At 40.9% G+C, this 72,089-nt stretch overlaps 1 protein-coding gene across 1 annotated transcript; it reads right to left on the bottom strand.

Moving 5' to 3' along the window:
* Nucleotides 1-44,073: 44,073 nt before the first annotated feature.
* LOC142435828 (stathmin-like) lies at nt 44,074-52,363 on the bottom strand. Its single transcript, XM_075539926.1, has 2 exons — nt 52,347-52,363; nt 44,074-44,515 (listed from the first exon to the last, which is right to left on the bottom strand). Exons 1-2 carry the CDS (start codon nt 52,361-52,363, stop codon nt 44,074-44,076), a joined length of 459 nt encoding a protein of 152 aa, XP_075396041.1.
* Between the last annotated feature and the right edge of the window lie 19,726 nt (nt 52,364-72,089).

Genomic DNA, 72,089 nt, shown 5'->3' with positions numbered 1-72,089 from the left:
CCATATTGCGGTTTCTCAATTCCTGCTGCAATGATTGAGGTAAAAACATACTGCAAAAAATCCCTACTATATTTTCTTAATGTTCTTTTCTACATGATCCATTGTCATGTAATGGTTTGCTAGCGAAAATAATATATAACAATAGTTTTAATAATACAAAAGATGATAGATGGCATAGTTCAGTCAATACAGTTCATTAAAGTTTCCTATGATTACGATTCTGTGTTGTTTTCTTTACACACCTGTTACCATCACAAGGGGGCAGTATTCACATCAACCACAGCTGAATATAAAAAGACCGATCAGCATCTAGATTAAGTTCCCATGGTACATATGTGTATATATTTGTAGTTGTTGGTGATTTTACATTTACCCAGTAATTATAATTCATGAAATGTTGTTTTACCTTCCATACTGCTGCTTTCAACACAGGCGATGCTTTTAACAGAGTAGCTGCTTTAAACACAGCAGCTGCTTTCTACAGAGTAACTGCTCTCTGCACAGTAGCTGCTCTCTATACATGTATGACTGATCCATATAAGTACATTATGGTGCCAAAACTGTCATATACACCTGTATTTGTACATGATGTATGTAATAGGGTTGGCATGATGATGTAATCACGCCGGGTACTGGTATGTGGGTGTATCTGCATGTGGGCAGTCCTGCCTGGAGACAGAGGAGCTGTCTCTTGGTTCCTAAGAACATTGGAAATATGTGTTTTCCAATGGTCTTAGACCACAACTGTGAAAGTGTCGTTTGATCCCCAAATAGGTCGTGTCCCACAGGTTGAGAACCACAGCTCTAGCATTATATAGGCTTCCTATTATTTATCACAGATGTAGACCAGAAATACATTCATGAATGTGAATTATATCTACAACCAAGTGCCCTATGGAGTTGAAAGCTGAAGCCATCTCCCCTGAGGAAGCATTAAGCAAGGACATTACCATCTAGGTTGCTCCTAAACCACTGATAACAGAGTGCACTCATGAAGGAGTAACTGTGGGGTTTCATTTTCCTATTGACAGTCACCTTAGGTAAGATAACATATGGGGATGGAGAGACTACTGTGGCAGCTCCAGAGCCCTCACCTTCTGGTTTACTTCCTCACAGGTGTGCATGTGCCTTCTGGTTTACTTCGTCACTGGTGTGCATGCCCAGATGCAGTTAGTGCAGTCTGGGCATAGGGGGGAAGTTTGGAGATTGGCAAAGTTATCCTGTAAGACTTCTGGAAACACCTTCGCCAGCTACAGTATGAATAGAATTTGACAAGCTCCCATAAAAGAACGCCTTCCGTGGAAGGGCTGGATCAACACCTACACTGGGGAGTCAAAATATGTCCAGGGCTTTACACAGGGCTATGTCTTCTCCTTGAATGCCTCCATCAGCACAGCTCATCTACAGATTATCAGCCTGAAGCGTAAGGACACTGCCACCTATTCCTGTGTGAGACACACACTGTGAAACCCACATCCTGAGAGCGTCAGGAAACCTGGGGATATGGCAGCTGTGCTCACTGAGGCAGTGACTTAGAATATTTCGCTGAATCCTTTATTTACCAGTAATGCACTTAGAAATGACAGACAATGAAAATTACTTCCTGAGATTGACCTTACTTTCCTGTGACATTAAATCACCCCTCAAGAGAGGAGTATAAAAGTACCTTGGTATGTAGCCTTTGTTCATATCCCTGTGTAAACACTGCCTTGCAGCACTAAGAACAATGCAGACTCTGTGAAGGGCTGATTCAACATCCCCAGAGACAATGACAAGAACACAGTTCATCTGCAAATGGAAGGTTAGAAAATAGAAGACAAGACCCTCTGTTACTCTGTGAGAACTTGAGAGGAAGTCAGTATGATCCCAGACACAAACTCCCTGCTGGGAGAGAGCTGGGCAGCAGGGGGCGCTCAGGACCCACAGATCACAGGACACACTCAGGGGCAGGTGCAGAGGGACTGTTTCAGGGCTGGTTTTCTGTTGTGGTCTGGGGATGCTTCTCCATCTCGCTGTTTCCCCCAAGGGATTTCGCTATTTTTATGACATAGGAATACAATATAAGAAATATGTAAAATCAAACCTATTGCATGTGGGATGTATAATAATGGAATTGAGATCTCAACAGCAGAAAGTGCGGAGGGAGGAGCAAATTAAAATATTTTTTATTCGTATTATACATTACTTATTGATATGCTAAATTTGGCGGCAATTGCATTGTTCAAGTAATGTTTGATAATAGTTGTATTGATTGGATTTCCTTGAAGGCAGATATAATCCTTTCAAAAATTGTAATGTGTTTCGTGATGGGTTTAGTAAGATGCTTTCTGACAATGAATGCCATGCCATTCTCTTGACTGTGCTGTTCCCGGCATAGTAAATCCTATGATTTTATGATTCACATTGGCCAATACCAGTCATTCCATTTATGCTCACTAATGCCTAGGATACCAATCAATATCATGCATCTCATTTATTTTTGACCACTTCCAAATTCCCTAAATTTGTAGTATGCAAATTCCAAGTTCTGGTCCTTAGAAGACTTTCTCAGTTGTTTCTCTCTACCTCGAGTCATGCTCCATCAGTAAATGAAGATGCTGAGGGCTCCACTCGCAGAGGATTTACCCAAATCATGTCCTCATGGCCATCTCCACTCCAAGAAATCAGCCTCTCTTTGGTCACATTTTAGGGCCCTCGAACTTGAGTAGTTTAAAAAATTTCCTACTTTCTTTGCTTAGGCTGTCAGTATTCAACAATGCTTCAAAGGTTTGCATAAGATTTTAGCAGCTTCTTCCTCTGAAGAGGGGAGAGGGGTCCTGTATTGTCTGTTCTTAGTCTGGAAGCTTTGTTGAAATCTGCTCCTTTTGGATGACCCTGCTGGCATTACATATAACACTGACGTATATTCCAGCATGCCAGCAAAGCACAGGCCACCACATTATGATGAGCTACCAGACAGGTGGAGAGAATATAACATTATTTCTTCAGAATATATAAAATAAGTTCTAGCTAATATTTTAAATACAATAAATAAGTAACAGCATAATGCAACCAAATAGTGGAGTATTTCAATTCACCATTTTCAATTATGGACTTAACACTGAAATAGACAGCCATAGTCTCAGGACTTCCACAAGTCTACCCAACCAGGAAGCCTAGTCTTTTTATTTTTCTTTTCTTTGTGTGTGTGTGTGTCCACTTTTTTATCCCACTCTACCCCAAGACCTTCTAATGCTGTCTTTTCCAAACAAGTGAGTACTAATAGCAAGGAATCATCTATTTCTTCTGGTCTTAGAATTCAGGAGACTCATATCCATGATTCATTACAGCATTGGATGAATGGTTTCCATGTGTCTTCAATGATCATCACTCTGGAAAGGGAGAGACAATTAGCTGCACCTCATGTGGTTTAAAGTCCCCAGTGACTACTCTCAAAATCCAGATGTAGGACATTGTCTTCGTGGGCTGTTATGGCAGCGGTTCTTTGTGTTTCCTGAACCTCAAAGCCTCCTCAGGGAGAGAAAAGTTGACACACTGATGGTTTTATTTAGTTTAGATCAGAGCATTTCAGAGAAACATTTAGGGACTAATTATGAAACTGCTGAAGGTGAAATATTCTCTTTATTAGATTTTTAACTTTTTTTCTGAACGGAGCTACAATGTCAGTGAGGCGGTAACAAGGGCCACGTTGACCATGAGTATTCAGAGTGATACACTCATCTTTGGCTTTAATCTGCACAGATTTGTCTGACACTCTGAGTAAAGCTGACATTCCCTGAGATTTTCCGCTCCTCAGGCAGCAGGAAGCGCAGGGCAGACCTGGGCGCTAGGACACACCTGAGAGTCTGTCAAAAGGTGACATTTGGGAGATCACATTCTTCAAAGTCTTCACTAAGGAGACAGAGGTAATTTCTATCCTGGACATAATTCCCACAGACAATAAGGAGGGACTGTCTGTGAGGGCCCCAAGCTACTTGAGCTGCAGATTCACAATGGGTTTGAAACCATTACTCCCCGGGTGTGGATTGTCAGTGGAGAGCCACCGTTCAAAACTCTCCGTGGGTGGCTGCCAGTGTGTGTGTTGTGTTGTGTTGTGTGTGTGTTGTGTGATGTTAGTAGGATCAGGTTCTGTCCTTCCTAGCAGTGCCAAGACCCGCACCTCCCCTGCCTTGGGTTTCCAGGGTTATAAGGTTGGAGGAGTCTGACATGGAGGGCAAGGCAGAAATATGCAAAGTGGAAGACATCCATTTTAGACCCACAGGCCACCTCCACAGGGGAAGCCCCCTCATCACCCAGCTGGGGGCCACAGTGTGATTGCTTTCCATTTTCCTTGCAAGATGGGGACTTTCCCCCTAGATCACCTCACTGCTCTTCTCCCAAATCAGGATTGCCACAGGGTTTGAATGCAGGGGTGGTAGGTGGTGGTGGCGGTGGCGGTGGTGTGTGTGTGTGTGTGTGTGTGTGTGTGTGTGTGTAATCTCTGATCTCTGAATCCTATCTCCAGAGGTGTCTGTGCTCAGGTGCAGCTGGTGCAGTCTGGGGCAGAGGTGAAGAGACCTGGGGAGTCTTTGAGAATCTCCTGTAAGTTATATGAGTACAGCTTTACTGGAAGTTGGATCCACTGGATTAGGCAGCCACCTGGAAAGGGCTTGGAATGGATAGGAATGATTTATCCTAATAACGCTGACACCAAGTACAACCCATCTTTCCAAGGAAAAGTCACCATCTCCACAGACAACTCCATCAGCACCATGTCCCTGCAGTGGGGCAGCCTGAAGGACTCAGACACAGCCATGTATTACTGTGCAAGCCCACTCTGACTTCTGAATAACACTCTGGAGCAGCCCACTCTGACTTTTGAATAACAGCAGGGCTATAGAGCAGATTAGGTTAGCTTTCTTCATGAAATTCTGTGTTCAGCCCTTGCTGCCCTTGAAGAATGAGCGGGTGCGTTGTCGTAATAGGAAGATCCTCAGGTCAAATTTCCTGGCCTTTTTCTTACGAAAGACATTCCCAATATTGCTAGAAAATTTCCCCAATAAGTAGCCATGATATCCGTGTATATTCATTTGCTTCCTTTCTTACTTAACTCACCTGCCTGCATTCAACTTGATTTGGGAAACAGCTTTGTAGAAATCTCCAGGTGGAACCCTGGTGCTTTGACATGAGCAAAGTGCTCATGGGTCCCAACCTTTGACTGGTCAGTTACACTCATGAAAATGCTTGGTATAGTTTCCTGGGTAAAAGTGGCCTTACCAGGAGGAGACTCTGGAGCCTGCTGAGCTAGGGCGACTCAGTTCAGAAATGTCTATCTCCTTCCTTCCCATCTTTCTCCTGAAGGTGCTTGTTGTACCATGTGGTCAGTGTCAGAGAGAGGATAATTGGAATCGGATCAGGCAGCACCCAAGGAGAGGCCATGGTGTATGGAGATCTCCTACTATTGGTTAATGAGGTAGTGACCTTGACTCTTCCAAAAAGCAGTTCTCCCTACCTCTGACCTCTGAGGGCACTGAGGACACATTCGTGTGTTACAGTGCAGGTGGACACAGACAGGGAAGTCAGGGTGGCCCTCACATACACTATCCTGCAGGACAGCCTGGGTGCTGGGACCAGCAGGGGGCGCTCAGCACTAACAGCACAGGCCCAGGAGCAGGAGCAGGTGCAAGGCTGTGCTCAGATGCAGCTTTCTGCTTTGACTTCAGTTGCTTTTGTTCCCAACGCTCTCAAAGGTTCTGAGGGATCGCTATTTACAACCGCAGGAAGTGTACTAGTGTCTCCTAAATTGTAACAAGAAACTCTCACCGCCATCCAGTTGATTGTGACCCAAAGTGATCTTCTCAGACAGGCTTGAACTACTCCTGTAAAAGGGTATTTGCATGGAAGTGGTCGTTCTTATGAAATTCTGTCTTGTGATCTTCAGGGTTTTTTCTTAGTTTCAACTTAATTTCTTGAAAATATAGAAAATGTGATGTTCACCATATGAATAAACTGGCAGTTGGATTCCCTGTCCCTTTGTGACACTGCAGTTTTCTGAAATGAGGGAGCCATTCTCAGGCCAGACAGACTATTGATAGATTTTCATGAAGATAATGTGGCCTTATTTTTTGTCTTAGCATGCACATAGATTGTTAGGATATATTTCTTCTATTGGTTATATTGATGGGCATTTCTCACCTAGAGAGATTCACAAGTGTGATAACTTTTATATTTATCGTGAATTTTGCATGAATGTTGTTTTTTTTACTCCGAAGATACCATAAGTATTTTTATTTCTTTATTTATTTTGCAATCTTCAATCTAGGATGGACAATTCTGTGTTTTCCACAGAAAGTGAGCACACTTTCTCTTAACAAACACCTTCATAATTACTTGTGTGATAGTCACACCATTCCTTATCTGTTGAAATATATTACACCATTCCTTTTGTTTAAGAATAAATATAAATGTAATACAAGTGTATAGTGCACAAAAAAGCTGAAAATAATGAAGTAATTTTTAGGAAAGTCACAGAAAGCGTGCTCATCCTTTATTACTGATTGTAGCTCAGACATGAGTTTAAAACTTCTCAGCCCCGGTTAGGAGGGTGATGGGGTTGAGAAGGGAAAACAGTTGCTTACAGTCCATCAAAAAATACTTACATGTTAATAAAATATTTTTTTAATTTTGGTTTTTCCCTATATTTGCAGGTTATAAAATAGCAATCCCTGTGACTCAAATTTTAAGATCATGGATGGTATTTGAAAGGTGAGCCATTACCACCACCACCTGGTCCCTGTGCACACAAAAACTGACAAGCTGTGTCCACACAGATTACAGTCTAGAGAACCATCTGCGTCCAGTTCTAGTCAGTAGTAAATAGTGACCTTGAGTCAAAATGATCTCCACATACACAAAAACAATGTGTCACCATGTATATTAAGGTTAATGTTTCCTCCAATTTTTGAAGTAAAGTTAACTATGACAATGGCAACTACCTAATAAGAAGTGTTCTGAATTAATATTGGCGGTGACTTCATTCACACTTTACACAGAATGGACTATATGCCAAACAAGTAATTCACAAAGTAGGTCTAGAGAGACTGACCTAGGTGTGCCTGGAGGTGTTGGGTCCAAGAGCAAGGAACTTCCCAGTCATTCTCAAGTAGGATGCAGTCTGGATTCTCCCTAAATAATATTACTCTCATGCCTCTTTTCAGGTGCTCAGGATTCTGAATTCTAGTCTTAGTCAAATGTTTTGGATCATGACACATTTGCTCTTTATGATACTGCTTATGTATCATAAGTAATCTTCATTTTGCCTTTAAAACTTGACAGATTGTGCTCAGGCATATTCCTTCAGCTATTACTTTCATTGTATTTTGAAATAAACGAATTGTTCTTTATGTTTGCTTTATTCACTCCTCCACTGACTTGCTTTCTATTAGAATGCGAGCATCTCTTTAGTCTTCTCATTCTTTGTTTGCAGATCTATAGCAATGTGTTAAAAAAAGTTGATTGTGTGACTGACTCAAAAAATATTCAGTTCAGTTTTCAATATAAAATGAAACATGAAAACCTTCAAAAAGTTAAATTAAATTTGAGATGTCACAATGCTACACAGACTAAAAACTAACTGCTCAGAAAGGACATGATCATATGGGATTGATGTATTCAGATAAATGAGAATTTCATCTTATTTACTCTTTCTGTGAGGTAGAAACATTTATTACCCTTGGTCTCAGAGCTAAGTCTTATGAGGATTTATGCTATCCTGGCAAGAGTTACACCATATTAATGTTTGCTATTTTTTTTCCTCCTCAGAGGGGAAGATTCTTCCCTTTCTAAATCATAATCCACATTTGTTATGCTGGGAATTTGCATGGTGTTGAAGTGAGAAAACAGGGAGTTTTCTGTGTGATCTTCTGATTGAGTCTGAACATCTTATAGGACCTGGGAAGTGGGGCTCTGACCTTCATGCCTGTGCTATAGTTGATATATTCCCTGGTCCATGTTCCTTTCCTTATCAGCAGTATCCACATTCTTTAACTTTGAACTGTTTATCCCTGTTGACTATGCCTCTCACTCTCCTCCCCTACTTAAGTGTCATGGGTAAGATGTGAGATATGGATGTGTGTTTGATAGGGGAAATATTTCACCTCCAGTTATGAAAAGTTAATAAAAACGACCTTCCTGTGGTGAGAAATCTTTCAGCTTGAGAATGGTCTTCCTCTCCAGGGCCAGAAACAAGAGAACTTGTTTTGAATGTTCACTCAAAAATCTGGAGGGGTTTTACAGTTAATGTCCATAGAACATGGGGCTCCACTAATGGCCGGCCCCAATGGTTTCTCAGTCACAGTAATCAATACTCAGCCTCTAGAAATTGATCACATTTTAATTTACATATATATTTTTCAAATAAATGGTTTCAGTGGTTTCTGATCCAGGTAAGCAGATTTCTGCTGTGCCTCTCTGAATGTCCCTCTCTCTAGATTTTGGGTGGCATTTTGATATGTCCGTCCATGTCAGTTCTCTGATGCGTGCATGCAGGGACTCCCAGCACCAGTGCATCCAGGTCTCACATTGCAGAATAAGGAACTCATGCCTGACTCAGAGGAGGATGAGACAGGCCAAGACAGAGAGCGCAGGGATCCACAGTGGAAATGGAGTTGCAAGGGCTCACAGAGGACACAAAATGGGTACATAGGCACAGAGTTGTGGTAATCTTCATGTAAATAGATGTTATAGGGGGATGTGTGTAAAGGATGCCTCATGGCCCAACATCAAGAAAACTGATCTATATTTTATCACCCCTTCTGCTCTGTAACCAGATTCTTCTTGCTGAAACCGGAAAAACCAATGTCCTGGCCTTTTAAATGAAGAACATTCAAAGGTTAGTGTGTTCTCATGAGCCCTAAGCTCTTGGATAGTTATAGGACCATTCACAAACAGAAGTATTTTTATGAACATGTGTGCTCTACTCTTGATATTTTCCCAAATTTGCAGTGATATATCCTGATCTTATGGTTTCTCTCTCTCTCTCTCTCTCTCTCTCTCTCTCTCTCTCTCCTTCCCTCCCTCCCTCCCTCTCTCTCTCTCCCTCTCTCTTTTACAGCACTGATATTATTTTTAATTTAAGTCTACATCTTTGGTTAATCCTGTTAATGTCACTTTAATATATATTGTAAACTAATTGAATTTATGTATGGAATACTATTAGACTTATGGTGATAAAGATAATATTTTCTTATATTTTAAATATTGTATTCCTTTGATTTGGATGTTTTTTAAGCGTTTACAGACTTTTATATTATAAAATTGGTTGCTTTTTCAATTTTTTCCATTGTGCTTTGTGGACTGGTTTTTATGTGAGTAGTAGAAATTAGCAAATTTTATGCCTTTAAAGTGATGTTTTTGTTTCAATTCTTTTAAACGAGTAAGAGAATATGCCTTGGAAGTTATAGGTGGCTATTTATGAAAACACACTCATTAGTGTAAGAGGGAGAATGATACAGTAACATGAGTAAGACAACCCCCCACCCCTCAGTAAATCACTAAACCTCATCACAACCAAGAGGAATGGTCCTGGTGCAGTTACATAATTTCATGTTAACTTGATAAATAAACATAGGGGTGGAGTCTAGCCTGTCAGCCAGGTCATGGTCTGAAGATGCTTGCTTATGGTTGTGACCTTCTCATGAGGCTTCAGGAATTTCCTCTCTTTCTCCTGGGTGGCAGGCCACACACTCTCTCTGCTTCACCTTCCTGTTGAGGAGACACACTTAGAGAGCTGGCAGAACCACAGGGAGACTTGCACCAGGCCTGAGATACTTCAGTACTACTGGATCCACAAGACTTTTCACCAACATGCCTGTGAGCATCCTACATTTGGCATCTTTGCTGCGTAAGTCTGAAAAGAAATTTATGGACTAGGATCAAACCTATGGGCTAATATGGATTTGATCTGGACTGCACTGGGATGTTTTCTCAAAATATAATTGCTCTTTGATATGAAGCTCTTTCTTACACACATATGAGTGTCAGGATTTGTTTCTCCCAGACGAACACAGCCCCCTTGAATGGTCAAAATTACTTCTTGAAAAGTTTATTTTGTCACACCGCACCTATGAAGTCAGTGAAATTATAAGAGTTATGTGTAAGTGGGTAAATCTGTACCAGCCATGACTAGCTGTCAGCTCACTTGGTGAGATGCGCCTACCATTAGGCATCAGGAGTCCAGGATACACTTGAGATCTGCAGCTGCACTATTCTCCGTGTGATTAGAGCATGCTTCTCCACCTTTCATTCCGTTCCTCATGTCGTGGTGACCCCCCACCCAACCATAAAATGATTTTCGTTGCTACTGCATAGCTGTAATTTTGCTAGTTATGAATCAGGTGACCCCTGTGAAAGGGTCGTTTGGCCCCCAAAGGGGGCGCAACCCACAGATTGAGAACCCCTGCTCTAGAGTTATCTAGGCTTCCTATTATTTATTCCTAATGTAGAGCAGAACTACGTTCATGAATGTGATACTCATGCACACATAAATGTCTTAGAGAGTTGAAAGCTGAAGCCATCACCCCTCATTCAGCAATAAGCAAGGACATTGCCATATAGGTTGCACCTGACCCACTGACAACAAAGTGCACTCATCAAGGGGTGACTATGCGGCTTCATTTTCCTATTGGCAGCCGCCCTGGGTAAGATCAGACATGGGGCTGGAGAGAAGACTGTGGCAGCTCCAGAGCCCTCACCTTCTGGTTTACTTCCTCACAGGTGTGCATGCCCAGATGCAGTTAGTGCAGTCTGAGGCCAAGGTGCAGAAGCCAGGAGAGTAGGTGAAGGTGTCCTGCAGGACTTCCGGATACACCTTCTCCAGCTATGGTACTCATCAGGTGTGACAAGCACCAGGATAAAGCCTTTAGTGGATGGGCTGGATCAACACCCACGCTGGGAAGTCAACATATGTCCAGGGCTTCACACAGGGCTATGTCTTCTTGGATGGCTCAGTCAGCACAGCTTAGCTACAGATTGGCAGCCTGAAGTCCGAGGACACCGCATTGATTCCTGTGTGCGACACACGCTGTGAAAACTCACATCCTGATACTGTCAGAAAACCTGGGGGGTGGGTGAAAGCTGTGCTCAGAATATTGACCTGAATCCTTATTTACCGGTTTTGCACTTAGTGATGAGAAACCAAGACAATAACTTCCTGTGAAATGAATAAAACTTTCCTGTGAAATAAAATCATCCCCTCAAGAGGGGAGGTTAAATTACCTTGGTATGTAGTCTTTGTGTGTAAGTACTTCCATCATCATCTGCAGAGACAGTGACAAGAACACAGTTATCCGCAAACGGACAGTTACAAAACAGAATACATGGCTGTCTATTACTCTGTGAGAAAGAGAGTGAGAGGAAGTCAATGTGATCCCCAACACAAAACTCCCTGCTGGGAAAGAGTTAAGCTGCAGGGGCGCTCAGGTTCCACAGATCACAGGATACGCCCTGAAGCAGGTGCAGATGGACAGTTTCAGGACTGGTTCCGGTTGGGGTCTGGGGACACTTCTCCATGTCACTGTTTTCCCCAAGGAATTTCTCTAATTGTATGACTCCTGGTCTACCATTGATATCTATGAAGCAAAAAGTTGTAACAGGAGAAACTATTGCCCCATGCAAAGAACCAGTGTTTGATGAACCTTAGGAAATCAGGGATACATTTCCAAACTCATCGAGGGCACCTGGAGGCACTTGATGGTGAAAACAGTGAAGCACTGGAATACTAGTTGAAAGCTAGAAAACTGTTCTGTTGACCTGCTTCGGAAATAGCAGACTCGCTGTAGAGATCTCATTGTTTTACTCCAACTAGCACACTCTTGGAGTTACTGGCGGGAGTCAATAATGTCTAGTTAAGGGTCTGTAAGAGGTCAGAAAAGACTGACATTCACATCTGACCCTCTTCCCTTGAACACAGATGGGTCGTTGCTGGAGTCAACTATGACCTGGCATCCCTTTTTATCCTAGTCGGTTTTCTTTCTAGTTCAGCTGTGTTATCTCGTTTACGTTTGTTACACACTTTATGGTTCATGCTCTCAATGTAGACACATTCAAATTATCAAGACATCTGTACACACACACACACACACACAAATACTGTATGCTACTCTGAGTTGTTCCAGTTCAAACAGCACGGTATATTGTTTGTTTCAGTTTGTACTATTGTTGTTAGATGCCATGAAGTGGCGTCTGTGCATCAGAACAATGTACTGCCTGGACCTGGGCCATCTTCACCATCTGTGTTTGAGTCTGTTGTGGCAGCTACTGTGTCAATCCATCCCACTGGGGGCCTTATATTTCTTCACCACCGTATAGTTCACCAGTCATATGACATTCTCCAGGGACTGTTCGCTCTTGATCACATGTCCAAAGTACCGTATATACTTGAGTACCAGCCAAGCTTTACAGCACATTTTCAATGCAGTTTTTGTGGTAAAATTAGGTGCATCCATGAATATTCGGGTCGGATTATACTCGAGTATATACATGGTACATTGGATGATGTCCTGCCATGCTCACCTCTACAGAGAATTCTGGCTGCACTAGTTCCAACACCAGTATGATTGTTTTTTCTTGGAATCTACTAGGTATTAAGTATTAATCACCATAATCATAATTCAAAGGTATCAAATATTTTAAGTTTTAATAATTTAAGGACAAGCAAAGACTTTTGCAGGTGTATATCATTTAAAATACTATGGCTGTGTCAGGTGCACCTTATTCCTAAAGGTGACATCTTTATAATTTACACTGTAAAGATATCTTTTACAGTAGATTTACCAAATGCAATGTGCTTTCTAATTAAATTCCTTGTGGGCCACAGTAAAATCAAATATTGAAGGACTTCATGGTTTGCTTTCTAGTGGCTGCATGAGTACACATATAAGTCACTGGAAATTCTAGTGTGGGAGGTGTTCTTTACCTCATTTGTTTTATTCATTCAATCATTTACTTATATGAAAGGCCTCGGAAATACTGATTTTTACACTTCACATTATAAATCAAAACTATGTTGTGTTTTGTTATTCGTTAAAGTTGTCCAACATTTTGTTGTATTGAGAACATTTGATTCCATTTCTCATTGGGCGTTTTCATTTATATAATTTTCAATTATATTGTACATGTGCAATGATTTCATATTTTGAGCCTTATAGCCATAGAAAAGGAATTTGTAAGGCAGAGAGCATGGTGCTGTGTGCACTTATGTTGCCTTTAGGTTTACAGTCTTTGGTCACCTTAGAGTTATGTATGTTAGCATGGTGTCCTTGCCAACTTCAGAGAGTTGTCTCATACATTTTTAATAATATCATTTTTAATTTGATTTCTATTGTAAGATCCCTAAGCTTTTATTTTTATATTTCCAAAGCTAAGGCTGACTCATTATGTTGTGAAATTTTCAGTGCTTTTATGAATCAAAATGTCATATTTATGCTATGGTGGTAACAAGTAGAAAGATTTTGGTACTGCAAAAAAGTGCCTATGCCTCCCCGATTGAACACCATATTTCCTAATTACTGACAGTCACTGATCGGTTTGTCATACCTGTATAGGATTCTCTTTTTAACAATTTTATTTCAAAGCCATATGATAAATTCTGTTTTTTAAGGTCTACTTCAAGTTAAGATTTATCTAAACATTTCCATGGGTTGAAAGCTCTTTAAAATAACATTATTTGTATTTATTGTACCACAGACTGTTTATTTATTTATATGCTGAAGGCCACGCTGGTCATTTCAAGCTGGGTTCACTGTGTATAGAGCTGCTATAATTCACTAGTGCACGGTTTCAGGGGGACATGTATTTTCAACTCATCGAGGCAACCACCTGGGAGCATGTTTCAGGATAAAATGGTAAAGCAATGAGAGGCTTTGTAAGAAACTGTCTGATTGTCTCTCAAAGTAGCTGAACCACTTTACATTCCAGCAATTGAGTCACGAGTATCCCTTGTCCTGTGCTCACTTGCGAGAAAATGACTTTGTAAGGTTTGGAGATGGAAAATATTTTATTTATTAGGTCAGTAAAATCATCTTCTTGTTTCATTTTGAATTTTCCAAAATGAAATTATTTGAATTTGAGTAATATGCCCATGTATTTCTTTTTAGTTAAATTCTTCTTGGTTTGCATATTTGATTAGATAGTCTGGATATTTTTATTTTTAAAACGTATTTACATAAAAATAATTTGCCATATTAAATTAAAGTTAATTGACATAGATTCTGCAAACCTTTACCAAGTATGTTGCATGCTTTTCATTCTCTTTTAAGGGACTTTTTTCGCCACAGTTAGAATTTTTTAAATTTTGATCTACCCTCGTGATCAATCTTTTATTATGTGTCCATGTTCTCATTGTGATGTATCTAAAAAAACCCTCTCATTACCAAGTGTAAACTCATTCATATTTTCTAATTTTATAGTCTTATTTACATTTTGGTCAGTAGTCCATATTATTTTATTAGTATTATTGCTATTGTTATTATAGATGCTGTGAGGTATGTGCAGGACCTCATATTGTTGTTGGACTGGAAAGGGTGTGGGGCAGGCTGTCATAAGCAGAGACCAGGTTGATTTGAGACATTCTAGGTTTATTCCTGCTAGGGCTTACAGAAGGAAACGCCCAGTGGACTGCTTCACAAATCCAGTGAGAATCAAACAAGTTATAGACCCCAAACTTCCTTTCAGGTTGGAGTGGGGGTTGGTTTACAAGTTTACAGTCATCAGAGGATAAAACGGAGCAAAGTTCACAGAAAGAATTTACATTTCCCCAAGGGATTACGACAGCATCAATTTCTGTCTTCATTACTCCAGGGACTGTCACACCATTACCCTCTAAGGTTTCAGTCTCCTTGCTCCTCTAAATGGTCATGCTTCCCCTTCCTGAATTAGGAGTATCTGGAATAATGAACAGGCTTTTAACTAAGTTTAAAAGGAATTTAATGGAGGGGAAGGAGCTGTTATGTTCTTGATCCCTTTTAACAAACTAAATCTCAACCAATTATGATACATTTTCACTGTTGACTAACAACATGCTACCACTTCCCCTTTCCTATATCAAGAGGGATTTAATTGCTCCAACTGTTCCATTCAGGAGAAGATGTGGAAGAGTGCGTATGCGCATTGTGCCTCATTTTGTACCCAAACCATTATACCACAATTGCATTGAGTTCAGTGTGTATTTAGTGATAATAATGTCAACCCAGGTATTCTGTCATGACCTTACTAAGAAATTAATCCTGCTTTTAAAACACAGAACCTGTAATTCATTTTCTGATAAAGCGATATTATGCCTTTTATTATTCACCTCTATGTCATTTTAATGCTCTCCCTGGTAATTAACATATCTAAAGTGCACAAGTGAATTTGTATAGCTCAATGCATTTTAGCTCTGTATACACATAAGCTTTCTACTCCTATGAAGTGTTACAGTCTTAGAAACTCACAGGGGCAGTTCCACCTTGTCCCATTGGGTCACTATGAGACAAAATTGACTCGATGACAGAGAGTTATTTTTTTGTAAGCATGTATACAGTTCAGCACACACGGTCCCCATGCGTGTTTGACCACTCTCCACAACCTTACCCCATCCTGATTATCTTCATCTGATAATGATATTAACGAAGCTCAGGGTGGAGTTACCTCACCTTACCACCTGTGGCAATGACCAGGTCACAACCCATGGGTGGATGATCTACATGAGCACCCCTAGCTGGCCACACCGGGGGATCCCTCTTCTTACTTGTGAACTTTTGAGCAGTAGGAAGAACATTAACAAGGGTAGAAAATCGAATTAACCCAGAATTCTATTGAAGTTGAAGATGTTTGCTAATTTTCAAACACAACCTGTGAGTGGAACTCAGAGTGAGCCCAACACAAAGTTCCCATGCAGACAGGGCAAGTCTGGAGGGTGTTTAGGATGCTTGAAGTATAGGAACCCACCTAACCGAGGGTGCAGATGCAAGATCACTATTATTGTTCATTGAAACAGGGTTATTCTCACATAGCGGGGATTAACATAGAGCAGTGATTCCATTCCTATTTATTCCTTGAGTTTTCATAGCTTGTAATCAATGATATTGCATTCCATTTTATTAATTAAGATACCGTGCTTTCTCAAGCAAAACAATATTCTGGTTGTTAGTTTTCATTAAATCGGTTGTGAATAATAGTCTCTCTGTACAATACACTGAAACAGCGGTTTGTCCAGCACCATCCTCATAGTCTTTCCCATGTGTGAGAGCATTGTTGTAATCACAGTCAATCCATCTTGATGGCCCTGTCCTTTCCCAATATTAGTGCCTCCTGATAATATATCCAAAGTTTGTGTGACAAACTTGTCATCTTAACTTCCAATGAGAATTCCGATGTGCTGCTTCTGAGACAGGCTTTTTTTAAATGATAGAAAATGAACTCTGATCATATGAGAAGGCTGCTTTGTAAAAAGAGGGACACACCTTGCTCCCTCCCCTGCTCCATTCAGAAATATACTATTTAACATGCTCATTGTTGTATGAATCTTACCATACAGATTGGCGACACTTTTGAAGACATTGGAGTCTATGGTATTCTGTTTAGCATGCTAATCCAGAGACCAGAAATATGGGTTTATTTACAAGTTCAGCCCCTTTGCATGCCTGGGAATACTTAACAGTCTGACTTTAGGCGAACACAAGGGGGTGATGATTCTGCTAGCATATACATATAACTTATATTAGGTTCGTTTAAATAATAAAATTAAAAACCATGAAAGGAAGGTCATCAGATGCCCCAATACTCTCAATATATCTTCAATTCTTTTTTTTCATTCATCTACATTCCTTGTATGAATATACGGTATTATACTGTGCCAGAATTTTGTATGGATTTTTGTAAGTATAAGTTTTCCAAGATGTTGTCTCCTGGGTATTATGTGTGTTGTAATTGTTGTTTTATTGTTAGGTGCTGTTCATTCAGGTCCAACTCATAACAATCATAGACACAAAAGAACAAAACACTGCCCAATTATGTGTCATCCTCAATATAATTCTTAAGTTTGACCCCATTATTACAGCCACTATGTCAGGCCATCTCAACGAGGGCCTTACTTTTTATCACTGTCCTCTACTTTGCCAAGTATGATATGTTATCTCACTCCCTTTTCCAAGGACTGGGTTCTCTTGATATCATGTGCAAAGGGAGTGAGGTAACATATCGCCATCCTTGTTTCTAAGGAGCATTCTTGATTCATTCTTCCAAGAAAGATTTATTGGTTTCTTTGGCCAAATCAAAAGCAAACTCACTGCCATCATGTTAATGCTGACTCATAGCAAGTCCCTGTGGGTCCCTGTGGATATCCAAGACTGTAACTCTTTATAGGAGTAGAAAGTCCAGTCTTTCTCTTAAGGAGCCATTGCTGGTGGTACAGGCGCACTGGTTAAGCATTAGGCTAAGATCACATGGTCGGTTCCTTTGACAGACCATGGTAATGCCAATATTCCTTGACAGCACCACAATTCAAATGCAATGTTTATAAATCCTATTTAGTCAACGTTCAATTTTCATATGCATATGAAGCAATTGAAAATACCAAATACCATCATCTGAGTTATTCTTGGTATGATGATACCTAGCAGTAAATTTGTTTTTGGCAAAGACATGTTTACCAAATATAGTAATATTTTTGGTCATTTGGAGGTTGTGTGACAACAATGGTATATTCACATGTGTAAATATAGACTAATGTAGGTGTCATGAATCAGAAGAGTTATGGCCTGGTTTGTAGTGAATATTTTAATTTATTATCTATTTATATATCTATTTATCCTCCTGTGGGTCCTACATGGTTTGTCTATCTCTCCCTCTCTTTGGATATCTCTATCTATCTATCACTGGAAATAAGAGTCCTTGATCTGTGGCTGCATAACGCTCCCTGAACAGAATGTATCCGGGTGAAACAAAGAGCTCAGGGAGAGGAAGTTATCATAAGGGCACTGCCAGCATCATTGTTTGAGTGAGAGGAGCAGGCCTAGGGACCTCACTTTATCCTGTAGGCCTTTATGTACAAATGCACTTCCCACATGCAAATACCTCTTAGGCAGCCAGATGAAACCACAGCATGAACACACTTAAATTCTGACTCCTTCTCACCCTGGTGCGTGTTCCCTGGGTATCATGGATCTTATGGACATGAAGGTCAATCATGTGTGGGTTCTCCTATTTATCGTGGCAACTCCGGAAGGTGAGTGCTTCAGGGACTCATACATGAAGTCTGGGGATGCAGCATCTGACACATGACTCACTGGGATTCTCTTTATCCCCAGGTGTCCTGGCCCAGGTGCAGCTACAAGAGTCAGGCCCTGGACTGGTGAAGCCCTCACAGACCCTGTCTCTCACCTCTGTTGTCTCTGGATTTTCCTTAACAAGCAATGCAGTGAACTGGATCCGCCAGGCTCCAAGAAAGGGACTGGAGTGGGTCGGTGATATATGGAGTGGTGGGAGCACACACTATAATCCAGCTCTCCAGTCCCGAGTCAGCATCACCAGGGAAACCTCCAAAGGCCATGTTTATTTAAAACTGAGCTCTGTGAATCCTGAGGAAACAGCCATGTATTACTGTGCTAGAGACACAGTGATGGGAAGTCAGTGTGAGCCCAGACACAAACCTCCTTGCAACAGGCCATGGTTTCTGCAGATGCAGGCAAATGAAGTGTTTTTCTCAGGATGCTTTCCTCTCAGAAGCTGTGGTTTCCCCACCTTGTCAGCACCTCTCTTGGGATCCCCATGCACAGTGATTCTAGGGAACCTTCATATATCTGGACATGCGTTCTCTTCATTGGAATGGGCTTTGTCTATCTTTGAACATCTATCCAAAATCAGAGTGCACAGTAATATGGCTTGATGATATCTATTTTCAATTGACTGTATTAACCAGTATCATTTATTATCAAAGCTAAAAATATTCCAAATATCAAAACTCATTATTCCTCTGTGGGTTTCTGAGACTGTAACTGTTACAGGAGTAAAAAGCCCCTTCTTTCTTCTGTGGTGAAGCTGGTGGTTTCTAACTGCTGACATGCAACCCTCATCCCAAAGCATAACCACTCCATCACCAGTGATCCTTGTGGAAATATTAATGCAGGAAAATATTCTCATGTGAATCCAGATTTTTCTCCAAGCCATCAGATAGCTGGCCAATGTATCATTCCAGGGAATGCTCACGAATACACATTTACGTAACAATCTTAACTTAGAACTAGATACTCTTGCCCATGTTGGTATTGTTTGGTACCCTTGAGTTGGTTTCAACTCCCAGAGAGCCTATGTACCACAGGATGAAATACTGCCCAGAAGTGCACTATCCTCACAGTCATTCCTCTGTTGCACCCATCATTGCAGCCTGAGTGACAATCCACTTCCTTGAAAGTCTCTCCCTTGTTCATTGTCATTCTGCTTTACCAAGCACAAGACCATTCTCTGGGTACCAGGTCCTCATGATGACATCCCGCAATAAGTGAGATAAAGTCTTACGTGAATGCAAGAAATATTCAAGATGTGCTTAATCCAAGACAGACCTGCTTGTGCTTTAGGCAGCCCGTGATATATTTAATATTATTCTCTAACACCATTACCCAAACGAACCAATTCTTGGATATTGCTAATAGGGTGTTTGGCCATTATTGGAGTCACTCTTAGTTTCCACAACCACGGAAGGTGTTTCTGGTATTACAGACAGTGCCCTGGGTTGCTATTAAAATTTCACATCCAGGATTACTTTGAGTCTCTAACAGCCATCCTGTGCCCTAACCTTGGATGCTTACAGCTCTATAAATAGGTGACAAGACTTTTACTACCAATAATTAGCCAAGACACAGAGAACTTCAACATAAGAACGCTGATAAAAACAGTGTATTATGATATACATTTCCTTTTGCTAGGTGTGTTTCCCTCATAAAACATATACCCTAACCCCTTGCACTGTCATTCCACCTGGGAAGAATGCCATGTGTTATTTATTCATTTTTGATGGTGTTAAGTGATTCAGTTCTCGGTGATTCAATGGAGAACAGAACTAAATAATACCTAGTTCAGCCACATAATCACCATTAATATTTTGAGCTCCTTATTACAGCCACTGAGTCAATACATCTCATGATGTGCCTCCTTCGTCACTGATTCCCCTGGTTTATCGTGGATGAAGTCTTTCTCAAGGGACTGGTGTCATGATAGCATGTCCGAAGTACAGGAAACAAGATCTCACTGTCCTTAATTCTGAGGGACTCTCTGCCTCTACTCCCTTCACAACAGATCTGTGTGTTTTATTGTCAGCCCACCCAGGCACTTTCAACATTCTTTGCAAGCACCATAAGTCAAAAGCCACCATTGTTTTCTATGGCCCTTATTATTCTTATTCCAGAGTTTATATTCATATAATAATATGGAAAACATCATGATGTGGGTTCTCAAAGTTATATGAAAAAAACCTGTCATGTACGACTCTTGGTGTAGAAATAGAAAGAGACGTGATGCTGTGGCGGAAAAAGTATTATGTTGCTCAACACAAGATCCGGGATTCAATCCAGGCAATGGTTCCTCCTGAGTCAGATGAGGTTGTCTACTCCTGTAAATATTTCCAGTCAGAGAAAGCCTAAGGAGCAGTTCTAATGAGCCTTAGAGGGGTCCTGTGAGTCACAGTAGATGCACTTGCAGTGAGTTTCACTTTTGAGGATAAGATTGCCCATATTTCTATCTCAATTGCTTGATTTACTAATTTTCCCTCAGTGTTGAAGAATATGTGGTCTGTTAATAGCTCTCAGACCTCACAATGAATAAATTAATGTGTGAATTAGTGGATGCATTTGTTCAAATTAAACAATGCAGGCACACTTTAACCTTGGTGATTTTATTATTGCAAATGTTGGATTCTGGGGAGGCTACAAATTCAATGCATAACCTGTGGGTCAGACACATCACTCCCATCTTTGACATCTGAGTGTCATCAAACTTGTTCAAGTACAGTCTTTGGGGTCTCTTCCTTGTGGACCTGTGGATCATGCCCATTAACATGCTATTCAGTCCCCACCTCTTATACACCCTCTTTTGCCCCCAAATCACGGGATCAGAGCCTACTGAATCAGGGAATCTTTGCCACAGAAATGTCTGCCTCTTTTCTCCTTTACCTTCTGATGATGCCGAGTGTCCCATCTGGCTGTGTCCTAAAGTTTCAATCCATTAATTTGCAAAGGGACAATATTTTTGAAATTGTCTTCTGAGATCTTCGACCTTGGATTAATTAAGTAGACTCTGTTGTCTGACCATTGACTGTGTATATAGATAAATCCATTCTGGTATCTTCTCTTGAAACTGGCTAATTCACACCCAGAAAACCTAAAACATAAGTGAGTCTTTGTTCTGGTGGACATATCTGGAGGAGTGTCTTAGGGATTCAGAGACAAAAGTCTAGAGATAATCCACTTGAAAATATGGCTCAGGATGATTGTCCTTTGTCCCATAGATTGATCTCAGGTGCAGTTATAGGGACTTCCCTCCCATGCCACCAGTTCTCAAACATTCAACTTCCTGCTGATGAGTCGATTAAGACTCATAGCAGCCACCCAGGACAAATCATAACTGTCCCTTTGGATTTCTGAGAATACAACTTTTCAGGATAAGAAAGCTGCATCTGTCTCCAGAGGAGTAGATGGTTGTCTTGAACTGTAGAACTTGCAATTAATAGTGTACTGTGCAATCCCCTACACAACAGTATCTCCAAGATATGGAGGGGTAGTTTTGACTGTGCTTATTCTGAGTCTATTTCATTTCTTTTAAAACTTGATGGGCAATTTATTTTAAAACTTAGAGAGTAATTACTATGTACTTAAAGAAAGGTGCTGGGATCTGAACCAGAATTTCATCACAATTATGGATCCTTTGGGTGTGTTTTTTTTCTCTCACAAAGTTAAGAATTCCTGTTCATGAACATGACCCCTTTTTCTAATTAGGTGTGTATCTTTTGGTATCTTATAGTACTGCTTTTTTAATAGTTCTATTTGTACAATATTCTTGCTTCTATGCTTAGGTTTATTCCCATTTATTTTACTTATAGTTGGCTATTGTAAATGGTAGCATTCTTGATATCCTTTTGAGAGCTTTCTCTATAGGTATGTGGGAATCAAACTTATTTTTCTTTTTTTTTTCTTTTTTCTTTAAACAATTTATTGGGGCTGATACAATTCTTTTCACAGTTCATACATATACATCCATCAATTGTATAAAGCACATCTGTACAGTCTTTGCCCTAATCATTTTTTCTCTTTTCTTCTTTTACATTTTATTAGGGACTCAAACAACTCTTACCACAATCCATACATATACATACATCAATTGTATAAAGCACATCCATACATTCCCTGCCCCAATCATTCTCAAGGCATTTGCTCTCCACTTAAGCCCCTTGCATCAGGTCCTCTTTTTTCCCCCCTCTCTCCCCTTTCCCTCCTCCCTCATATGCCCTTGGTAATTTATACCTCGTTATTTGGTCATATCTTGCCCTATCCGGAGTCTCCCTTCCCCCCTTCTCTGCTGTCCCTCTCCCAGGGAAGAGGTCACATGTGGATCCTTGTAATCAGTTCCCCCTTTCCAACCCACTCACCCTCCACTCTCCCAGCATCGTCCCTCACACCCTTGGTCCTGAAGGTATCATCCACCCTGGATTCCCTGTACCTCCAACCCTCATATGTACCAGTGTACAGCCTCTGTCCTATCCAGCCCTGCAAGGTAGAATTCGGATCATGGTAGTTGGGGGGAGGAAGCATCCAGGATCTGGGGGAAAGCTGTGTTCTTCATCGATACTACCTCACACCCTAAGTAACCCATCTCCTCTCCTAAACCCCTCTATGAGGGGATCTCCAGTGGCCGACACTTGGGCCTTGGGTCTCCACTCTGCACTTCCCCCTTTATTTAATATGATATATATATACACATACATATATACATATACACATATATACACATACATACACACACTTATATCTTTTTTTTTGCATGATGCCTTATATCTGGTCCCTTGGGCCCCTCATGATTGCACTGGCCGGTGTGCTTCTACCATGTGGGCTTTTTTACTTCTGAGCGAGATGGCCGCTTGTTCACCTTCAAGCCTTTAAGACCCCAGACACTATCTCTTTTGATAGCCGGAAACCATCAGCTTTCTTCACCACATTTGCTTGTGCACCCATTTGTCTTCAGCGATCCTATCATGGAGGTGTGCAGTCAATGATATGATTTTTTGTTCTTTGATGCCTGGTAACTGATCCCTTTGGGACCACTCGATCACACAGGCTGGTGTGTTCTTCCATGTGGACTTTGTTGCTTCTGAGCTAGATGGCCGCTTGTTTATCTTCAAGCCTTTAAGACCCCAGTCACTATCTCTTTTGATAGCCGGGCACCATCAGCTTTCTTCACCACATTTACTTGTTCACCTACTTTGGCTCCAGCCGTTGTGTCGGGAGAGTGAGCATCATAGAGTTCCAATTTAATAAAAGAAGGTATTCATGCATTGAGGGAGTGTTTGAGTAGAGGCCCAAGGTCCTTCCGCCACCTTAATACTTGACCTATAAATATAGACACATAGATCTATTTCCCCATCCTCCTATATATATTTGCACGTACATGTCTTTGTCTAGACCTCCATGAATGCCCTTTGACTCCTAGCTCTTTCCTCCATCTCCCTTGACCTTCCTCCTGCCCTACTACCATGCTTCATCGCCACCTGGGTTAGAGTATACCTCTTCTCTAAGCAACCTTACCCTTGATCATTTCCCACCAGGCCTGCCACTCCCCCTTCTCTACCATTTGGGGTCCCATGTTTTTCCCTTGTCCCTGGGTTTGTTAACACCACTTCCTTACCCCCCCTACCCCCCCACCCCAAGTCCCCCCGGAACTGTCGGTCCCGTTGTTTTTCTTCCAGATAGTTCATCCAGCCTGTCCTATTCAGACAGACCTGTGGAGTCACTAACATGCACGAAAACTAGACAGAGGAACACAAAGCAACAGTATACAACCAGACAACAAAACAACCAAAACAAACCACTGAAAAAGAACAGAACAAAACAGTTCACAAGAGAAAAGCTTGTAGTTAGTTCAGGGATCATTTGCTGGCCCTTAGGAGCGTTTTCCAGTCCAGTCTGTTGGGGCACAACGCCCTGGCCCCGAAGTCCACTTTCAGCATTCCCTGGGGACCTTGCCACTCCATTCCCTTGCTGTTCCGCTGCACTCCCCCAGTGATTTGCCTCGGTGTGGTGGGATCAGGTCAGGTGCAATTCCCACACTGTGTCTCCGGTGCTGTCCTCTGTTTCGCCCTTAGTCACTGAGGGGCATCATGTCTCATAGTAGGGCCAGCCATGTTGTTCTCTGTGGACTGGCTGCTCTACTCAGGAAAATCATCATCACGGCCTGGTGGGCCAGGCTGTGCTCCACTCTCTCCTCCTGTCCCTTCATCTGCTCCCGTGTGCTCTGATCAAATATGTCCATCTCCCATAGCTGCAGAGTCAATGTCGTCCTTTGGAACAAATTCTTTTCGGGGGAGGGGCAGGAATCCACTTAATTTATGGTGCTGGGGCCAGCCTCCCAGACCTCTCCACCGGTTCCCTCCTCCACGACGGGATATTGCATTCACACATTGCGACACTGGGTTGACGTCTGGTCCCACTTTCCCTGTGGAGATATAAACCATAACCTCCCCTTGGGTGGATTAATGCCCCATTTCTGTCATGCTGATTGTACTTACCTCAGGGGACTCATGTTGTACCTGTCCCTTTGGGTCTGGCTTACCTCGCTTAACATAATTCCTTCCAGCTCTTCCCATGAAATAACGTGTTTCATGTGCTCATTGGTGCTTTTCAGTGCTGCATAATACTCCATTGTGTGTATGTGCCAAAGTTTGCTAATCCACTCGTCTACCGATGGAAACTTAGGCTGTTTCCAAGTCTTTGCTATTGTGAATTGTGCCGCAATAAACATTGGAACGCATATGACTGGTCGTGTTTTATTTGCTGCTTCAACCGGCTATATGCCCAGTAGAGGGATGGCTGGGTCGTAAGGTAGATCAATTTCCATTTTCTTTAGGTATCGCCAGATTGCTTTCCACAGTGTCTGTACAAATCTGCACGACCACCAGCAGTAGAGGAGGGTTCCTACTTCACCACAGCCCCTCCAACACTTGTTGCTCTCTGATTTACTGATCTGGGCTAGCCTCAGGGGTGTTAGGTGGTATCTCATGGTTGTTTTGATTTGCATTTCTCTTATGGCAAGGGACTTCGAGCACTTTCTCATATATTTATTGGCCATATTGATCTCCTCTCTAGTGAAAGTTCTTCTCATTTCTTTTGCCCACTTCCTTAGGGGGTTAACTGTTTTCCTCTTTTTGCAGGTCATGATGGTGTTGTAGATTTTAATAATGAGCCCTTTGTCTGACGTGTCATTACTAAAAATCTTCTCCCAGTCTGTGGGTTGCTTTGTCACCCTCTTGGCAAAGTCTTTCGAGGTGCACAGGTGTTTTATTCTTATTAGATCCCATTTGTCGATTTCCAGATCACCTGTGTGTGTCCCCTTCCCTGTTGCAGTGAGCCTATGTGCTCCCTGGGCCAGTGTTCTGAGATTAGTCCCGATTCCCTCCTTAATGGTCCTGATGGTTTGGGGTTTGACTTCTAGATCTGTGATCCACCTTGAGTGTATTCTTGTGCATGGGGTGAGGTAGACGTCTTGTTTCAACTTTATACATGTGGATATCCATTGTTTCCAGCACCACTTATTAAAGAGGGCATCTGCTTCCCACTTGACGTTTTTGGGACCCTTGTCGAAGATCAGTTGTCTATATGCTGATGATTTTACTCCTGGGTTTTCTATTCTTTTCCACTGGTCTGAGTGTCTATCATTGTGCCAGTACCATGCTGTTTTGACCACTGTAACTGTGTAGTAGGCATTAAAATCAGGTAGGGCGAGTCCTCCAATTGTGTCCTTCTTCTTGAGGAGTTCTCTGCTAATTCTGGGTTTCTTCCCTCTCCATATGAAGTTGGTGGTCAGTTTTTCCAATTCTTTGAAGAAGGTTGATGGTAATTGGATTGGTATAGCATTGAACTTGTAGAGTGCTTTAGGAAGAACTGTCATCTTTACTATGTTCAGCCTACCTAACCATGAGCAGGGGAGCTTCATCCATTTGTGAAGGTTACTTTTGGTTTCCTGTAATAGGGTTTTATAATTATGCTTATATAGGTCTTTAGTATTTTTTGTTAAGTATATTCCTAGGTATTTCAGTTTGTTCTTGGCTACTGTGAAGGGTACTTCCCTCTTAATCGCCTCTTCCATGGCCCTGTCCGATGTGTATAGAAACCCTACCGACTTCTGTTTATTGATCTTGTATCCTGCTACTCTTTCGTATTCCTCTATTGCTGTAAGTATTCCAACTGTGGAGTTTTGGGGGTCTTCAATATATAGGATCATGTCATCTGCAAATAACGATAGTTTCACCTCCTCCTCTTTCACCTCCTCCTCCTTTGATATCCTTCCGCAGTCTTATGTTGTTAGCCAGAACCTCCAAAACGATATTGAATAGAAGAGGGGACAGGGGGCATCCTTGTCTTGTACCCTTTTTCAGTGGTATTGTTCTTGTCTTTTCTCCATTGACTATGATGTTGGCTGTTGGTCTTTCATAGATAGCTTGTATGAGCTTGAGGAACTTACCTTCCAATCCTATCTTCATGAGTGTTTTGATTAGGAATGGATGCTGGATGTTGTCAAATGCTTTTTCTGCATCTATGGATATTATCATATGGTTTTTATCCTTTTTCTTCTCGATGTGGTGTATGATATTGATGGATTTTCGGATGTTAAACCATCCCTGCATAGCTGGGATGAATCCTACTTGGTCGTGGTGAATGATATGTTTGATGTTCCTTTGTATTCTATTGGCCAATATTTTGTTAAGGATTTTTGCATCTATGTTCATTAGAGATATTGGTCTATAATTCTCTACACCTGTGGGGTCTTTTCCCTGTTTGGGTATCAAAGTAATGCTGGCTTCGTAAAATGAGTTTGGGAGCTTGCCGTTCTTTTCTATGTTATGGAATACTTTGTGGAGGATCGGTGTTAGCTCTTCCCTGAATGTTTGGTAAAATTCTGCTGTGTAGCCATCTGGCCCTGGGGCCTTTTTCCTTGGTAGGTTTTTGATGACACTCTCTATTTCTTCCTTCGCTATGGGTTTGTTGAGGTTCTTGATCTCTGTCTCAGATAATCTAGGGATAGATTGTTTTTCTAAATATTTATCCATATCTTCCAGGTTTCTGAATTAATTAGAATACAAACCTTCATAGTACTTTGTGATTATCCTTTTTATCTTATTGGGGTCTGTTGTTATTGCCCCCGATTCATCCCTCATCCTGGCTATTGATGATTGTTCCTTTCTATCTTTGGTAAGCTTTGCCAGGGGAGTGTCAATTTTATTAATTCGTTCATAAAACCAGCTTCTAGTTGCGTTAATCCTTTGCATTGTTCTTTTGTCTTCCCACTGGTTTAACTCTGCCCTGATTTTTATTATTTCTTTTCTCTTGCTATTGGAGGGGTAGTTCTGTTGACTCTGTTCTAGTTGTTGGAGGTTTTGTGTTAACATATCTGTCATACGCCTTTCTTCTTTTTTCATGTATGCATTCAGTGATATCAAGCTACCTCTGATAACTGCCTTTGCAGTGTCCCATAAGTTTTGATATGTTGTATGCTCGTTCTCATTAGTTTCTAGAAATTTCCTGATATCCTCTCTGATCTGGACCTTAACCCATTCATGTCGCAGGAGATCGTTGTTTATTCTCCAATCGGTGGCCCTTGCTTTTCTGGGTGCCCTCCTATTAATCTCCAGCTTTATGGCATGGTGGTCTGAGAAAGACATCTGGATAAAATCTATGTGTTTGAATTTACTCAGGCTGGCCTTGTGCCCCAGCATGTGATCTATTCTTGAGAAAGATCCGTGTGGATTGGAGAAGAATGTGAAACCTTTTGCTTTTGGATGAAAGGCTCTATAGATGTCTATCAGGCCCTGTTGCCTAATTACATTGTTTAGCTCTCTGGCCTCTTTGCTGAGCTTCTTTCCCTGTGACCTGTCTTTCTCTGATAGTGGAGTGTTGAAGTCCCCCACTATTATTGTTGTTTCCGTGATTTCTTCTGTCATTTTTTTAATAGTTTGTTTGACGAAATTTGCCGCACCATTATTAGGTGCGTAAATATTCAGTATGCTTATTGCTTCCTGGTTTACTGAGCCTTTGAGCATTATGTAATGTCCCTCTTTGTCTCTTTTTATGGTTTGGATCTTGAGATCCATTTTGTCGGAGATTCAGATAGCCACTCCTGCCTTCTTGGAGTTACCATTTGCTTGGTAAACTTTCTGCCAGCCCTTTATTCTCAGCATATGCTTGTCTGCTTGCTTAAGGTGTGTCTCTTGCAGGCAGCAGATTGATGGGTTATGTTTTCTAATCCAATCCTCCAGCCTCTTTCTTTTAACATATGAATTGAGCCCATTTGTATTCAAAGTGATTATTACAATCTCTGGCTTCATGGTTGCCATATTCTGTTTTGTGTTTTGGGTCTTTGCCTATCTTCCTTCATATCAGTGTACTGCGTTTGAGTGGAGGGTTTCTATCCTGTCCTCTTTTCCATCTGAGACCGTGTTGTCCTGGTACGTGTTGCTGGCATGTTGGCTTCTAGATGGAGATGGGCTATATGGTGGTCTCCTGGTGGTTCTAGTTGGAGCTTGATCTTCTGGCCATAGTGAGTCAGCCAGTATGTTCTGCAGGGTCGGGTGACTTGCAGTATATTTTTTGAGTTCTTCCTTGTCCTGGAAGACCCTTATCTTACCCTCTATCTTAATGGATAACTTGGCAGGGTATAGGATTCTGGGGGAGGCATTTTCATCTTTCAGTTTTTGGAAGATGCTGCTCCATTCTCTCCTCCTCTTCATGGTTTCAGCTGATAAGTCTGAGCATAACCTTACCTGCGCTCCTTTGTATGTGACTGTCTTCCTTTCTCTTGATGCTCGTAGAATTTTCTCTTTTTCCTCTAAGTTGGATAATTTTACAATTATATGCCTTGGCGTGTTCTTCTTGGTGTTTAGCTTAGCCGGCGTCCTCTCTGCTTCCTGTATGAGAGTCGGATTCTCCTTTGTTAGGTTGGGGAAATTTTCTTCCAGGAATTCCTTTGCTATCTTGGCGGTCGATTTGTGTGTTATGTTGTGTTCCGGTAGACCGATTATTCGAATATTATTCCTCTTCATAGCATCTGTCATTGATCTCAGGCTGTCTTCTGTTTCTTTAATTTTCCTATCTGATTGTTTTTCTCTCTTGCTTCGTTTGGTTTGAGCGTCCTCGAGTTCACTGATACGGTTCTCAGCCTCCTCAAGCCTAGATATAGCTTCTGTGACCTTTTGTGTGGCCTCTGCTACCTCCTCTGTTAGTTTCTGCAGTTCCTTTTGGTGGATAGTATTCATCCCCTCTATTGTGGACTTCATCCCCTCTATTGTGCATTTCATCCCTTCTATCGTTGCATCCTTATTTTGGTTTGCTTCTCTTAGCTCCTGTATTACTGCAAGCAGAGTTCTGAAGATTTCCTTTTGTGGCTGATCTATATCTGTTTCTTCTATGAGTGACGTTAGGTCTGTTAAAGTGCCTCGTTTCTCTGATTTTTTTGTTGGGAGTGATGTGGTCTGTTGATTTTTCCTTGATCCTTTAATAGGCCCCATGCTTCTGGGAGACAGGAGTAACCTTATTGTGTGGAGGCTCAGACCACTGTGCCATCTCCTGGGGTGGCTGGGGCCGTCTGTGGCAGGCTTAGGGCTGGCACTGGGGACCCAACAGGGCCCCAGGTGGTGAGAGCTGGCTGGAGCTCACTGACGGCTCCTCAGGGACTGCAAAGCCGAGACCCAGGCTCCACTGCAGGTGGAATGTTTGATCTGCCCGGGCTGTGAGCGGGCCCGGGGAGGCCCCTCGGATAGCTGCGCAGGCAGCTGCGCAACACTTCAGGGAACAATGGTGTTCGCTCTCTGCCCTTTTAGTGCGAAACCGCAGGGGGCAATGGCGCCCTTCCTCCGCTCAGGCTCAGAGTCGCGGCCGCCGGGGTCCCCGCAGCACCCTGGGGAGGGCACCTACTCTTGTGCCTTGCGCAGGGAGGGGCCCTTGGTGGGCAGACTCAGCAGCGTGGGGCGCGGCGCTCTGCGGAAGCTCAGGGTCCGGGACAGGCGCGGGTTGGGCTATGGCTCCTGTTGGCGGGAAGTGCTCAGCGCAGGGTCCCCGCCAGGAGTGGAGCTGGTGCTAGGCTGCCAGGGGTGGGCGGGGGCGGGCGGGGGTGGGAGGCCGGCGCACGGAGGGCAGGTTGAGGGGTCCGCGGCAGCAGTGCGGGTGGATGGTCCCCCGTGGGGGTTGCCAGACAACCCGCGGGTCTGCTACCCTGAGCTTGGATGAATGGAGGGAGGGACGTGGGCCCGAGGGCAGATCGTTGCCCTGCGGGGAGAGGGGAACTGCGGGAGAGGAAAGCTTCTCTCCCAGTGGGGATCCGCGAGTGGGGAGTGGGCCGCTGGAGTAGGGGAGCGTGACCTGCTGCGCCTGTCTAGGCAGGGCAGGCAAGCGGCTCTGGGCTGGCGTCCGGTTTGGGGATGGAGCCTAGGCCGGTCGCCAGTGAGCTCACGGCAGCTTAGTGGCCAGAGATATCCCACTAGTCCGGTCCTCTTTCACCTAGACCCCTGCTCCGGACAAATACGTGGGGTAGGACTGGGGTGCTGTCCCAGGGGGATATTTCACTCACCAGACTCTTACTATTCAGCTACCTGGTCGCCAATCCCGCTTTGTTTGTAGGAGCTCTCAGAGTATGCCGGTGTCCCTGTCGGCCATCTTCCCCAGCTCCCAAACTTATTTTTCTATGCTGACCTTATAACCTGTGAAATTGCTTAACCTTTCAATTAGTTCCAATAATTTTCTACTAGGACTTTTGGGCTTTCTATGTTTAGAGTAATATAGTCAGCAATTATAGAGAGTTTTACTTCTTTCCTGTCATTTTGAATGCCTTTATTTTACATTATATGATTGATAGCTATAGTTATGGGTTATAGCACCATGTGAAACAAGATTGGTATTAAATGGTATCCTTATATGGTTCCAATTTGAAAGGTGAATGCTTTTGTTTCCTCTCTATTGAGTGAAATGTTTGTCATTGATATTTCACTTTGCTATTTTGAGTCTGATTAAATCTGTCTGAAATCACAGCAACACTAGATAAAACAGAAAGGAGCATAGGTCTTACTTCATCCTCACAGTTGTCATGTATGAGGCCTTTGTTACAGTTACTGTGCCATTCTATGATGTTAAAGGTCATCCTTATGCATTATCAAGCACAATATGTGGAAACATGTTAAAAGTCCTGAGATGAAGTAATCACACGCTTACTAGTTAGAATTAAGCATTATAATGTCAAACATTATGCTCACTGTCATGGGATTGGAATATCATGGCTTTCACACTCAGAGATGGAGGTGAGCTGGACTAGTGTGCAGCTGCATCATGATGTGAAACTTAAATTGGTCTGCTAACCTCCAGTAATGAGATAACTTTGTTCTGGAATGATCATGCTCAAGTAATGCCATACCCATCTGCATGCAAAACTGAACTAATTCAAGGAATTCCCATGGCAAAATATTAGCTTGTCATGTGCTTGAATTCCTGGATCATATGGAAAATCAAGAATCATTTTTGAAAAAGCTTATTCTCCTCAGCAAATTCTGGCCCAGAGAGGTCAAGTGACCACCAACTTGTGCTTGAATTTCCCCCATTGACATATGCAGTTTAACCATACAGTAAATGACTGGTGTCAACTCTAAGAATGGAGAAAAATGTTTGTGATCTTTGATATCAATGAGAACAAAATCTGAATGGGCATAACATTTTTAACATGTATAACTAGAGATAGTGCTAGTGATTTTATGGGCAATAATATGAAAAATATTCCAAATTCAGAAAATATGTGAGTGTTGGTATTAAATTCAAGGTTGTGATACCTGAGCAGTTTGTGGGGAATCATAAGTAAAGCATAAATAGAGAGGAAGACTTTGGTTGTATGTGCTCAAATTTCAGGTGACCCAGAGTCCTCTGGGTAAGGGACATTTAAAAATGTCTGTGCTTATTCCACAAATTTTGAGGACCTGTATGGACTTCATTTAATCCAGAGTGCCTTTAGGTCTCAACTCAACATATTTTGGTTCAAGATATGAAATACTGTCCTTGGCTCATATCCTTACTTTGCCCTATTAAACAATTATTTCCCACTCCCTTCTCTGATGTAACTTTTCACTTTAAGTCATGGCACTTGACAGGTTTTACACTCTTTGGAATGCTCTCTGCCAAACAAAGGGTTTCTCTTCAGAATCTTGCAGTTCTTATAGAGTACAGAGTTACAACCTTGTCTTTTCTGGGGCTCAACTTTTCTGGGTAGCAGCTTCTTCTTACACTGAGGTTTTCCTTAGCCATCAGGTAGTGGGATGTAGTGATAGTGGTGCTTGTAAGAGCGGTGGGGTTTGTGATGATCATGGCCCAAATCTGGAAAAGACCGTGCTGATTCACATCAGTAGGAGGCCAATGCCTACTGGAGACATCCTGCCAGAGCCTCAGGGCATCTGTGCCTTAATAAAATACAGAGTCCGAAGTGGAGGACATCTTGTAGACCCCACATCTGGCTTATGACCACCTGACCTTAGGGATATGGACTGAAGTACACCCACCAACACTTGAGCATTTCCTCAAGCATTCAAGGGGTTTTGTTGGATGTTGTTGCAATTTACATTCAAGAAACACAAGGAAATATATGTAGGCAAGGAATAGGTGGGAAATGGTGCTGAATGACATCATGGAAGAGTTGGATATTTGAGGCATCATCAACCCCCAACTCCTTGGAATTGGTCTGGTATTAATATTACTAAAACATATTATTACCACATAGGAAAATTACCAAGGACTTTGAGGAGGTTGATTAAAAGTCATCCGTGCATAAAGAAAAATTGGGTTTTGGAGAGTGTGAGGTAATGGGAGATACTCTGGGGTGTACCTGCTGGTTCCAAGGAACCCTATACTGCCCAATCTCCAATGTACAGGATATATAAGAGCCTCAGTCAGGGCAGGAGCAATGAAGGGCTGAAGGGAGAGAATACTGGGCTCAGAAATGCTGGGCTTTCCTTTGTCCATTCGCACATACCTTTTAGTTGAAGTGCTCTCTCATTGCAGACTAACACACAGATGAGTTCAAAAGAAGAATTACCCTACAATGGCTCAGAAGACAAAAAGGAGCCTCTATTTATAAGCATAAGTCTCCCTGCTATGCAAATCATTCTTCAGGCACATGTTTAAAATCCCACAACTTGGGCACTGAAAGCTATCAGTTCTCTTCTGACAGGGCTGTCTATCTCTTGGGAAAGCACAGCTGAGGGCTAAAGATGCTGTTGCTATGTGTTCTCCTGTGCCTGGTGACAGTTCCCCAAGGTGAGGGTCTCAGATGTCGGTGTTGAGTCTATGTGGATGGTTGTGACTGCAAGTGACTGACAGAGATCAATTATCTTTATTTACAGAAGTTCTATCAGAGATGCAGCTTCAGGATTCAGGTCCAGGACTGGTGAAGCCCTCCCAGAAGCTGTCCCTCATTTGCACTGTCTCTGGTGTCTCCATCACAAGTAGGAGTTATGACTCGAGCTGGATCCACCAGACTCCTGGGAAGGGGCTGCAGTGGATGGGAAGCTTATGGTATAATGGTGGTACAAAATATAACCCGTCCTTCCAAAGCTGACTCTCCATCACCAGAGACACATCGAAGAATCAGTTCTTCCTGCAGCTGAGTTCTGTGACTGCTGAGGACATGGCCCTTTATTACTGTACAAGGAACACAGTGAAGTGAAGTCAGTGTGAGCCCAAACACAAAACTCCCCTGCAGGGAAGACACTGGGCAGTAGGGGGCGTGCAGGACCCACTGAACATGGACACCCAGCCCTAGAGAAGCAGGCAGAGGTGAATGAAGGAGGATTTCCTGTTGGAATTAGGGCTTCCTCGCTCAGCTTTCAGCATCCCCAGAACAGGTTTCTCTTTTTTTCCCCCCTAAGTGTTCTTCTCACTGCAGGCTTCGAAAGAGGAACTAGAATTCTCTGTTTGCAGTACAAATATTAAAAGTGACAATGATCCTCCATTGTCATCCTATGTGATTCATTTTCCTTCTTGACAAGCAGATTATCGTGGTCATTCTCACCTTGTTAGTCAAAGTATGTTGACGATGAAATACAGACATTTATAGATTCATGAGTAAAATGCATGATTTTAAAAGGCCTGAGCTCATTGCTCTATTAAAACCCAGGATAACACATCTCTGGATGTGTCTCTCTGCAATGTGCACTGTGGATACTGATTGATTAATATTCTTATGTCTGAGAAAATAATTGCAGTGACTTCTGATGCTAAACTTGTGACATGACTTTTGTGAAATTGCTCTTTGGGGTCATAATGAAGCGAACACTCAATGGAAGGACAACTTTGATTCCAAAATAAAGTAGCAGATGTGTCACAAGAAGAGGAAATGGCAGACCAGTATCTCAGAATGCTCTTTAGAATTGAGAATAATGAGACTTCTCACATATTTTGAATATGTTTTCAGGGCAACCAGTTCCTAGAGAAGAACATCCTCTATTGTAGAGTGTCAGCAAAATATAAGAATACCCTGAATTAGATGCACAGACGGGGGTGGCTGCAAAAATGGTCTCAGACTTAGGATCAAATGAGGACGGTTCAGGACTTCTCAGTTTATGTATTTGTGCTGTTGTACACGGAGGCACGGAGCATAAAACTTACTCAAATGTAATCAACAACATCCCTGATAATGAGTTGCAGGAATTGAGATTAATTCTGTTAGCCAAGTGTGAATACCTAAAATATTACTATAATACACCTTTTCATATTTACTATTTAACATTTGATACGTATACCATTCCTTATTAAGTTTACCTATACGTAGTTTAATATTTCCATTTTGATACACTTTTGCTTATTCTGGGTTTTAATACTTTCTGGATTTTTTTTTCATGTAGGGGTTTATACCTGTTGTATTTTGTCATTGTTGGTAGCCTTTTTTATTCCCTCTTATGTCTTTTTCTGTTTTTTGATTTATGAAACCCAAGATGGGGAAATCTACAGAGATAATAACTAGAATAAGGGTTCCTGGGGCCACAGTAAGGGAAATGGTGGTAAAATGGAATGTGATTGGTAGATTTATGTGCCAACCTGGCCAATAGGAACATGTGGTATTAATAAGGTTGCAGTTTGATTGGAGAGCAGAGATAAATGGCTCAGAAAGGTCACTGGTATCTCTCTTGCTCTCTGATAATCAGACCAGTGTGTGGCTGCCTTAGCTTGTTCTCTTCCTCAACTCCTAAGCTACACTGCCTGTGGGGCTGACAACCTGTAGATCATGTCGCTAGAGCTTGAGTTTCCTTTGAGACTAGCTTCGCCACGTTGCTGTTGTAGACATCACTTGAGCTTGGGACTGTTGGAACTTGTCATCCTGATGATTGTTGTTCACCCACCCTGCTGTTTGCTGCCTGTGGCCAGACTGTCTGCATTGCTCTATGGAAGACTCAGCTCTCTGCTTCCTTGATCCTGGACCCAGTGGTCGTTGTGAGTTGAACGCCTTCCAGTATATTATTTTTCCCATGGAAATGAATTGAACTGAGCCCTCTACACTGCTGTGTGGCCTAATTAACTGTTATATTCACACACACACACACACACAATCATAAGTATCCTGGTTTTGTTTATCTAGAGAACCCTGTCTAACACAGGGAGCTAATGTAAAGGATTTCAAGAAGGAAGAAAATGTTTTCAAACAGGTTGTGGTAGCAATTGTGAACACAGCTTGATAAGACTGAACGACAGAATGGTATGATGTCTAGATTTGATTCTAATAAAATGGTTTGAATGAGGGGAAAAAAGAAAAGGTTTAAGGATCTTATTTGCTGACAAAATGATTTAAAAGGTTTTTATTTTGTATACTTCTGAAAATAACTTCTTAAAATATTTCATATGAAAAATGTACTTAATATTGATAACATGCTGTTTCTAATACATATTTCATAATAAATTTTGCCAATTTCTCAGTTTAAAAAAGGCAGTGTCTGAAAATGAGGAGCAGCTCTATTCTGTCCTAGAGGGTCGCTATGAGTCAGAATTCACTTGCTGCTAGTGTGTTATGGTAATTGAGTTTCTCAATTTGTATCTTATTTTGGTTGCTGATCTCCATTAGTTTTTTTTTCTGTGTATTCTGTATTTTGTCTAATCATAGTTAATATTATTGTCAGGAATTGCTCAATTCTTTCCATTATCCTGGTCTCCAAAGAAATTATTACATTCTGTTTTTATTTTAATTATGCCCTTTTTTTCTGTAACATCATTTATACTATTATGTATAATATTTTAATAACATGTTAATGGGTTTCCTTTTAAATATACATTTTATTGGTTGTTCTTCAATTTTCTATGTAACTTTATACAAATAAACTTATTTATCCTTCCAGTTGATTTATTCCTTTTTATATATCATTTTATTGGGGTCTTGAACAGCTCTTATAACAATCTATACATATATCCATTGTGTCAAGCACCTTTGTCCATATATTGCCATAATCATTTTCAAAACATATTCTTTCTACTTGAGCCTTTGGTATCAGCTCATTTCCCACCCACTCCCACCCTCCCTCATGAAAACTTGATAGTTTATAATATTTTTTCATGCCTTACACCAAACGCTGTCTCCCTTCACCCACTTTTCTGCTTTTCGCCCCCCTGGGAGGGGATTATATGTAGATCATTGTGATCATTCCCTCTTTCTCCGCCCCACCTCCCTGCTATCCTCCTTTATCCCTACTCTTATTATTGGTCCTGAGGGTTTTATCTGTCTTGGATTCCCTGTGTTGTGAGCTCTTATCTGTAGCAGTGTACATGTTTTGGTCTACCAGGATTTGTAAGGTAGAATTGGGGTCATAATAGTGGGAGGGGAGAGCATTAAATAACTAGAGGAAAGTTCTATGTTTCATCGGAGCTATACTGCACCCTGACTGGGTCATCTCTTCCTTGTGAACCTGTGAGGGGATGTCCAATCTGTAGACAACTGGACATTCCCTTATTTTGTAGTGTAAGGTCATCATAACATTATATTTCTGTTGAACCAATTGAGAAGTCGCCAGCAAAACACAGTTTACACAGAAGCGTTGGATGCAACAGCAGTTTGCTCTCACAGAGAAGAGATAGAGCTAGCTCCTCATCAGGAGTGGGCACAAATCTCCACAGTCAGTGGTTTCACCCTGGGGCCAGTGCAGGGATGGGGGTTTGCAAGTATCCCTCTTTTGTGCTGCAGTTGAAGAACTGTGTTCCCTCCACAACAGCAAAGATAAAGAAATGGGTTTATGCTATGAGCTCAAATCTGCAGGAAATAGTGAGTTTGTTTTGTTGTTGCTGCTGTTTTGTGTGTTCCATGTAATGTTCATAACAATCAGTTTGGGGACTGTTAGCATGGGTTCAGCCGAAGGTAGAGGGGGTAGGCTGTAGGACACCAGACACTAAGGAGTGTTTTTGAATACAGAAGCCCTGGAAAGGCAGTCATTCAGCAAGGTCATCATACCCCAGTAGCCAGACTGACAATTTGATGCTAATCATGTCTGGTTCTGTCATGGACTCCAGAGAAGGAGGCAACAGATTGTCAACTTCCCCAATTTCCAATTCCTATTGGAGTTTATCTCAGGTATATTTTGTTGTTGCAGGTAACACTCTTGAATTTTTGTTTTATGTTTTTCTGTTTTACAGTAGATAAAACTTGGGATTGATAAACATATAGAGAAAGCAAGTAGATTAAGGGTTTCGGTGGGTGGTGGCATGGGAGGACATAAACGGGAACTGAAGTCAAGGAATTCAAGAAGGAAGATGATGTTTTGAAACGGATTGTGGTAGCAATTGTACAATACTGCTTGATGTGAGTGAACTGTGGAATGATATGATATCTCTATTAGTACCCAATAAAATGGTTAGGAGGAAAATTAAATAAAGATTATTTATTCCATTGCTAGAAGTTTTTTGTAAATTCAAGTTCCTGGCTTATATCAAAATCTCTTTTACTGTTCATTATTTAAATGTTTGTTTGTTTTTTGAATGTTGTTATACTGGGATGAATTCCCATCAGTTTATAATTATGTGTGACTATCTGTCACTTATTTTTTCATGATACACATATGTAACAAAAGGCCATTTGTAAAATTCTTCTCATGCATAATTCAGTAACATTAGATTATCATTGTGTTAAACAATTACCAATATTTGCAAAGTTCCCTATCATACGTATAACACAAACCCAGACAAAAGAATTCTGGCTTGATAATTTCCTCCTTAACATGGAATAAATAGCTATAAATCTAATACTTCAATTACTTTGAATAAAAGTCTGCTTCAAAAACTTTCGCTCCACCTTTGGAAAGAATAAAGCCTAAACTCTGTTCAATGTCTTTCAGTCAGATATCTTTTTTAATGAATACTTTGTTGTGGCATATCAAATCTAATATAAATATCAATATCTATAGATCATACTTCCTTCCACTACAGCCAACTCAACCAATTCAGAGTGCTTGCAACCTTCAGGCCTCCACAAAGCTTTCACTGTGTGGGAGAATCAGTGTGAGACCGGGCCTAAAACTAACCTCAAGAAGAAAGCTGTCCTGCAGGGGTGTTAGAGACCCACCCCCTCCTGGAGCAAGTGAAGAAAGAAGTGAGGACAGGAGCCTGGGTAAGGACTGCAGTGGCTGGTCAGCGAAAACTGCTGTGCTGAGCACTTTGGTAGCTCTACTGCCCATGGCAGGAAACCAGCTGAGAGAACTCCAGGGAACACCTCTGACAATGAGCACGAATGCTTTGGATCAGAGAAAATGTTTCTCTGTGGTCCCCAAAAGGTGGAAGACAGTGTAAGCTCATTGAATACCTCTCCTGTATGTGTGATGGGATGCTGTCAGCAGGGGGCTCTCAGAACACATTGAGCCCAACATACACGTGGGTACTACCATATATACTCGTCTATAAGCTGAGATTTTCAGCACAAAAATGTGCTGAAAACCTGGAGTTCGGCATATACATGGGTCAGTGGTACCCCAGTGAGATGTAACATTTCGCTGCACCCTTCACCCCCTGGTAATGGGATGAGCGCCCGTTATCTTGTGGGTGATTGCCGTTTGTCCACTGTTCATTCAAAGTCGCGTTGACACTGCAGGTCTTTGAATGTTTGTTTACTCACATTTAACCAATCACAGCCGTCCTAAGATATGGACAGCTCCAATTGGCAGAAGCACCCATACTGATTCACTTTCGCTGGCAGCTGAACTGGTAAGGATGTTTCTGTGGCTGTGCTTTGTCTCTCCCCTCTGGTGTCTATGCTAATTTACATCCTGCATGCCCCATCTACACAGACTCCCTCCTGCCCCTCCTACCATCTAACTCATCATGTAGGGGGTGGGGGGCAATACCATGAAAAATCTTTTTCAAAGTCTTATTTTTTTATCCTATTAGATATGGATACTCTTCAACCAAAACAAAAACGCCAGTCATATGAGCCTGGTTTCAAAATGAAGGTTGTGTGAAGAGCAGAAGAGAGCAATAACAGTATTGCAAGTAGTGAATACTATGTTGATGAAAAGCAAGTAAGGGAATAGAGGAAAATGAAGGCTGACTTGAAACAGATTCCAAAGCTAAAAAAAGCTCATTGTGGTTTAATTTCTTTTTGTGGGGCTCTAGAGAGTGAATTGCATAAATGGATTATGGAGTATCATCAAAATAGTTACTGTGTAACACGCATGGGAATCCACATACGTGTTCTACAGATGGCTAAGGATGACAAATATAAAGCACCAGACATTGAAAAATTTGTTGCATCAGAAGGATGGTGTACCCACTTCATGAATAGGTTTGGCCTACTATGTTTGAGACAAAGAACAAAGATTTCCCAGAAATTGTCACAAGACCTTGAAGAAAAAATTATGTCATTCCAGTCATTTATTATAAAACAAAGAAGGATTTATAACTTTGACCTGGCAGATATTGGGAATGTGGATGAAACTGCCATAACTTTTTATCTTCCAAGCAACAGAACTGTGGCAAGTTTAGGAGAAAAAAAGACATTTTTCTCAAAACCACAGGAAATGAAAAAAACAAACAAACACTTTACAGTTGTTCTATCATGTTTGGCTAATGGAACTAAGCTCCACCCTGTCATTATTTTTAAAAGGAAGACTTTGCCTAAGAAGATCAATTTCCCACCAAGAATTACTGTGCATGCACATGTTAAAGGCTGGATGGATGAAGACGGAACAAAAAAAAATGGCTGTAAGAAATTTGGAACCGATGACCAGGAGCAGCCTTAAAGAAAAAGCCATCACTACTTGTTTGGGATATGTTCAGAGCCCAACTGTCGGATGACATTAAAAAAAAAAAGGCAAAATCTATTAAAGTTACTTTAGCCGTTATTCCAGGTGGGCTTACATCTGTACTGCAGCCTTTGGATGTATCTTTGAATAAACCTTTTAAAAACCATGTGTGAAGGATGTGGCATGAATGGATGTGATCTGGCCAAACCTGACTAACAAAAGGATGAAATCTCATGAAGCCTGACAGAGTTAAAAGCAAAGTGGTTTCTAGATGCATGGGAAGACATTCCAGAAGATATGTTGTGATGTGCCTTCCAGAAATGTAGTATTAGTAATGCTAATGGCAGTGAAGACTGTGTTTTGTGTGAAAATGACAGCAGTGATGGTGATGACGGCGATCTCAGTGAGGAAAGCATCTATGATGACCTCACACCAGCTGAAGCTCTGCATTAGGATACGGATGATGATGAGGAATCCAGTTTTGAAGGATTTTACTCTTTACATTTTAGCTAGGTTGCTGATTGAACTCAGGGAATAGTACCCTTAAGGTATCATTGTTCATACCTTATTGTTTTTGTTGAACCTATTTTCCACTTACTGTGTTGGTTTACTAATGTTAAATGACTTGTTGTCCTTTTATTTGTTTTTTATTTAAAATAAATATTTGAATACATTACCCCCACTGATGTCTCAATTTTTAGTAATTTTATTTTCACTTGTTTTGATTATTGAAATTCACCAATAGCTTCTGCATTTTCCAGCCTAGGCTTATACTCGAGTCAATCAGTTTTTCTGGTTTCCCAGGTAATAATTAGGTACCTCGGCTTATACTCGGGTCAGCTTATATTCGAGTATATACAGTAATTTTTCCTTTGGGGAGGAAAAATTACTGTATTTATGTGGTTTCTTTTAACACCATAAACAACCTTGTTGTTAGGGTTTTTTGTTTGTTTTAATTCAATCTCTAATTCTGTATGAAAACTTCGAAGTACCCTTTACTCCTTTCCAAATATTCTGCAATATCCTAGGGGAAAGGAGCTTTAGGGATGACAGATAAGTGTTTCCCTTTGTGCTCAGATGTGTGACGAGATTCAGGAAAGCCCGGCCTTGATTCCATTATGTTGTGATTATGTTAGAAAGGGTTCTCTAGATGAAAAAACAAACAAACCAGAACATATGATTATACATCAATATCTATCAATTTCTCTCTATTTATATAACATAAGAAATAAACAGTTAATCTATAAAGCAGCGCAAATGGCTCAGTGCAACTCACTTCCCTACTGGCAGTCCTTCAGGTCTTGAGGGCCACAGGGTAGTCCTCTGTAGAGCAATTCAGATTATCTTGGCACAGGCAGCAAACAGCAAGGCAGTTGACAGGATCCAACAGTCCCAAGCTCAAGCGATATTACTCCAGTAGTGTGGTGAAGCAGTTTTGAAGGAAACTCAAACTAAAGCAACACAGTCCATGGGTTAGGTGTCCCACAGGTAGTGTAGTTTGTAAATTGAAGCAGAGAGCAAGCTATGGCAACCACACACTGATCTGATCATCACAAAGCAAGAGACAAGAAAGGTGAGGCTCACCAAGCCATTTACCTCTCTGCCCTTCAATTAATCCAACGTGTGTTCATTGGCCATGTTGGCACAATAAACCTACCTATCACAATGAGGATATTCTCTATAATTTCACCATAGCATCTGGGTAATTATGATAGTAATGGATGTAAAGCAACATTAAACATAAAATATGAACAAATGTTCATATGATTGGTAAAGTGAAAACCTGAGAGAGAGGACTATGTTCTCCCAAAGACAACATCCCCATCACTATGTAATTCCCAGAGCCAGGGGCCTCCATTGATCCCTTTTCAACTTTACATAACTATGTGCCTCCCACATGCAAATACATAATATGCAGCCATGTGAAACCACAGCACATGTACTTAAATTCGTATTCTTTCTCACCCTGGAGAGCATTTTCTGGGCGTCATGAATCTTATCCACATGAACATGAATTATGTGTGGACTTTCCTTTTTCTGGTGGAGACTCTGGCTGGTGAGTGCTTCAGGGATTCACACAGGAAGTCTGGGGATGCAGCATCTGAACACATGACCTACTGTTGCTCTTTTTATCTACAGGTGTCCTGGCTCAGGTCTAGTGACAAGAGTCAGACCCTGGACTGGTGAAGCCTTCACAGGCACTGGCTCTCACTTGTGCTGTCTCCAGATTCTCTTTAACCAGCTCCGATGTCAGCTGGATCCGCCATGATTCAGGAAAGGGACTGGAATGGGTTGGTGATATACAGAGGGGTGCTAGCACACACTATAATCCAGCTCTCCAGTCTCAAGTCAGCATAACCAGGGACACCTCCAAAAGTAAAGTTTATTTAAAACTGAGCTCTGTGAATCCTGAGAACACAGCCGTGTATTACTGTACTAGAGGCACAGTGATGGGAATTCAGTGTGAGCCCAGACACAAACCTCCCAGCAACAGGCCATGGTTTCAGTAGATGCAAGGGCTGAGGTCAGTGATGCTTTCCTCTCAGAAGCTGTGGTTTCCCCACCTTGTCAGCACCTCTCTAGGGACACCATGCACAGACTCAAGAGAAGCTTCATGCCTCTGAACATGATTTATTTTCCTTGGAATGGGCTTTGTCTCTCTTTCACCATCTTCCAAAGACAGATTTCACAGTAATAGTAATTGATGAGATATCACTTTACAACTAGTTAGTTCAGGCAGGTGTCCTCAAACTACAGCCCACAGGCCACATGTGGCCCACCGAGGACATTTATCTGGCCCGCCAGGTGTTTTTACCCCATTTGTTTTTGACTTCAAAATAAGATATGTGCAGTGTGCATGGGAATTTGTTCTTTTTTTTTTTAAACTATGGTCCGGCCCTCCAACGGGTCTGAGGGACAGTGAACTGGCCCCCTGTTTAAAAAGTTTGAGGACTCCTGTTTCAGGGTACCAACTAGTGCCATTTGTTGTCAAAGCTATAAATATTTCATGTAGAAAAAAAATTCTCATGTGGAGTCCCAAATTGTCTCTATACCCTCAGATTTATCTTGAACCTTCTTGTAATAAATAATCACAAATGTAGTTTTTTTTTCACTGCCACCAGCAGCACTGTGCAGTTTTATTAACCATTCAAGTACAGTAGCATCTGGTAAAATCGGGACAGAACTGGGATTTAAAAGCAAACAGATATTCAGCATCTAACAGTTTTGAGAAGCCACTACATACTCTTTCACAAACATGTTTCCACGGGGCCAATACAGTGCTAGCCATTCACCCAGCGCACTGAGTGCACCGAAGTAGAAAAGAGGCAACAAGAAAAATAGCTACGTTAGAAACACTCCAACACTTTAGAAAAAAAGAGTCAAACACTTTTTGTTTCTCCCCTTTAGCCCCTAAAACAACATCACATGGTCTGGATCTACCTATTTACGTCCTACGTTGGCTTCTAGTCTTTGTCAGGAGGGAAATAGTAATAGTAGTAAAATGACACTGGCCAGCACGGTCTTTGGATCTCGAGGAGGGAGGGGAGAAAGTCAGTCCTCAGGACAAGCTAGTCGGCTGCAGTCTCATCGGCGGGGTCTTTGCATTCCTTGTTCTTCCGCACTTCTTCCACGTGCTTGTCCTTTTCTCCCAAGCGCTCCAGCTTGGCCACCATTTGTGCTTCTCGGTTCTCTTTGTTGGCTTCCATTTTGTGGGTCAGCTTCTCCTCGGCCATCTTGCTGAAGTTGTTGTTCTCCTCGATTGCTTTCTGCAGCACCTCCTTCTCGTGCTCCCGCTTCCTGGCCAGCTGCTTCAGGACCTCCGCCTCATGGGACTTGCGTCTTTCTTCTGCAGCTTCTAATTTCTTCTGAATTTCCTCCAGGGAAAGGTCCTTCTTCTTTGGAGGAGAAAGAGGGAATTCTGGGACGGCCTCTTTTGAACGGGGGCTGAGTATCAGCTCAAAGGCCTGGCCAGAGGCCCACTTCTCCAGTTCTTTCACCTGGATATCAGAAGAAGCCATGGTGAACAGAAGACAAGAGACTGGCAGTGTACGCTCTGCAATCCACTGGGAAGGAAAGCCCTGCTCGGTCCGAGCCGCCTGGCCACACTCTCACAAATGTAGTTTTATGCAATCATTTTGGCTTAGAAGGCCCTAGAAAATATTGTCTATCCAAATATTGTTGTTTGAAAGCAAATAATTATTAAGAAGATCCTCAAAAAAAGAAAATAAACTCACCCAAAAGTGAAAGACCGCATACAAAGTATATATATATATATATATACACACACACACATTCTAATATGACACAAGGATGGTGATACTTTATTCACATACTTTGGACATGTTGCCCAGAGAGGCCAGTCCCTGGAGAAGGCCATCACGAGGGCAGTGACAAGGAGGAAGGCCCTCCAGGAGATGGATTAACAATGGCTGCAACAATGAGATCAAATGTAAGAACAGTTGTGAGGACAGTGCAGGACTGGACAGTGTTCTGTTCTTTTTGTGCTTAGGGATGCTTTGAGTAGGAACCAACTTGATGGCACCTATCAACAACAAATTCATAAACTGTGCTAAGTACTCTAGAATGTCCACCTTTTTTAGATTTTAAATAGAGAGGCTATCTACAGAGAAATCCATCTACTATAAAGATCGATAGACTGTCAAAATCCTATACAGGGTTGCTATGAGTTGGAGTATACATTAGGGCAGTGGGTTAGATGTAAAAATATTGATAGACTGCCTTTTCCACTGAAAAGTAAATGTTATTTATTGAAAATCTATTAGGAGCCAGGTAATATTCTAGGCACCCTAGTCATCCAGGATGAAACAATAAGTAAGGAGTAAAAAACTTCCTTTCCTCATGGATTGCCCATTGTAAATGCTCTTTATCACACTGAATATTATCAGTCCACTATAGAGCACTCTAAGCTGCATAAAGTCTTAATTTTCAACCCAAATAAATTACTCAAGTTTGAAAAACAAAACAAGAACAAATTATAAACCTAATATTTCCTGACAGTGTCCATTTATGTCTATGTAAGTCTCAAGTCAGTGTTTTCCTTTTTAGAACACTTTCTGAGGTACTCAAATCACATTCTTTTAAATGTCCTTTGCATTTGGGAGACAAAAGGAAGACTGAAGGATTATATCAGGGGTGCAGAGTGCGTGAAGTAAGCTTTCCTTACTTGCAGTCATTGGTACTTTCAATATCCTACCCCCAAGCCATCATTTTCAGGTCATCGATTTTCCTGCAAACTTCCTACTCATTGTCTAGCTTTCACAGGCATATGAGGCAGTTGATCCTCAAGTGACATCACACAATATGTAACATAGGTTCTCAGAGCAGATGTATATATAAAGAAGACTTGGTGGTGAGTGGACTAAGCATTAGTTGCTAAACAAAAGGTTAGCGGTTCAAACCCAGCAGCTACTCCTTGGGAGTAAGTTTAAGTATTGTGTGCCAATAAATATGGAAAGCTCTGGAAACCTAAAGAACAGTTATATTCAGTTCTACGGGTTTGCTATGAGTCTGAATTGACCCAATGGCGGTAGATTTACACTTTGAGGCAGAAGTTGTGTGTTTGCTTGATTGCTTGTGTGATTCATTCAGTGATTGCTTATTTTTTCTCCAGTACAGAAAGTAATGGCATCCACCCTGATTCTCCTACCAACGATATCCCAGGTAAACACAGGCTAGAAATTGTACATTTCTACTTGGTCTAGCATTTTAACTCAAGTAAATCAACCAACAAAAATGTGTAAGAATAAAAATTAATAAATCTCCAATGTGAAATGTGAAGGCCCAAAGGTACACTAGTAGTGAATTTGCAGAAGGTCCTAAGTTGCTCTGGGTTTGGATCTTTGGTTTTCTTCTAGAATCATGTCCATGTGAAACACTGATATATGAGGTGCTAAAATCTGGAGGTCCGTGGTCTTTAAAAAGCCTGGTCTGCAAAAGCAAAGTGGAGGAGAAATTAAAAAGTTGACGAAGAACGCTGAGGTCAGATGCCAACAAAGATGAAAAAAAACACACGATGAGTGAGACACATGCCAGTGGAGTGAAACAAAGAGGCAGCAGAAAGAAGGGTATGGAATGAACTGGCTTTTTTTGGAACAAAAGGCCAGGCAGGCGGGTCAGGAGGATCTGAAGCATGTACATGCAGTGAGTGTCTCATCCAGATCAGGGGTCCCACATCCCCGCTCTACAAAGTGCCTTCAGCAGGTCAGGCACTCGGTGAGCATATTTTCACCGAATGAAACAGGAAAACTATAGTCCACGTGCTTTTGTGATACTCAAGAGCTACCAAGGCATTTGGAAAGGGAGACAAAGTGCCATTCCATTGCAACGTTGTAAAATGAAAAAAGAACACACATGGTCACAGTAATGGGTGAGGGCTTGCAGGACAATATGACTTCTCTCCCGTTGTGCATGCGCATATGGCTCTAACTCTACATTTTCCACTAGAAATATCAGACTACAGTGGATCTGATGCCATCCATCAGTGCTGCATTTTCTGGAATCCAATGAAGCTCCCACTGTCGTTATTCCATGTCAATGCAGAAAAACACATAGTGCCACTGATAAACTTTCCATCAGATTTATTATGTTGCACTTTTATTTTTCAACTTTTAGAAGGTAGAAAACAAAAATACACAGATGCTGCATTAGGCCAACTTGGGTTCAGGTGTTGTACTGTGGGTACACACCTTGTAAAGGGAGAGCAGCTATGACAGAAGGTACTTGCTGACCAGATGTGTTGCCTCAACACACAACTGTGTCTACCTCTCTGGCTCAGCTGGTTCATTCCCATGACCTCTTACCACCATGTTAGTGAGGTAGCATGACTTCTTCACTCTCACTGCTCCCTTCAAAAACCCAGAACCCCTGAAAGTGCTCTCTTTCTGAAAGACATCTGCCTCAAGGACGCATGGTCCAAAGAGTTACAAATTATTGCAACAAGGAGAACTTGGAGTAACTAAAGTCACCTTACAGTATTTATAAACACAAGGGGCACATCAGTTACTTATGTTATAATTGTAGTGATTGCCTACTACCCCCTGAATCCTCTTCATTGTCATCCGATGAGTCATCCGATGAGCCACCAGTTAGGCTGCTGTAACTGGTCCTACTGCGCCACAGCAGGTTGCACTGCTCCCATGCAGCAGCCTCTTGGTTCTTTCCATGTGTTTTTGATTCCAATGACTTTAACCTTGTTAACTTGGCCAATGTGTTTGTTACTGGACTGCCAATATCCGGGCCAGCCAGGTGAAGAAAGATCATGCAGTGGTTGGTGGAGTCACTCTCATACACTTGGCCTGTGGTTGGCTTTTTACTCTCCGTGGATACTAACTGAAACTCAGAAGAACCCCTTCTCGGTTCCATCAATGAGTAAGGCATTGAAGAAAGAACTGTACAGTCTACAACACCATCTTTTGGAACTCAGGGGCTCAGTTTTACAGAGCCATCTCCCTCCTTTACTATCTCTTGTTTGGATGATCTGAGTAGCACTTCAGATTCCAGGAAGTCTTGGACTTTCCTGCACTGCCACCTCCATCTTCACTTCAGAATTGAGTTACATCGTAGAGCAGAGTCCAGGAAACGACAAAAAAGATGCAACAGGAAAGCCGCCTGCTCTTTGCTCTGGCATTGCCCTGTCTCTTCTGCACAGAACTGCCCCTTTGGGGTAAGAACTACCGCCCTGGTCTCAATTCTCTTGGCTACAGTGACCAGAGACTGGACTTGGAGGCCACCTTTACGTTATCGTCCTTTGCAGATTCCCCTGTAGTGAGCGAGGAACACCATCGGAGCCTGCCAAAGAAAATCCTGCCACCTCCACTGACTTCACCACCACCAAGTCTCTTCACTCATCCACTCCGTCTGGAGAAATGTTCGTCATGGATTTTGTCTTCCTTGTATCCACAATCAAAGCTCATGGAAGCAGCAGTCAAGAGATCAAAAGATATATTAAATGTGGTGAATATTCAATATTCTTCAGAGTATTGAAGAGTCAGAACCTCACTTTAAAGACTAGGTCCACCTGAACTCCCCCAAAAGATTAGATAAAATAACTAATTCAGCATTCTATTGAAGTTGAAGTACATGTGATAATTCTTCAAACACCACTAGTGAATATTATTCAGGGTGAACCTAATACTCACCTTCCATGAAGAAGGGCCAAGTCTGTAGGGAGTTTTTAGGCTATTAGATGAAAAAGGAAACCATCTAGCCTCAGGTGCAGTGAACAATTGTTGATTGCTCATGGAAAGTCATGGTAACCACTCACATAACAAGGGTTGACCTAGAGCAGTGATTCAATTCAATTGCTCCTCCAGGACTTCATTTCTGAATCGTCTTTTTTTTTTTTTTTTTCAAAATACCTACCAGTAACCTTTCATGACAGTCTTATTGATTAGGACTCACATTTCCTCAATACAAATGCTATTGTTACTATTGCCAGGTTTCATTGGTTTGGTCTTAAATCATCGTGTTGCCATGTACAATAGAACAACACACTGCCTATTCCTGTGTCATCCTCACAGTCCTTGCTATACTCGATCTCATTGCTGCAATCACGGTGACAAGCCATCTAACAGTTAGAATCTGTATGCTACACAGCAGGCTGGGTTTTTCTGTGTGCATTTGTCTATTGGTGTTAGAGCCTCCCGTGGGTTTCTCAAAATAGCCTGTTACGAATGGGTGTCTACTCTTTGTCCTCACTGCCTGTTTACTATTTCCCTGTCCCTAGTTGTTCTGCTCCATTCCAGCTGCAGGAAGCCCTCTGAGGAGTGGCGAAACCTCCCAGATCCTCTCCCTAACCTGTACCGACTCCTCCACACACACCACGATCACTTAGTATTACTGGAGCTGGATCAGCCAATACCTTTTGAAGGAGTCAGACTGACTGTTAACAATAGACCTTGGTTGTCGGAAGAAACTTCACTTCATTCCTGAAGAATTGACCTTCGATCTCCAGAAGTGAGCCCACAAACTCCTTCTCTCTATAGTTAAAGTCTGTGACCACTGAAGACAAGACACTTTTACTGTATGGGATAGCGGAAGTCAGTGGTATCCAGACACAGACTACTGTAAGGAATAGGGCAGGGCTGTACCAGAAAGGTGTGTGTACAACGCACAGGACAAGTGACTCCCCTATGGCAGAAATAAGAGAGGAGATGTCACTTTGTAGTGAATGGGTGACTGGGTGCTAAAAAGTTAAAGATGACATTCTTTTTTTAACATTTTATTAGGGGCTCATACAACTCTTATCACAGTCCATACATATATACATCAATTGTATAAAGCACATCTGTACAGTCTTTGCCCTAATCATTTTAAAGATGGCATTCTTAATGAACAAATCTGTAAAAAAATTCATCAATGTCAAATAAAGGAGGACATATCTTGGAAGACAATGATAAGGATAATAATGTTCACCAACAAGAAACAGACACCAGAGCTATCTATCATCATGTTCACATGAGGAGTAACCATCTGTGCGTCCACACTGAGGATGAAGGATACATTCTGAACTCTCATGCCACAGAGGTTCTCTTTTATGTATAATAGTGTTTAAAAATTTAAAACATTGATATCAAACATTGATAGCTTTTAACTATAGCAGCAGCAGTGCTTCTGTATCACGTGTATAAGCAGCCTTTATAAAAACCTCCATTTTCCTGTGAGGGTGTGTCTGTTTCTTGGGTCATAAGGAGAACCCCAAAACAGGTAGTCCACTCCTCTGCTACTAAGTGGAGGGCCACATGCTAATACAGCTCTCTCTGTGTGCCAGTGAAACCTGTCCTGCTCCTTTCCTGGGAGCTCTGGGCATGAAGCCCCAGTACATTGGGCCTCAGCTATTTCCATTTTCAGCTAACTCAGAGGACACATCATGAATTTTGGACAAAGTTGTGTTTATGTTTTGGCCATTCTACGTGGTAATAATTGAGGAAAATGCTGTGTGGTTGTGTGTAGAATATTGGATGGGGTAGGCAGGGCAGTGACCTTATCACACTGTCTTTGTGATTGCAGGTGTCCAGTGTAAAGTGCAGCTGGTGAAATCTGGAGGTGACCTGAGAAAGCCTGGGGAATCTCTGAGACGCTCCTGTGCAACTTCTAGATTCACCTACAGTGACTATTATATTAGTTGGATTCAACAGTGTCCAGGACAGAGACTGGAACAGGTTGGTTTTATTAAAACTGCAACCAATGGTCAAACAACGGAGGATGCTTCATCTGTGAAAGGCAGATGATTCACTGTTTCTCCCCCCGCTCCCCCCCCCGATGATAGCATGTGCACCTCAGCCTCACTTGGTCTTCCACAGGGAGAGAGAGAGACCAGAGTTAACGAGAGAAGGGAGGGGAAGGATGAAAAGGGGAAGGGGAACAGGGGAGTGAGGACCAGGGGAGGGGAAGGGGGAGCAGAGAGAGCTTTTTTATTGCTAATCAAGTCTTATATATCTTTGGGGACATGCAAGCCTCCTAATTGCAGGTAAAGACATATATCACAGGAAGGGATTGCACTAATTGGACTACAGTAATGAATCGGGGGGACGATCTAGGGGTAGCCACAAAATACGACAGGGAGTTATTGGGAGTACACATGTGACAAGATGGGTGGATCTTAGATTCAGAGAACCAGCTTAATTTTGGTTATCACTGAGCCAGTTTGACCTGTTCTCTTGCTCACTATTGAAACCATTATCAGTGGGGTGTGAACCCCACCAACAATGGAGCAGACTGCCTTCAGGGGGAATATCTCTGAGCATCTGACCTCCCACCATATTCTGGAAAATAGCCTCTAATGTTTGGCTTTCCAACTGAAGAGAATAAATGACAATTTATGAAAATGATACTTATGACACACTACCTTGACCAAATCAAACTAGAACCCTTAACATTTTATAAATACATAGATGGTATTAATAAATGCACAGTTGTATTTGTCCACACATTCATACATATTTTAGTGTAGCCAAGAAGAGGTATAGTTTATACAAGTGTTAGTAAAATAAATTCCACATTCATGTGTTTATTCCAAATAAAACATGCTTAAACATGTTTCTGCTATCACTGGCTGTCTGTTGGCCATATTTTCTCAGTAACACACTTAACTTGGTTTCATTGGGTTGACTTAAAATACATCTGTTTGTGTGAGTCAGGAAACAAAGAAAGAAAGAGAAAGAAAGAATGTAGGCCAACAGAAATTCTCTCTTCTGCACACTAGACATTTTTTAATTGGATCAAGCATCATAAAGAATATACTGAAAACTTCACAGGTGAGTCAAAGAGGGGGAAAAGTCAACTGGTACAAATGAAGAATCTGGATGACATGAAGTACTGGTGGAAGAAGTCTGTCGAGTTGCCATTGAGGAGATAACTAAGGAAGTTGGAATTTCACATGGTTCAGCATTTTCAATTATTTAGTCACAATTTTGGTTTCTTGATTGGTGCCAAAAAGCAATGCACAGGGATTGATGAGCTAAAAAATTGCTCCTGAAGAGCTGCTTTGTAGGAAATTGAAGTTAATGAAGCCAGTTTTGTGGAATGAAACTTAAGTATTGATAATTCTTGAATGTATCAAAATGATCCAGAGAGAGAGATCCAATGAAAACAGTTAGATCTGTAGGAATCATCTAGGTTGATATTCAAAGAATAACGGTCAATTCAGAATGTATGAAAGTGATTTTGTGGATTCTAAATGGCTAGTCTGGAATGAAATTCTCATAGGACAGAGAAAATCAAAAAGTATTATTATGAATAAGCTTCAAGAAAATGTAACATGGTATTAGTGAGAAAATGTCCTAGAATGTTGCACAAAGGATCTGTTTTTCTCTCTATCATGACAATACACCAGCTCATTCTTCAAGAGTAAGAATGGTTGTCCATTGAGGATTTTGTTTAGAAACCTTAACAGTGGTTCTCAACTTTCTTAATGCCATGACCCTTTAATATAGTTCCTCACATTGTAGTGATCCCCCAACCATAAAATTATTTTCGTTTTTACTTCATAACTATAACTTTGCTGCTCTTATGAATCGGCTGACCCCTATGAAAGGTCACCCAACCCCAAAGGGATCCCGACCCACAGCTTGAGAAATGCTGCCTTACACCATCCACATTAAAGAGCTGATCTTCCCCCTGCATATTTCTGTATTTTCCCATAAGTCAGAGAACATCCCTTGAGTATTGTGGAATTTTCAGTCTGACGTTCTGTAAATCAAGGAGCATAGAATATTTGGGGGAAGGTTCATAACAATAGCTTTACATTTTGATTATTTTTTGTTTAGTGAAAACATCTAAGACAGTGGAGAAATGTATTTAACTACATTTGTATATATGCATATATATGTATGCAATACCTATATCTTGGAGGAAGAACAAGATGGTGACCAAGCAGTACACATGGGAAGGACTCCACAAAGACCAGCGGAAACGAACCAGGAGAGGGATATGCTACACTTCCAGAATGCAGGATTTTCAGCAGAAAGTTACATAACACAAATTTAATAAAATATCAGCAACATTTGCTGATAGACTCCCCTTTGTCACCGGCCCTCAACAATAACCAACTGTGTGAAGATTCCCAAATTGCTAGACTTAATTTTCCTAGTCCAGGAGCTAGCTAGGATGGTGGAACTTCTGAGCTTCAGAAACATAGCTCTATGGAACTAGCTTGAGGCCAACATAATCACAAGTAGACTTGGCTTTCAACACAAGTCAATGGAGGTCTAGCCGGATGCCCTAGAAGCCCTAAATCCCCAATAACCAAGATAGCACCACCTAACAGTGTAGTTACATAATCTGGTGTCACCTGTAGTGTAATAAGAGGAAAGAGGTGGAATTTAGCTTGTCGAATATGTCTCAGTTTGATGTCCTCATTTGGAGGGGCTATGGAGATAAACAGCTCACTAGAGGCCAGACACACTCTCTGCTTTGTCTTCCTGCAAGCAAGACATATGGAACCATGCTGATGGAGCAAGAGCGCTGAAGCTGGAGAAGCCACGTGGAGACCCATGCCAGTGCTGAGATGCTTCCACCACCACTGGATCCACAAGAATTTCCACCCACTGGCCTGGGATCTTCCTGCATTCAGTAACATTGCATGGATTCATAAGTCTAAAGAGGAATTTATGGACTAGTACTAAAATATGGGTTAATATCAGACTTATGGACATGTTCTGAACTGGGCGGGAATGTTTTCTTAATGTACAATTGCTCTTTGATATAAAATTCTCTCTTACATGCATAGGAATGCCTCTGGATTTGTTTCTCTAGTCAACCCGGACTAACACAATACCCAAGAAGTGTGGCAATAACTCTACAGGGCAGCCTGCAATAGTCATAGATAGTGAATAGACTAACTCTCAGAAGCTGGGGAAGTTACAACTATTCCTCTTTCCAGGAGATACAGCTCTGCCCCTCCCTCCCCATCTTAAGATGCCGACCAAAAAAGCATGGATTAAAAAAAATATTTCTATAGCAGTTAATACACATCTGGTTGATTAACAAGGTATTGTCCTCACAATACAAACAGAAATTGCAACAGTGGGTTTTAAAAGTATGGGCAGGGAATTTGGGCATATGACAAAGACTAAAAGGTTTAGGGCCAAGAAACTTCTCCTTGTTCACATACCAAGCTATTCATCAGTTGTCCCATAACTCCATCCCTGGTCAGCACCCCAAGCCACTCAGATAAACAACCTGCCCTTTGATTCGGTGTGGTAGTTATATAACCTGGTGTCAATTTTGTACTTGAGAGCATTAAGAGGGAAGGGTGGATTCTAGTCTGCCTAACATTTCATAGCCAATGAGGCCTCTGTGTGGGCAAGGCCTTCTCCTGAGGATTCTGGGAACTCCTGGATTTCATCTTTGAAGATGGGAGACATTCTCTCTCTCTTCACTCCCTGGGAAACAGCAACTGACAAGATACATGGAACTATGCTAGTGCCCTATGCTGCAGAAGCCGTGTGGACACTCGTGCCAGTTCAGAGATTCTCACAATGTCATTGAACCCGCAAGATTTCACACCCACTGGCCTGTGATCTTCTTGCATTCGGCATCATTACATGTGTTTCGCGAGTCTGAAGAGGACGTTATAGACTGGTATCTGACATATGGGCTAATGTTGGACTTATGTACTTATTCTGAACTGGGTTAAACCTCTCTCTTATACACATGAGTGTCTATAAATTTGTTTCTTTAGTCTACCTGGATGAAAACAGTAGGCTATTGCTTCATTCCTCCCTACTAGACCAGCTAAGCAGGTGGAGGGTTTAAAAGGCCCCCAAATGGATTTTTTTAAGCTATGTATTTAATTAAAAAAAATTTTACAAAACAACCTTATCACCTTCAAACTACTTGCCATTACACTTAATATATTTGTCAAATCTGTGATTCCATTTTTGGAAATACTTTTCAAATTTGTCCGTTGGGATTTCTGATACACCTCCCTCGTTTTTTTCTTCACCTCTTCTATGTCATCAAATCGCTGCCCTCCTCAACTACCAACTAGGATTTTTTCCCCTTGGGATCACATGTTATGCAATCTTTTCAAAACCTCTAAATAGAAAAGGTAATTAAAGTCTGACCTGTTGGAATGAACTCCAAATGCACTATCCGCCTCACAGTAAACAACAACAACAAATTTGATTTCACTTGATGAGCATTCTTTGGTGTCTTCCACTGGTTCATATATCCTGATCAGGAAACATAATTTCAAAGCTACACACTGTACTCTTAAATTGGCCATCACAAATTCGAGGTTCAAGCAAAATTGCTTTCACGACAAAACTCACTGTGATCAGAAGGAATCTTCCCAGGAGACATCACTGGGTGAACTAACTCAATGCTTGCCTAATGGGAAAAAAAGTGCATATTACAAAAACTTTTCCCAGTGGAGCTTTTCCCGTTTCTTTTGGTTGTGTTTTGGGTTTTTTTTGGGGGGAGAGGTACCCCCACAGACCCGTTCTTCCAGTCCTATTTAGTCACGTCCATCATCCAGAAAAGAGAGAACCCCAACTCCTCTGACCTTGTTTACTAGAGGTCTGTCATCTTTAGATATTTAACCTAAATCATAAAAATTCAGGAGTCTCAGCCATACCAGGTACCAAAACCATTCCACTAGTCTTAATATCAACCCTACTCTTACATGTTATAAAATCATCACACTACCAGACACTGTCCCCAACTGCTCAAAAACTCCTGATCCACACACCCTTAGCTTCCCCAAGGACAAGGTTTAGACAGCAGATGTTCTTTTGCTGGCATTGTTGTTGCTCTGTGTTCTATCATTCCTATAATCCCTCCATATCTAAAACAAATTGTGCACTCTTCTTATAATTCATCCTTAATCAGGACTTCATTATGTGCTGGTATACGTAAGAACTGGGGGGTGGGGGGTAATGTTAATTTACTTTTTTTGCATTCACTTAAATTTGTTTTCCAGTTTTTGAACCCATCATCAATCCAGAAGTTAGCACCCACATCAGAGACAATGCTCCTGGGCAAAACTTAGAGCCAAAACAAACATATATAAAGAGCTCTCACGATTCTTACTCTAGTATCATTTTTTCTATTATTTTTTAAAACTTTACGTTTACCCTTTCCTTCTTTAATATTTAAAGGTTGATTTCTTATCCCTTTTAACCTATCTTTTATTTGTCCCCTTCTTTTATTCTCTTCCAACATTTTCTTTCTATCTCATTCTAATGAAAATAAAATCTAACACTATTCTTAAAATTTATTATCTTTTCCCCTGATCTATTAGCATTACCCATTTTCTGGTCATAGCAACAAGTACATTTGGGAAACCTAATTTCCTTTCATTTAACCTACAAAATAACACTCCAGGATCTCTCACTTTTTTTGCTTACTTTTTCTTTGTTTCTCCCTCCTCCAACACTTCGTCTTCTACTTTTTAATCTACCCAAATAAAACCTAATCTAACACTCTCCCTCATACAGTTCATACTGTCCACTGCCCCCTCTACTGTACTATCTAACAGAGTTAAACACACACACACACACACACACACACAAGAAAGAGAAACGAACAACCAAATTCCAAACAGAACTAAATGCAATGTCTGAAACTGAACAGGCTATGGAATTACCAGAGAAATATATTAAAAGAATAATGATAGCACTCATACAACAGATGAAGGGAGAGACTGAGAGGAAAAGTAAAACAATAGAAAAAAGCTGGTAAGTTCACTATATGCCACAGAATAAAAAATTAAACAATACAATAGCAGCATTACAAAACACTCTAAAAAGGAAGCAGAAGAGAAGAGAGAGAAACCTGAGTTAGTGGGCTTGAAGATAAATCTGTCGACTCCAAGTAAAATAAAATGCAAAAGAGAAATAGAAAAACTTTAAGAACAATGTAGGATGCAATCAAGAGGAACAACATATCTAATGGGAATCCAGAACAGGAAGGAAAAAAATACATACAAACAAGGAATAGTATTAGAATTCTCTTAAGAAAAATTTCCTCAATGTCTAAGGATGAAATGATAATTATTCAGGAAGCCAAAAGAATTACAATCAGGAGAAACCCCAAATGGAAAACTACCCTGCACAACGTATTCACTATGTCTAATATCAATTGGTAAGGGAAGAAAATGTAAGTGAAGATAGCAACAACAACAAAAAAGAACAATTATATACAATGGGTCAAAATAGCATAACTTCAGATTTCTCAATGGAAACTATGCAGGCAAGAAGAAAATAGAGTGAATTACACAGAACACTGGAAGAAAAAACTGTGAACTTACAATATTTTACCCAGCAAAAATATCACTCAAAGATGATGGAGAAATAAAAGCATTGTAAGAGAAGAAGAAATTCAAAAATTCACATATAGATTGTGATAAGAGTTGTATGAATCCCTAATAAAATGATTTTTAAAAGAATTTAAAAGAATTCACAAGAACAAGACCACCACTCTGTTAAAAAAAAAACAAACCCAAAATCCAGTGAAATACTATGGCCATCAATAACACCATCACATTTATTTGAAACCAACATAAAGACAATTCCTAACAAAAATAAACATACCCAGAGCGACACTGAAAGCAATAAATTAATATAGGAAAAACAATGAAACTATGAAAATACACATTAAAGACACACAAAACATTAACAAATGTAAAGAAAAATGTCGGTAACAAATATATACCTGTCAAGAATCTCACTGAATGTCAATGGACTAAATTCACCCATAAATGCATGTAAAACCCAAAGCTATCCACATCATCGATGAGAAAGCTGTAACAAATATAAGTATTCTATTGCAGCTCATGCAGAGACCACTAAGTACAATGAAAGAGGAACACACAGAGGAAGACAAGATAGATGACTAGAACATCTAGAATTACATCACTTATGCAAAGTGAAATATTTTATCAGCAGATTAAAATGAGAGCCCACAAACTGGCATGGGGGTAGGGGGTTACCAACAACAGATCACACAAAGATCTAATCTTCAAAATGTACAGAACTCTACAACAACTCAATAAGAAAATGACAAACTAACTAATTAAGAAGAGGGGAAAAGACATAAGCAAACATTTCTCCAAAATGAAGTACAGATGCTAACAAACATAAAAAATGGTTGTGATGACGAGTCATCAGGAAGATGCAAATTAAAACCTCAACAAGATAGCACTTTATACCCATAATACTAGCCCAATTAAACAACAACAAAACAAAACCCACAGGAAACAACAAATGCTGGAGAAGATGTGTAGACGTTGGAACTAGTATTCAGTATAGTGGACTAGTAAATAAAGCACCATGGAAAATGATATGGCAGTACATACACAACTGGGAACAGAAATTCCATATGCCCCATCAATACTACTATTAAGTTTATACCCCAACGAAATGAGACACAATATGTGTAATTGTATGCTTTCCCATATTCAAAGCAGCACAATTCACAATAGCAAAAACTGGAAGCAGACAAATGTCCCATAGTGGAAGCATGAATTAAGAAACTATGGTGTGTACACATAATGGAAAACAATGCATTCCTAAAAACAACAACAAAAACCATGAACCATGCATCATCTCCCTTGTGTGCACTTTGTAAGAATCACCTCAAACAAGGAGACCTCACATTGGCTGGGTCACTCTGTCAAGAAAGGGGAAAAGGGGAAAGACTTTCCATTTGATGCTGTACAACAGTGAGAGAAGGCTCTGACAAATGAGCAGCCCCCCCACAGGAATGAAGGGAGAACCTTACTGGAACATCAAAGTAAGACCAGGGGACGGGGGCAACTACATTTGAAAGGAGGTGTTGATATTTTTGTTGCTGGGTTTGGTTGGTAAATGAGGAGGAGCAACCTCACTTCGTGAGGGATGCTAAACAATAATTGTTGGGAACCTAAGTGGTCAATAAACTGATTTTATGTTCCAGGGTTGACACTAATAATATGTTTCTACCCAACCCTGGATGAACTATGCTATGGAGTAAACACTATGATGACTGTAGATGTTGGCCTTACAGGCCAAGGGCCACATCAGGAGGACACAGAGTAGAAGCCCTACTGAATGCACTGAGCAATACACCAAATCTACCTGTACCCTTGATTAAGGATTGAACTGTTTTTAAGGCAGGGGAGGGAAAAACTGTGGAAATGTTGGTCATTGGACATCCCTGGCTTAGTGGGTGTCCAATGCAGTGACACTGAGAACCACCAAATATTTAATACCTCAATGCGTTCCTTGCAATAATATGAACAGTTTTAATCTGATAGGCAAGTACCTGCACTTGTAACAACTGATAAAAGTAAAATTTCCCTAACACCAAGAACCATGCTCAGTGTTAAGCAGAGGTCATTCAATTAAGAAATCTTTCTGTACAAAGCAACAACTCGTGGATTGCACCTCAAAGTTATATACTTGCATAAACCCCTCATATCAACAGTATCTTAAATTCTATGTCATTGGATAAATTATTGATGCTATCAATGCAATCACATCTGAGGGGGCTTTGTTTACGCCTTTTTGTTGTTGCTGCTGCTGTTGTTGTTGTTGTTGTTGGTGGTGGTGGTGGTGGGTGGTGGTCTTTTTGTCATAATATGACCACCAAAGTTAACCAGAGCAGATGGATTATAGGCTCCCACTTAACTCTATTCCCAATCATAGAACAGTTAGTTCTGATAACAGGGCATGCTCAATACTGACTTTAATGAAACAATCACTGAAGGTAAGGGAGCTACAGCAGTGTGGTGAAGAAAGCACATGGCGCCCCGCTAACAATTGGAATAGTGTCTGGGGTCTTAACGGTTTGTATTCAAACAGTCACTAATCTAAAGTGAGGTGTCAACTAAGTCCACATGGATGAAGCACATGTGTGATGCAAAGATAACAAAATCCAAATATGGTGAGGGAAAAATAGCAAAGTTTAATTGTGAAAAACAAAACAAAAAAATTTATAGGAAAGTATGTAGGACAGTGGGGACCCCAAATCCATCTGGAAACCATCTAGTGAGAGTAAATCTCTGGCATATCCTCTTTAAACACAGGAAAGGGTCTAGAACAGCTTTACTATCAGCCAGAGATCATTGTAATCCTGATTATGTTCAATCACACCATAGTATAATATGATACTTTTTCAGTTAACCTCTCTCTTGACTCAACATGAATTTGCTGTAGCTTCAAGTATTCCTCACTTTATCCACTACAGTAATTTCTTCTCTGGCTTTTAAGATTTTTTTGGGGGGGAGGGGCATTTAAGATATTGTTGGTGGTATTTTCTTTATTAATCTTTATTTTTATTTTTATCTTTATATTCTTATTTTCTTCTTCTTGCCGGTTTGTTTTGGTTTCTGTTGGGTTTCCCAGACTGTGAAGCACAGGAGTAGATGCATAGAAACAATAGGTAATGCAATGATTTAGGGGGGATGTGTGAAGGGAAGGCGGGGACAGTGAGGGAATTGGGGGAGCATACAGTAAGTACAGGAGGGGGAAGAAGCACTTGTAATGATTGTGATGATGTCTATGCAACTCATTTTAAAAGCAATTTATCTCTACATAGAAGCGTGTGATATTTGAATACTGTATGAAGAATATTGCTACTAAAACAAACAAATAGAAGCCAAAGTTGACCAATGATTACCGTGGTTGAAGGAGAAAGCACTGTTGCTTAGGGATCATTGAGTTTGATGGTTGTGGATGAATTTGGAAAAGGATACGAATAATCATTGTACAACATGAAACATTTTAATTAATGGCACTGAATTATACATGTAGAAGTTGTGTAATTGGAGAATGTTTTGTTGTGTATATTTTTGCTACAATTACAAAACTTAATTCATGAATAATAATGACTACAAGGAAGAAGAAAATGTTCTAAAATTGAAAACGGTGATAACTTCACAACTATTCTTGACATGATTGAATTATTGAATTGTATGACATGTGGATGACATACTAATAAAACTGTTAGAATATTTATCCCTATCAATATCTGTCATATCTATCTATCTATCATTTATCTATCACTATCAGTATGGTAGTTACACAATTTCAGGTCAAATTGAAAATATATAATGTGGTAAAATCTAGCCTGTCACTGAGGTCACAGATTGATGGTACCTCCTTGTGGGCATGGTTTTCTCATAAGGAGGAACATTGGAACCCACTCCCACCCCCAACTCTGTGTCTTCATCTTTATGCTGTAGAGACATTGGATCCACAAGAGTTTGTACCTACCATCATGTGATATTCCTGCATTCGGCATCATTGCATGTGGCTGCATGAGTCCAAAGAAGAACTATGGAATAGTATCGTACTCATGGACTTGAGTTGGACTGGGCTGGGATGTTTCTGTCAATATGTAATTACTTCTTCATATAAAGCTATTTCTTACACATATTTGAGTGACTGGTTTGAATTCTCTAGACAACCAGGCCTAACACAAGTAATCTCTCTGTCAATCTGTCAATCTATCGTCTATCTACCTAGCACTTATGCCTTACCAGAAAAAACAAGTGTGCACCATACTGTTAGAGATTACGGGAATCAAGAACATTACAAAGATTATAAATGATAGGTAATCATCACAGCAACCAAATAGCTTCAACATTAAAAATAGTACCTAAAAACAAGTAGTCTCCTGTCACTTTTATTTATTGAGTTTTAAGAACTTGGTTCATATTTTGTATATAAGGCCATTATCTCAGTTGGTTTCTACAAATATACACTTTCCATGACTTTTGCTTTATATTTCTTAGAAGTGTCTTTCATAGAGCCCATAACAAAATGTCATTGAGTCTCTCCTGACTCATAGCCATGCTCTACAAATTTTTTGACTGTAAATATTTATGGGAAGAGAACAGAAAAACTTGATTAATTCACACGGACAGTTTTTCAGTTAGCAGTCCAATGACTATGACACACAGATGACACCAATATGTAGAGATATTGAGCACTCACTGATGGATACAAATGATTAGAGCCTTCAATGTGGTTTATATTTCATTATATAGAAATATTTAGTCCACTCAAGTGGTTCCAAAAAATGTCTTGAAAAAACAAGAAAATACTGCAGTCACAGAATTCATTTCACCTAAATTCACAATCAATATCAATATAAGAAGCAGGCAATAAATACAAGGTAAAAGAAATTTCTTTAAAAAATCATTAAATATTTTAATGTCATTGTTGGGACTACGGTATGGCTTACCCCAGCCATGTCATTCTCTTTCACCTAATATGGAAAAGAAATCTTGACAATGAATTTTAAAAGACCAATGAAAACTTAATGTATATTTGAATGATGGTATAGGCAAAGATTACTGAATACACCATAAGTTTCAAGAACTAACAAATCTGTTTTGTACTCCTGAGAATTTCCATAGAAGTAAAGATGAAGATAATTTGTTTGGTTTACTTTTGTTTTAGAGGAATAGGGTCCCCAATTTTTTTTACATAATTTATAGACCTGTGGAGATAAAACTATCTGCTTTTATGACTCCCATGTTCACAGCTCAAGATGGTGAATTTAGGTCACATAGTTCAACAACTAATCGTTTCCCTTATGTCAATAGTTCTATCATTTTAAGTAGATTATAAAGGTATAGAGAGTATATATACACAGGCACACACACGTAGTCTAATTCTTCGGAAATCTTCTGGTATGTGACATTTCTTAATAGTTCATCAGCTTCTATTGCAAGTTGGCACTTCAGAGAACACAAAGGTCAGTTTGAGAAACTATTTAAACACTGAAATTCGTGCATGTAGTATAGTTTAAATGAAATATATATCATTTAAACAATGTATATAATTTAAACTAACTTTCATTTTGTTCCTTGGCTTTCTCAAGGCGCACAGAAGCTACATTGGGAGGACACTCAGGAGAAAAAGCAGTGGTCCAGGTGTGCTGGAACAAGATTTTTGGCTTTAGTTATCACTTAGCTCTCATGCTACAGCCTCGAGTAGCAAGAGAGGTGAATGTATGAGAGTACCATCTTCACTCACCCATTAGATTCTCATGGAGACATTGAATGTGGACACGGATGAGACTGTCTTCTTCACATAATGTCTTAATCACAGTCATGAAATAACCAAGCAGGTATAATTTTAAGCTGTAAACAATTATTCATGATTTCTCTACAATAGTAGAAAAGTGGAATAAATATGATTGCCCTTTCATTGGGCCCATATTACTCTACAAATTCCAAATTGGAAAGTACTGAGAGCAACTGGATTAAATGACTGACCAAATATCACCCTGTGGCTTGGGGCATGGGAAAGAAATCCATGCCATTGAGTGTAAAGCTCAAGGTGTTGATTTCCATAGTCCGGGGAGAACTTTTCAGCTTATTAAGAATATTTGTAGCACCCAGAGTAATTTATTTCAGTGGACAGCACTGAAGCTGCAGCTCAAGAAGGACATGTCTGAGTAGAGAACATAGGAGCAAATTAAGGGGGGGGGGGGGAAGAGAGATAGTGGAACACATCCTGGCCCACCAGGACTGGAGGACAATATTCCCGTTCAGAGCAGCCAATCCACAGAGAAGACCATATGTCTGGCCCCATTATGAGACACAACATCCCGCACAGACTCATAGCCCTACAGGGGACAACACTGGAGACACAGTGTGGGAATTTCACCCAATCTGGTCCCCCAACAAACGGAGGCAAAAAACAAGAAGGTTGTGCAACAGAACAGCAAGGGGAACAGAGCAACAAAGTGCCCAGGGAATACCAAAAACAGATTTTGGGGTCAGGGCTTGGCACCCCATCAGACTTGACCAGAAAATACTCCTAAAGGCCAACAAACAGTCCTTGAATTAACCATAGGCTTTCCTTTGTTGTTGTTTTGTCATTGGATATTTTATTGTTGTTGTTTGTTTTTTTGTTACTTTGTTTTGCTTTGTCTTGTTTTTGTGCATGTTATTATCTCCACATGTGTGTCTAAATAAGATAGGCAGGATGAACAATCTGGTGGAGAAAACAATGGGACTGACAGTTCTGGGGGGACATGGAAGACGTGGAGGTGGGGGGAAAGGTATTGGGGTTAACAAATCCAGGGCAAAGGGAACAACAAAGTGATCCAAATTGGTGGTGAGGAGGGTGTCGGAAGCCTGGTAAGGCATGATTAAGGGTAATGTGGCTGAGAGGAATTACTGAAACCCAAATGAAGGCTGAGCATGATAGTGGGACAGGAGGAAAGTTAAAGAAAATAGAGGAAAGAGCTAGGAGGCAAAGGGCACTTCTAGAGGTCTAAATAAAGGCACATGCATATGTAAATATATTTTTATATGAGGATAGGAAATTACATCTATGTGCATATATTTATAGGTTTAGTATTAAGGTAGCAGATGGACATTGGGGCCTACACTCAAGTACTTCCTCACTGCAAGAATACTATGTTCTGTTAAACTGGCATTCCGTGATGTTCACCTTCTTGATATGATCACTGAAGACAAAGCAGGTGAATAAAAAAATGTGGTGAAGAAAGCTGATGGAGCACGGCTATAAAAACATATAGCATCCAGGGTCTTAAAGACTTGGAGGTAAACAATCAGCCATCAAGATCAGAAGCAACAAAGCCCACATGTAAGAAGCACCTCAGCCTGTATGATCATGAAGTGCCAAAGGGATCAGGTATCACATATCAAAGAACAAAAAAATCATACCACTGGGTGCTTACCTTCCCAGTATGATCACTGAAGACAAATGGGTGCATAAGCAAAAGTGGTGAAGAAAGATGATGGTGTCCATTTATCACAAGACACAGAATCTAGGCTCTTAAAGGCTTGAAATTAAACAAGCTGCCATCTAGCTCAAAAGCAACAAAGCCCACATACAAGAAGCACACAAGCCTGTGTTATCACTAGGTGTCGAAGGGATCAGTTATCAGGCATCATCGGAACAAAAAAATCATATTATTATGAATGAGGGGGAGAGCGGAGTGGAAACCCAAAACCTATCTGTAGGCAATTGAACATCCCCTTATGGAAGGGTCACAGGGAGGAGATGAGCCAGTCAGGGTGCAGTGTAGTAACGATGAAACATACAACTTTCCTCTAGTTCCTAAAAGCTTCCTTCCCCTACTCCCCTACCCCCACTATCATGATTCCAATTCTACCTTACAAATCTGGCTAGACCAGAGGATATACACTGGTACAGATAGGAATTACAAATACAGGGAATCCAGGACAGTTAATCCCGTCAGGACCAGTGTTGAGAGGTGATACTGGGAGGGTGGAGGGAAGGTGGGAAGGAAAGGATTACAAGGATCTACATGTAACCTCCTCCCTGGTGACTAACAACCCTAACATAGGGAGATATCAGACAGTGTAAGATATGACTAAATAATTATAATTTACAAATTATTAAGGGTTCATGAGGGAGGGGGTAGCAGAGAGGGAGGGGAACAAAATGAGGAGCTGATACCAAGGGCTCAAGCAGAAAGCAAATGTCTTGAGAATGATGATAGCAACATATGTACAATGTGATTGAAACAATGGATAGATGTATGGGTTGCTATAAGAGTTGTATTAGCCCCCAATAAAATGACTAAAATAAATAAATTAAATGTAATTAGGAAAAAAAGAGTATTTTTAGCATGCGTAATAAAAACATTCAATTCAGAGGGATACTGTCATTAGATTTACACTTCAGATTTCATGATCTCTGTCATGAACTTATCTGAGACAATCATGATCATCACATTTAGAGATGAAGGTGACCTAGACTAATCGGCAGATACACATAGTCTGGGATTTAAGGTGGTCAGACAACCCCCAGCAGCAGATGGCATAAGATGGCACTTTGTTGAAAGGACCAGTATCAAGTGATGCCATTCCAGCCTATATGTGAAAAAAGAACCAAGCCTGCAATGTCTAAATGACACACACAAATATGACTGTGTTTAAGTATCTGGAAATTGATAAAATCTATGGCTCTTTCTGTCAAAGCAGTTACTTATTCCCCTCAACAGCATCTGGCTCAGAGAAGTCCAGGTGAATTTGATTTAAATTTGGTTAGTTGTGATATAATACAGTGGTTATAACCAAGCAGAAAACGAGTTAGGGAGACCAACTCTAACTCTAGACCATTTTTGAGACCTAGGATATGAAAAAGAGAAATGAAAAGGGAACCACTGTTGGAAATTAGCTTTAAAACGCTTGTTTTGAGTTGCTACTTCTTAATTGTCAATAATATGAACAATTTTCCATAAAGCTCAATCTGTGAGTTTGGGTAAGCAGCAATTAGAGTGCTGTGTCCAGAGCATAAATGGAGATACTGAATTTGGGGATGCTGACATTTCAGATGTACCAGCGTCACTTGGGTAAAGGGCATTTAAAACAGTTTCCACGGTCATTCTCCAAATGCTGAGGCCCTGTTGCCTGTGGGAAGTGCAGGCCTACATTAGAATCCAGAGTCTCTATTCAGTCTTCAGCAGGTGTCTTTCCATTGAAGATGTGACTTACTGCTTTGGGTCCTCATTCCTACTCTGCCCCTTCTGAGAGAGATGCTGGCCGCAGTACCCTCCTCCTATGAAGGCATGAAAGGGCTGGGGTCACACAGGGTGCTGAGGGAGATTCCAGCTGGAACACCTGCCTCCTATGCTGGCTACAAGGGCTGGGGGGGGGGCAGGCTTAAAAGCTGGCACTGGCGACCGCACAGGGCACCCCAATGCTGAGATTGGAGAGATGGCTCTTGTGGGGATCCCAAAGCCGTGTCCTAGTCTCCCTAGGAGGAGGGAACAGTGGTCTTTTGAGCTGCAGGCACTGTGAACAGCACAGGCTCCACAGCAATGTGGGGCTAGCCTGAAAGGGCAGCAGTGGCTCCAACAGGACACAGAGGGCAATGGTGCCCACCTTCCACACTGGGAGGAGAGCACCGCAGCAGGCAGGCTCAGAGTTCCCAGCTGCTGGCACTGCGAACCCCACAGTGCACAGGGGTGGACAAAGTCGGCTCTGCTGGGAACACAAAGTCATGTAGCTACCCTTCCTAATAGGCAGGAACTTTGGCCAGCACTATGAACAGTGTAGGGTCCGGGCTCAGAGGAACACGCCTTGGTGGGCAGGTTTAGCACTCCCAGGGTTTGGTACTGGATACCCCATGGTGCACCATGGCAGAAAGGGCTGGCTCTGGCACAGGGTCCGGGCTATGGTGGCAGCCCACTGTACTGGGAGGAATGCACTGAGGTGAGGCAGGCTTAGCGCTCCAGGACAGAGGCACAAGGCTCTGCAGTGCTGGGAGCCAGCCTGAAGTAGCTCCCCTGGAAAGGCAATGCAGTAAGCAGAAGTGAGATTGCCTCCAGCCATGAGCTCATACCTGCGGGAAGTGCTTCCCAAGCAGGGAGTGGAGAGACAGTTAAGTTGATGGATGGGCAAATGGGGTGCTGGTGGAGAGGTTTAAGGCAGCAATGGGGGTGAATCATCCACTGCGGAGGTTGTCCAGGCAGCCATTGGAAGAATGCAGGTGAATTAAGGGCCTTGGGTGAATGGAGGGAGGGACCCCAGCTCAAGGGCAAATCACTGCCACATGGAGAGAGGGAAACTGTGGGAAAGGCAAACTTCTCTCCTAGTGGGGTCCCATGAGTAGGCAACTGCTATAGGGGGTCCCACCACAGCTGCGTGTCTTGGCAGAGCAGCCAAGCGATTCTAGGTGTGGAGTCCAGTTCTGGGGGTGGAGTGAGGCTACAGCTGGTCTCTGCCACTGTGGAGGAGCCCTGATGACTTGAGATGTCCCAAGAATGGAATGCTGACTAACCGAGGCCCTGGCTCAGAACAAATGCATGGGTTGGGGGTACAGTTCTCTACCAGGGGGATCTTTCACTCACCTACTCTTTCCACTCGGCTACCTGGAAAACAAACCCACCTTTTTCAAAAGAGCCCTCAGAGTGTGTGGCTCACCTGGTCCGCCATCATCCCTCTCCTAATCATGTATATTTGAGAAGCAGAAATGAGGTGACGTTCACAGCATGAAAACAAAGAAAAGCATTAAACAAAGGCAACAGGTAACTGTGGAACCAGAAATGCTTTGTCACGTTGGTTCTTTCAATGTGTTGGCAATGCTCCAAAAGCAATTGGCAAGTAAATTCAACCTTAAGATTAAAAGGAGCAGTATCACATGTACCATAACTTGTAATACGAAAATCAAATTTAAAAGGAAGTAGACACAAGACCGATATAACATTAATAATTTGATGGATTTTCGTTTTCTTTAATCCTTCATGAACATAGGTTTATTATGCCTACAAGTAACACATAATCAAGGGCAGGCATGCAGAATTGTCTTCTTAGTTAAATGAGACTTTTTCTAACAAATGTATCAAATGCAGTTTCTTCCATAACAGTGGAATGTGTGCAATGCTTTCTGGACACAGTGGGCCTGGATGACTGTTCTGCACTCTCCCGCGGCATTTCTCTTACTACTCTGAGAGAACGAAATAGGTCTTACCAACATTGCACCCATAACAGACAAAAAGAAAGCCTAGTGAACATTTTCCTGACACTGATTAAATACTTTGATTATCAAGATCTCTGAATTATTTGCAGGCATGAATTATTTTCAAAATAACTATTTCCCTGAAATGTTTAGTTAACACAGTACGGCCCTGTGACATAGATGGTACACATTGCGCCGCGGACTGCAGCATCAGCAGTTTGATATCAATCCAGCTTAGCGGGAGAAAGAAGAGGCTTTAAATATCTTTTAATCATCAAGACTCTTCTTCTGGCACTATATTAGATAACACTCCATTATGATTCACATTTGTCAGTTTATATTCCGGAAGTGGGAAAAATCTTCATTACTGCTAATTTGCTGAGTTTTAAAGTTCCACAGATACCTGTTCACCAGGGGGTAATACTGGTAGTAATTGAAATACTTGTTGTGTAGACTGTAATATGTAAAAATTTGTGATCATGGGAAACCTACAATATAATTGTCCCAGAGAGAAAATTAACTGAATTGTCATATTTAACAAGGTATTCCTCCTATCCCTTTTCCTATTGACTGGACAACAACTGGGTATATTTGGTAAATAAGGAATTTATTTGGAATAATGAAGCTTTTCTTAGCAACTATAGCTAAGTTTGTGAAGGTCTCCACCATCACATCTCTGTAGAGTTGCTTCTGAGAATCATCCAGCAATGCTCATTCTTCTGGGGTAAAATCCACAGCCACATTCTCAACAGTCACTGAATCCTAAAGTAACCCACAGGATCTCCTTCATTTGAGGAATAAGCAGTCAAATATGTGTGAACAGAAAAATGAGGCATCTAATCCTGAGAAATTTTCTTTATATTGTGATTTGACACATGGTTATGGGTTCTATAATGTCTACCGTAGGGTTTACCCATTATTCTAGCCATATATATTCACTTCTCCAAAAGTTTCATCTCATCCCATAGACTTATCAATATGAAGAACCTTCAATATTTTAATGAAAACCTTACATTACCTTTCATTCCATTTTTTCATACTCACTGTGTAAAGTCTCAAGTTTTTAAAATAATAAGCTTATCACTGCTCACATGGACTTCTCAAATCCAGGCTACAACCTAACTTTAAGAGTTTATAATATTTCAGCAATTCTCCACTATAAACAACATATTCCATAACATCTCTCTCTTTCTGTTTCTCTCCATCTCTCTCTGTGGTATGTGGGTATATGAGAGATGGGTGGGGGTATATTTATGGAGAGGAGGTGAAACACCTTCCACAGTGATATCTCTCTCTATTTATATATATCTATATACATATATTTATATAAAATAAGTGAATGTTGAAATATTAACAATTAATAAATACTTCAAGACTGGTATCTTATGGGTTTGCCAGTTTTTTTGGGTTTTTTTTTTGCTTCCCATTAACCACTTCATGAAATAGCATATGATTAACAACTGAAAGACTTCAATATATAATTCAAATGTGCTCTGAAGTATTCCAGATAAACATGTCTTGAGTAATTGCCTGAATACCAATGAATATGTTTAATCAAACACATGCAAATCTTGAAATGGTCTATGCTCTCAAATTTGGGAAACAAGTGTTTGTCCATAGACTGCTGGTTATCCATATTGTTGTGCATTCAAAAAAAGGAGATATTTAAATAGATGTGAAATTTTTCAAACAATATTTTATGATACACATGCAAAATTCTGCTGAAACTAATACAAAATAGAGCTGCAATACTCAATCAACAGAACTGCTTGGCACTCAAGTAAATGGAAAATAACTTCTGGAATTAGAACTTCTGATATTATGGGTGATATCAAATGGTTCCAGTAAAAGATTGGATTAAGAGAGTACCATAACAATATTCCCCTGTCTTCTTGTCTTTATGGTAATTGTTGCAGTAGGGAAAAAAGGAAGCTATTCAAACAGAAAAATGGGATGCTTCAAATTTTAAAATCATGAAATGTACAGTATATATTTAATATATTTTTGGGAAAAAATCATCTGAAACATTAAACATATGGATAGGAGAAAATCATTTTAAAAATCTGTGAAGTAGAAACTGATCTTTCTGGTTGAAAGTGAGGAGAATCTGAAGAAATAACTAATGAAGATCAAAGATTATAACATTGAGCATCACTATAACAACACACACAATTGAATTAATCAGCAACCCCAGCAGAGTTTGAGCATGATTTGAAATCAAGATTTATATATTACTGAATCCATCATCATTATCCTTGGAACCAGCTATCAAGAACTCAAAGCACCTATTAAATTGGGCAATCTTCTGCCAAGGGCCTACTTAAAGTGCAGAAAGCAAAGGTGCCATTTTAGGACTAAGGTGAGCTTGGCTCAATCCATGATATTTTCATCACCCCATATGCATGTTTTCAAATGGGCAATCAATCAGAAAAAATGTAAATTAATTCATGTGAATTTTATGATATTGGTGCAGAATGTTGAGTATACCACAGACAGCAAGAAGAATAAACAAACCTATCATGGACAATGGAGCAATGGTAGTACAGTGAGCTAACTGCTGGGTCAGTCCTTTGAAAGTATCAGTCATTTCACTGGAGGAAGTCAAAGTTTCTATGCCCATACATAGTTACAGTGCAAGAAACCTCCAGGGCAGTTCTGCCCACAATTTTAAAGCTACTCTGTTTTGGAATCACTTTTTTGGCAGTGAGTTTGTATTTTTTTATTTTGGTCTCTAGGAATAAGTGCAGGACAAATGCTATTAAAAATCAAAGATGATGAGGTATCATCCTCAATACATGGGACATGTTATGAATGGGATCCTCTGAAGAAAGAGACACAATTGTTTAATTTTTGAAAACAGTCAAGAAAAATAAAATCACCTTCAGTGGCTGTGTTTTTAATAATAGTCCAATAATGGTGTTAATTATGTAAGGCAAGGTAAAGACACTGCAAGCCTAGGCAGGATTTCATTCTGTTGTACAAAGGGGCATTACCAGTAAGGAATGTTTTTACAGGGCTTACAATCACCATACATAAATATAAAGAATAGGAATTCTGGCTTATTGACCAAATGGACACATTTCATTCAGACTCATTCTTTTGATGAGGCCATGAGAAGATATGTGCAACAGTGTAAGAGCCAAATCTACCATCTCTAAAAAATCTAAAGAAAATATTTCACTGACTGATGGAGAAAAGAAAACTATAGTGAAGAAGCAATGGTGACTTTAAATGTGCTAAGAAAGCATGTCCTTTGGTCGACCTGTATATCTAGACTTACTCAGGAAGTTTATCATCACTGTTATCCAGTGTTTGGAACCACATATGCATTTGATAGCAATAGACTGCATCATACAGCTCCATCCCTTGTCCCCACCCATCACACTTTTGCCTTTGAATCTAACCTCGGGTTTCAGTGATTCTTATCTGACCTTACTCTGTATAATGAAAATAACCTAGGCTTCTGTAGTACTCACCATTTTGTAGTACAGCTCCTGGAAGAAAAATCAATGCACTCTCTAAATAGCAAGCAGAGACACTAGGAAATTTGGAGTCAGGTGAATGGATTTGGTTCACAGCCATCCAGAAGTTCAAATCCTTGTGATGCTTAAGTGTGCAAGACAGCAGTCCCACGTTTCTGGCTCCCTAGACTGGACTGTATTTTG

This window comes from Tenrec ecaudatus (genome assembly GCF_050624435.1).
Source record: "Tenrec ecaudatus isolate mTenEca1 chromosome 2 unlocalized genomic scaffold, mTenEca1.hap1 SUPER_2_unloc_1, whole genome shotgun sequence".
NCBI classification, from domain to species: Eukaryota; Metazoa; Chordata; class Mammalia; order Afrosoricida; family Tenrecidae; genus Tenrec; species Tenrec ecaudatus.
This window is presented reverse-complemented; position numbering and strand designations above follow the sequence as displayed.